This window comes from Pelophylax lessonae (genome assembly GCF_965119305.1).
Source record: "Pelophylax lessonae genome assembly, chromosome: 2".
In the NCBI taxonomy this organism is placed as follows: domain Eukaryota; kingdom Metazoa; phylum Chordata; class Amphibia; order Anura; family Ranidae; genus Pelophylax; species Pelophylax lessonae.
The window spans coordinates 358,674,374-358,746,462 of NC_138769.1; the positions used below are offsets into that span (position 1 = coordinate 358,674,374).

A 72,089-nucleotide genomic window follows, 5' to 3' on the forward strand; every position below is an offset into this window, starting at 1 on the left:
AGTGAGTTATTCCTAAGAATTACAGGCCTAAAATATAAAACAACAGATTTCCATGCAAAACAATGTACCGCTTTGAGATCAAAAATCCCGACATAATCAGACCACCAGGGAGGTTAATGGGTCCTGGGACGACTGTTGGAAGGATTTCGTGACATCGCGCCCACCTTCATTGTCTCGTCAGGAGTGGGATCAGATCGAAGGGGGCTTCTCTGGCATGGCTTCAACCCCTAATGTAATGGGCTCTATAGATTGCAGTTATGTCCCTCTCTTTCCCCTGAGCAAGAAGGTGCATATTTACAGGAACCGCAAGGGCTACCACTCCATGAGCATTAAGGTGGTATGTGACAGCTAGATCTTAATAAAAGATGTGGTGACTGGATTCCCTTAACCACTGACACGTGCGATAAATTACTGCATGAGCAAATCAAAAGAATAACGCTGTTGTTAGTTAACGCTAAATTCTTAGTAAATTGCACTTTTACAACTGATTTATCGCATGGGTATTTTACCGAATTTTATTTGCCATTATTTAACCCTTAGGGGTCAATTCTCTGTCCGAGCAAATAAAATGCAGTAAAATAATGCGTGCGATAAATAAGTTGTGAAAGTTCAATTCACTAACAATTTAGCGTTAAATAACGAATACGGTATTTTTTTGATTGTGCAGTAACTACCGCATTTTCCCATACGGTAATTTATCACACGTGCCAGCGGTTAAGGGTCATTTAACGTAATTTCCTTAAAATATTTTACTTTTTAACATGTTTGTTATTTTTCTTGTGCAAAAAAAAATATTTTTTAATCTAACATTTTTTTTACAGTAATCTGTATTTGAAGTCAGAACTAACTTCTCAAATGTATTTCTCCTGATGCTTGGTAATCCCAGCTCCTTTACTAAATCCATCATGCCATGCATTTAAAAAAAATGTTGAACTATTCACAATGCTGAGGACTTCTATCTGAAGCTGTGGCAAGGCCGCAGTTTGACCTTGCCACTAGATTAATCTGAGGTAAAGTCTCTGAATATAATGTTTGCTTAGCACTTATCTTCAGGGTACTCGCCTAGCACCCCCCTTTTTTTTATTTTTAGTGCAAAAAAATAAAAACCGCAGAGGTGATCAAATAACACCAAAAGAAATCTCTATTTGTTTGGGGGGGGGGGGGGTATACATCTTATTTATAACATATAGCAGAATACATATTGGCTTAAATTGAGGTGGAAATAGATTTTCTACATTTTTTTAATTGGATGTGTTTTATAGCAGAAAGTAAAAATTATTTTTATTTTTCAAAACTATCTGTCTTTTTTTGTTTATAGCGCAAAAAAAAAAAAACCCACAGAGGTGATCAAATACCACCAAAAAAAGCTCTATTTGTGGGGGGGGGGGGGGGGGTTTGGACATAAATGTTATTTATAACATGTAGCAGAATAGATATTGGCCTAAATTGATGAAGAAATTCGATTTTCTACATTTTTTTTTTTTTGGATGTTTTATAGCAGAAAGTAAAAAAAAAATCCATTTTATTTGGATACAGCGTTGCACAACCGCGCCATTGTCAGTTAAAGCGGTAGTATCCCGCTTTTTGACACTTTTACCTACAGGTAAGCCTATAATAAGGCTTACCTGTAGGTACAAATAATATCTCCTAAACCGGCATGGTTTAGGAGATATTTACAGTGCATGCAGCCGCTCTCGCGAGCGGCGCATGCGCTCTGAAGGTCTGGGGGGACCTTCAATTAACTTGCCGGGAGCTTGCCGGAAAATCACTCTCGCGCGCATGCGCGGGAGTGACGTCATCGCGGCTCCGGCCAATCATCGCGCCGGAGCCGTCGAACCCGGAAGAGACGGCGAGGGATCATGGCAGCGCCCGCAGCGATGTCCGGGGGTCCGTGTCGGGGCTTCGTTCTAAGGTAAGTTACACATAATGGGCTAGTATGCGATGCATACTAGCCCATTATGCCTTTGTCTTGCAGGTTTTTTTTTTTTTTTCCAAGGGTTTACAACAGGCTTTAAATCGCTAAAAATGGCCTTGTCATGAAGGGGGGGTAAAACCTTGCAGGGCTCAATCACTTTTAGGAAAGGTCGTCGTGCGTGAAATTCACACATGAGCACACTAGGTTCAGTCAGGAACTACGCTTCCGCCGTGTCTGTGAATAGCAATCACACTACCTATAGAGATATGAGCATACATAGACCGCCTTCTTTTCACATTGGTTGGGGCTGTTTCACTCCCCTCTGCTCTCTATTGGTTACTATGTGAGGTTATACTGCTCAATGATTGGTTAGGAATAGGATGGACAAGCTTTGATTGGATTAGATGTCTTCGCCCCTCCCTATGCCTGCTATTGTTTGTGTGTATGCAGCCGGCATAACGGAGCTTGTGAGGGAGGGGGGACAGACGGAGCTCACTCTCCCCCTTTAGGCCCTGCGCTTCCTATCCGGTTATGGCCTCTGTAGATATACACAGCAATGGAGACGAGGCCTGTGAGGTTTCTGAGGAGGATATGGAAGAGTGGCGGAATGGCAAGAGGAAGCGCTCCAAGGTGAGGAGGCTGCTAGGGCCGCTCTGTCCAGCAGTGTGTCTATGGTATGTGTACTGGGCTCCTATAAAGACGGACACGGTTCCTGTTTAGAATGGTATTCAGAGTGTCCTAGCATTGGACTGCCTTCATCTAATAGGGCTCAGCTGTATGGGTGACAGGCCAGGTACACCAGGGTGATGTGGATGTTACAGTACAGGATCCAAACTTCGTTTCTGCCATGTAATAAGGATTTTTTTTTTCCAACATAAGAGCATTGCTGAAAATGCTAGTTTCCTGGCTGACATGGCCACAGTGCAGCAGCCTTAGATTAGTGTGCATATCAGAAATCCTATTTCACAAGCTCTGTGCCCCGTCTCCAGGACTGCCCATCCTCTACCATATTCAGGATGATCAGATGACCGCTGTCCACACTTCTCAGGATGGGATTTCAATTATTTTGCCTGGCATATAGGAGTCCTTTAACCAGTTGACCTCTGGAGGATTTACCCCCCCCCCTCCTGACCAGGCTGTTTTTGGCGATATGGCACTGCATTATTTTAACTGACAATCGCATGGTGGTGTGACACTGTACCCAAATAAAATGTATGACCCCCCCCCCCCATAGATAAATTCCTTTTGGTGGTATTTGATCACCTCTGCTTTAATTTTTTTGTGCTATAAACAAAGAGCGACCGACAATTTTGAGGGAAAAAAAAAACAATATTGTTTACTGTATCAATTTAGGCCAATATGTATTCTGCTACAATCTTTTGGTAAAAGTTGTTTAAAAAAAAAAAAAAAAAAATGTAGCACTACAGTAAACCCCCCTCTATTGCGGGGGTTATGTTCCAGTCCCACCCCCAATGAGTGAAAATCCACGAAATAGAAATACCCTATTTAAATACACCCTAGGCATGTTTTTATAACTTTCACTGTACTTTTAAAAGCATTTTAGGCTCCGTTCACATGTGAGCGTATGGATCGCGGGCAGAACCGCCGCGGCTCCGCCCGCGATCCGGAGATTTATTGCAAATCGTGGGACGCCTAGCGTTGCCCGTTGATTTGCAATAGCCCCCCAAACGCCGAGCGATGTTGCTGCGATTTCCGCCTGCCGAATCGCGGCAAAATCGCGCAAACAAAATCGCGGGACGCAATACGCTCCAAAGAAGTACAAGAGCTTCTTTGGAGCGTATTGCGTCCCGCGATTTTGTTTGCGCGATGTTGCCGCGATTCGGCAGGCGGAAATCGCGGCAACATCGCTCGGCGTTTGGGGGGCTATTGCAAATCAACGGGCAACGCTAGGCGTCCTGCGATTTGCAATAATCCCTCGGATCGCGGGCGGAACCGCGGCGGTTCTGCCCGCGATCCAAACGCTGACATGTGAATGCAGCCTTAAGGTCTTTAAACACACTTTTAAAACAACTGAAACACATTTAAACACACAAAAGATACTGAGAGACAGAACAAGAGCAATGGAAAACACAAAAATATTAAATTAACAATGGTTTAATTAATAAAACAATATTAATAGGTCTTACAGAAAAAAACGCAAAATACTGGGACCGCGATAGAACAGGGGTTTACTGTACTCCCATGGGAGCTGCTGATTTATGGGTCTTGACGATTTAGCATATTTTAAGTGCTTGGCTCAGTCAGAAAACAGTCCAGGGGTTTTCTTTTTTGTTGAGACCTGGGATGGGAGAAGGGATGAGTGGGGATACTCCCAACTGAATAACTATGCACAATTACTGGGACTTCTGGTTAACAATAAATGCGGCAAGGACGCTGCTTCACCTTTGCTACTATAGTGAAGAAGAATTAAATGAACTGTAATGTACTGTGAATCACTCTTCAGGGTCCTACTTGCCACCCCCTTTGTCCCTACTCTTCAGAGTTTTTACACGGCACCTCCTTTACTCTGACACTCTGCGTGAACTGACCCCTTGACTTCACTGCAGTGGCCCCCCTTCCTGGGCAGACCCTTTGGCAAGTCCCCTGGTACTCACAGACACTGTTTTTACCAGAAGACTCTGCCAGCAGCTCCACTGTCAGCTCCCCTGGATCTTCTGCAGCTCAGCTCCACACCTGGTTCAATAGGCCGACTGCCTAAGACCACCTTCCTCACACCCTATAGGAGGAGGAGAGATAGCCATCTGCCTCCTCCTGGGATTCTGCTTCCTGCCAAAGACTCCCTCTCACATGTCCCCTCGGCTTTTATAAGCAATCCCAGGATGCACTGGAGGAATGCCCTCCCATTGGGACTCTCACAAAAGTCTGTGTCACTGGCTGGGTTTCCTCCACTGTCCAACAGGCTCCCCTATTGGATGCAGCGGGGACACTCCCTCAGACCCAGTGAATCGCATCTGGAGACGGGCAAACTAATACATCAGGCTCCCCTGAAAAGCAGAAGGAGCATAAGATGCTTTTACCTAGCACCTACCTAGGAGGGTGCTACAAAAAAAAAAAATCCCAATAAGCGTATTATATTTGGTTTGTGCAGAAATTACTAGGGGATATTTTAACATTTTTTTTGTTTCACTGGCAATGGGCGCAATCAGCAACTTTTTGTGATATTGAGGCTGACAAATTGGACACCCAACATTTTTTTGGGGACCAGCAACATTACCGTGATCACTGCTACAAATAGGGTTTAACAAGGGGCAAACAAAGGGTCAACTGTGTGCCTGACCAGTGCTCTACTACTGTGGGGGAGGTGCTTTTACTAGTGGAAGACATGGATTGGTTTCTGCTTTAGGCTCCATGTACACGGGACGTTGTTAAAAGTCCCTTTGAATGCTGGAATTTTTAGGACGTTTGAAACGTCCGTTCGGTCGCGTTTGTACCCGCGTTTAGCAGCGTTTGCGTTTAGAAGCGTTCCTAGAGGTCAAAAAAATTATTCCCCTTTAAAATGGAAAAACGCGAACGCTAAACACGGGTTTGTGCGTTTGAAACGCCGGGAAACACACGTTCGAACGCAAATAATTGCGTTCTAAAAACAGTCCCTGAACGCAACTGCCTGCAAATGACAGTAAACGACCTGGTGTACATGGACAGATAAGATAAAATGTAGATGGGTTCAGGGGCTTCTGAAAAAAACGCCCAACTGCTCCTAAACGGCCATTTCCAGCGTCCCGTGTACATGGAGCCTTACAGGAACACAGGATCCATGTCTTCTGTACTGACAGAATGACAATCTGCCTTGTTTATATAGGCAGACTGGCATTCTGTCAGTGTACAGAACAATCAGCGGATGGCGGCAGACATGGGGACTGTGGAACCACTAATTAGCTCCTGTGAGACGATCCCCTGCTCATCAGAATGGAGTCCGCCCATGGTTCAAACTGTGTATGGGCAGGCTGAATCTACCAAGTTGATTGATCAACTTGGGTACAACCAGCCGGCTGGGTTTTACCTGCAATTATCGCTAGCAGCTACTGGCAATAATCATGGGCTTCCCCTGCCAACCCCACCCTTCCACGAGAAGACAATGTCTCAGCAGAAGGGATTTCCACATCAACCTTGTCTGTGCTGTAGAGCAAATTTCTTTCCTGCAACCTATGGTTGTAGGAAAGAAATTCACTCCGTGTATGGCTGCCTAAGTTTTGTAACCTTTAGTTCAGCTTTAAAGGATAAGTTCACTTTAAAAAAAACTAGCCTGTAAGGGATTGCACCAGTGATCAGCAGATCACTGTTACCATGCATGACTTCTGCAGGTCTGTTAAGGTATCTGTGTTTCCTTACGGGCAAGCAGATACACTGACCAGAAGAATCAATAAAATACAGTGGCACTCCACAGCTTCATGGTAGTTCATTGAGCACTACAAGCCGACAGCCACAAAGGATGTCGGGGCTTGTAGGTAATTTACACACACAGCTGTGTGAATGAATGACGCAGCCGTGTAGGTGGAGCCCCCTCACTGCCACGCTGATTTAAAAACGTGACCGCTTGTACGAGGAACTTCTACTTGTACTGCTGTCACAGGGAGAGGGGGCTGCAGCATTTGGAACATGTTACACCCTATAAACAAATGGAACATGTAACATGTTTCCAAAGATGAACCTATCCTTTAATTGATGGATAACTTGCTGTTCACTATAGGCAAGATGGGTTTCTACGGGATTAAAACACTGGTCAGGTTTTTATTGCTGTCTGTGTCCTCATTAGAGAGTTTCACCCTTTCTATTTGTCCTGGTGACTATTCTCACTGAAGACAAAGGCAAAAAAAAAAAAAAAATTCACAACATTTTGGGTTGTCACCAGAACAGGAATAGAGGGGAAATCTTCCAATGGGGAAACTCATTTTGGTGACAACCAGGGTTTCCCTCTCTTTGAAGGGATTTCCTCTCACTTCCTGTTTGGCTATGAGAAAGGAAAGTGAAGGGAAATCTCTACAATGGGACACAGATGGCAAAAAAAAACAACAAAAGTTTATAACCCACCCTTACTCTATCCAAAATGGGGGGAAAAAAGTTTTAGTTGTATATTAATTCAGTGTGTCCATGTGGTTAAACAGGGCTTCTCAACCTTTTTTCAGTCACCCTTTAAAAATCCTAGACAGTCTTGAAGCACCCTTTAAAAAATTATGGACAGTCTCGAGGCGCCCCGTTCTAAAATGTAAAAACTATTCTAATAGTTTTACATGATGTAGGGACATAGGCACACGTAGAACACCCAACGTTCGAGGTGAATTATTCTTCCAAAGCAAATACACTTTTGCACACTGAAACTGACCAGTATTCCAATGTCTCTCTTCTCCCTCAATTTCTCTCCATCACTTGTGTAACTAAGGCCCCGTTCACATACAAGCGACGCTACTTCGCACCGTGACCTCCGAGGTCGCGGTGCGAGCAGCGCGCCGCGACCTCGGAGCGGCCGCCACGGACTTCATAGCATTGAAGTCTATGGCGGTCGCCTCCTGGTCGCCCCAAAGAAGCTCCGGACCCTTTTTCTAAGTCGGAGCGACTTGTGTCGCTCCTATTAGAACGGGTCCGCAGCTTCCCTATGGGAGGCGACCTGTGAGGCGACCAGGTCGCCTCACAGGTCGCCTTAGTGTGAACGGGGACTAAAAGGCAGGCTTCATCCACATGCCAGCTTGTTTACACATTTTGGGCAATTTTTAGGCATTTTGCCAAGGCACACCTAAAGACACCCCAGGGTGCCTGGGAACCCTGGTTGAAAAAGGCTGTGTTAAAACATATCTAAAGGACTGTAACAAATAAACAATTCAGGGTTACGGATGGACCTTTATACCCAGCTGTATGAGCAGCAGTGCACAAGCACATGTACTACTTGAGTACCAGCCTGTTATACCATTTCATGTCCAGCCCATTTTTCAGTGCTGTGTATTCACAGCTATTTTATCAGTGGGGGCACCAAATGCAAACATGGTGCCATTTAAAATCAGCACTCCAGAGCGCCATGTTCACCACTCTTCTATTTTAAAACGTTCAGCAAAAGTAAATGGGTTAAAGACCAACTCCGCCCCTCCTCCTTGCATGTATTTTAATTAACTCTCTGGTCAACAATGTGACTTCCCAGGGTCATTTTACTTCTCTAGTGGCAGTAGTGTTCAGTCCTCGATACCACGGAAAGCAATGTTGATGTAATGATGTCCGCACGTTAGGGCTGAATGATAGTCAATATGATATCGACTATCGTTCTGCGGGCGATATTCATATCGCCGAAGACACGATATTTAGCATTAGGCCAGGGGCATGGCCGGAAGACGTGTGGGATGGACGCGGCTTGTGAGAGCTCCGGTACCGCCGCACAGAATCCTCAGCAATCCTCTTAAATCTCCCCTATTTGGGGAGAAAAAACAGCTTGGGGAGACCCATCGAGGCACCAGAGACCAATACTGCCTGGTATTGCGGAGGAAAGACTCCGTTCTGAAGAGCGCAGAGTTCAGGCCTACACAGGCACAGAAGCCGCGGCCTTGCCTAGATCAGAGTGCGATCGCGCGCTCGTGGTTCCCGGTAAGGCCTACTTACTCTGCACTCATTCGGGACTTGCCTCCATCCCCCGGGTGCCCCCAAAGCCATACACAGACCTCCTAATCTTCACAAAAAGGACCCCAGTGTACTCGTATCCCTCAGCAAGCTGTGCCGACCGCCATCTTGGCTGCACAGGGGGACACAGATCCACAGCAAAATGCAACTCTCTCACCTTGTTCAGCAATCCCCCCTTGCATAGAACTCTTAGCAGCCGCTCTATAGCATTAGGCAGGGAGAAGTCGGGACTCCGGGGGATTCTTCTACCTCCTACCACCACTGTGAGTCCCGACTCTGCCTAATCCACACTGTCAGTGTCTTCTGCATTCCACCCAGTTAAATATTGCGATATATATAGTTGAAAAATGAATATCGCAATGTACTTTTTTTTCCCAATATTGTGCAGCCCTACCGCACATTGCTTTTCAGCATTGTGCTGTGATCCCATGCTGTGTGACCATGATGATCTGGGCTCACATGAAGTGGGCGTCCTTCATCCCTGGATTTGGAGAAGATTGCAGGGGTACAGGGTTAGTTTGCCGTTACATGCATATTCTACTTTTCTTTTTCTAGTAGAATATCTGATAGATGGAATTGCCCTGCTGTGTAGAGAACAGATGTTGTCTATATAATGCTATTCTGCAATTAGGATTTATTTTCTTTGCTTTATTAGTGAAGCAAGAAAGACCTGCCTTTGTGGGTATACTATGTTTTTTTTTTTTTTACTTAAAAATGCATAGTTTACACCTTTTTACAAGTGGTTTAAAGTCCAGTAGTTTTTTTTTTTTTTTTTTACCTTTCCCCGCATTAAGGTAAACCCCCCCCCCCCCTCTAACTGTTCCCCCTCCCTAAAAAACTTACCAGAGTCCTGTAAGCAATCCAGCACTGTCCTGGCTGTAGCTGTTCTCCCTTTACTTTTTGCTCTCAAAGGAGACACAGACAGCTTGGCTCAGGAGTGTATCTGCAGGGGTGCAAGCCCCGTGCCCGCCCCACACATGGCTTGCTGAAAGGGCACCTCGATGAGAAAAGGAGGGGACAGCCCCCGGGGGGGGGGGGGGACTCCAGAAGTAGAGGTAAACTACCGCTCTGTGTAATATCATTGCACAGAGCAGGTAAGTATGGCATCTATTTTTTTTTTTTTCTTTATTGTTAAAAAAAAAAAAAAAAAAGCCTTTAAATTTAGTGATCACATGTGGCTTGTCTTTAATATAGTTATGGGCAATATGTTTTATTACATAGATATGTGTACTTGTCAATGTGTAACGTCACTATGTACCTATGTGGAATGCAAACAATATGCTGTATAGGCCTTTGTTGCAGGTGATTCAGCTTACCTGCCTATATGCAAATTCATATTCTCTATCTTCTGCAGCCACTTTAAAGTTGAAGTTTACTCTCAAATTTATATCGGCATTTTTCTCAGCAGAGACCAGCTTATATACTTTGATTACGTAACAGCTTGTAGTTCTGAGACACACATACAGGAGAATGATGAGTTTACGATGCTGGGGTAAATGAGGCCGTCACTCCTCAACATCAGGAGGTGACCCATAAAAGTGTGGTCCCCTGTGTCCTGTTACAGGGCATCCAGAAAGTATTCACCTTGCACTTCACTTTTTCCACATAACAAAATGTGGAAAAAGTGAAGCACTGTGAATACTTTCCTGTATGTTTCATGTCATTCTGGATATCCCTGAAAAAATAAAGAAAATTCCAAGTTTTTATTAAACGGTTGACCGGTTGCAGACTAGTCCAAATCTGCTCAAAAGAACAGCTTTGATTTTAAGTAAGATCTGATTGTTGCAGGATATTTCCTATAGCAAAGTGTGCAAGAGAAAGACTTGGCTTGTACCATGTGTTGCATGTTGTTTGTCCTTTAACTGAGCGGTTTGTGCCCTTCAAACAATTGCCACTTAGATGGTAACTGTAAGGCAACCCAGCAATTCTTTGTAGTTGGCACACAATAGTGCCTGCAATGTCTTCTTTTTTTTTTTTTTTCCTCTGTAATAGATGAAAGGAACTAGTCTTATCAAGTGTCTTCATATTTTTTGTAGCTTATTCACTAAGCAGTAGCATCACCATAGCTTATATTATCCTAGGAAGCTATTTTTTTGTCCTGGTTACAAGTTTTTAGGGTAGGTTCACACTACCCGCAGAGAAAAATGGTCCGGGGTTTTTTTTTCCCCGCTCTCGTGTTCATCCCTGGATCAGGTTCAGGTAAGTATTGGGGGGAGCTGCATACTAAAGGTTTTTTTACCTTTATGCATAGAATGCATGAACGTAAAAAACCTTCAGTCTACAACCACTTTAATGGTGTAAAACTGCATGAAGCGGCATTAAAGCGTATCTACGATCAAAATTAAAATTCACATTCATTCATTCTTGCATTGTATTCCAGTTATTTCTAGGCTACTCCTATTTTCACATGATCTTGAAGTTTGTAAACTTACTTTGTGAAGATCCCCACGTGTTTACTTTCTTTAAATTCTGTGACTTATTCACTAAGCCTAAGGCCCCTCTCACACAGGGGATTCCGTCGGCTTAGCGGGGATCGATTCGCCAATCCCCCGCTGAGTAGGCGGATGGCTGCTCTGTCTCCGCGCTGTGTGCAGAGACAGGTGTCAGGTCCCCGCTGTTCTCTATAGGGGAATCGGATGGGAACGGACCGTCTGTCCGTTCTCATCCGATCCACTGGACGGATGGAAAATAGGGTTTCCATCTGTCCAGATTTTACGGATCGGATTGGATGTCAGCAGACATGTCTCCGCTGACATCCGATGCCCCATAGAGATGCATGGGGCATCCATTCAGATCCGCCTGAAAAACGGACAGGAGGGTGTGAAAGGGGGCCTAATGTGAAGTGGGCAAAGCTATGTCTCACATTTCAGAGCCTGCCTTCTGAACTACTGTAGGAGGAGGCATTTCAAAAGCGCAGTCAGCATTAAAGTGGAGTTCCACCCTAAATTTATACTTACCTCCATCTTCTCGCTCCGGGTCACCTGAAAAACAAATGGATAATCGCAATTTTTTTTTTTTTTTTTTTTACTTCATATAGAAGAAAATATACTTACCTTACTTCCTTCTTCCTCCCCTCGGCGGCCACGGCCCGTCGTCACTTCCTGGCTTTGCAATGATTCCTGGGAGCTGAACGTCATCGCTCCCAGGAATCAATGCGCCTGCACCGGCCCCGACGTCAGTTCCGGTGCGCGCGCGTCATTCCCTTCTAAACAGCTTCTGGGCATGCCGCGCGTGCACCGGAAGTGACGGCGGGGCCGGTGCAGTGCATCGTGGGACCGAAGAAGACGGAAGAGGACGCAGAAGAGGATCGCGCTGGCTTCAAGCTACCCACACCTGAGATGGCAGCGCTGGACAATACTTTTTCAAGGTAAGTATTTCTCCTAAAAGGTAAGTGCAACCCGGGACAGATCAGAGGCTAGCCATTGTGGAATGTACTAGCCCTGACTGTCCCGGGGGCATTTTTATTTAAAAAAAAAAAAAGTATTCCCTGGGTGGAACTCTGCTTTAAAATCAATGCTTACAGGCAGCAAGGTACCATGGGAGATGTAAACAGCAGAGAAGAAGCTGCAGGGCATGCAGGGAATCCAGGGAGTTGTGGAAAGAGATGGCCAGCCAGACAGGTAGAACTTACAACATGAAAGGAGAGCTTATAATGGATTGTCAAAAATAAGTATTGTTTGAGTCGCTTTTATAATGGTATAAGGCGGGGGTCTTCAAACTATGGCCCTCCAGGTGTTCAGGAACTACTATTCCCATCATGTCTGTGAATGTCAGGGTTTTACAATGCCTCATGGTATGTGTAGTTCCGCAACAGCTGGAGGGCCATAGTTTGAGGATCCCTGGTATAAGGTGAAAGGTGCATCCTGTGACCATTTGAGGTTCTTTAACCACTTCCTGCCCGTAGGAAGGATATGATGTCCTGGACTTTGAGTGGTGATATCTGAATGATGTATTTTATTGTATTGTCTGTAACTCGAATAATAGGTGTATTAAACACAAATTTTTGGAGAATTTTGTTCTCGATCTATTTTGTAGTATTTGTATGCGAGTTGGGCCTAATATTTTAGAGCCCTCTCTCGTCTTCCTTTTTTTTTTTTTTCATGTTTTAGATGACTGTTTTAATAAAATTCCATTTTAGTAAAACATACTCTAATAATTGGGCAGCACAGTGGCTAAGTGGTTAGCACATCTGCTTACCAACACTAGGGTTGTTGGTTCAAATCCTTATCGCGGCACTACCTGCCTAGAGTTTGCATGTTCTCCATATGCCTGTGTGGGTTTCCTCCCACACTCCAAGGACACGCTGATAGGTTAATTGGTTCCTTTCTAAATTGGCCCTATTTTGTTGTATGTATGAATGTGACTTAAAAGAGAAGTAAAGGATTTTTTCCCTAAACCTCTTTCAGGACAGCACCTTGAGAGATGTCTCCTCCCTCTCACCAACAGGAAACACCCATTCTACCAAGCTTTAAAAGGAGGCTTCTCCCACAGTTCCTCAGTTTTTGGGTTTCCTCCGGCCGAGGAACACCTGGGTGGGGGAGTAAGGAAGCTCTTAAAGCGGAGTTCCACACATTTTTAATATGTTGGAATACATAGCTGTATGTAATCCCCTTTAAAATGGCTTTTACCAATGGAAACTTTTTTTTTTTTTTTTTTGCTAGTAAATACCTTAATTTTGGCTTTATTCCTCCTCTCCTCACTTCCTGGTCCGATCGGCGATGACGTCATTCGGCGATCCGCAGTGTCTGCTGGGATGTATTCTACTTGCAGTAGCTGTATCTGTACTGAGCCGTGCCTGCCCCGCCTCCGCCCCGCCTCCTCTCATTGAATTGCATTGTATGAATGTATTAAGGCTGTTCTCTGCCCAGCCTCCGCCCCGCCTCCTCTCATTGAGTTGTATTGAGAGGAGGCGGGGCGGAGGCTGGGCAGAGAACAGCCTTAATACATTCATACAATGCAATTCAATGAGAGGAGGCGGGGCGGAGGCGGGGCAGGCACGGCTCAGTACAGATACAGCTACTGCAAGTAGAATACATCCCAGCAGACACTGCGGATCGCCGAATGACGTCATCGCCGATCGGACCAGGAAGTGAGGAGAGGAGGAATAAAGCCAAAATTAAGGTATTTACTAGCAAAAAAAAAAAAAAAAAAGTTTCCATTGGTAAAAGCCATTTTAAAGGGGATTACAAAGATCTAAAGTTCCAAAAATGGGTGGAACTCCACTTTAAGGTGCTGCCCTGAGAGACTAGGCTCCCTGCCTTCACCTTACCTTTAATCATGGAGAGTTTGTTTCCTCCCATCCACGCGAATGGCAGTGCTGCATGGGTTCCCTCTTCCCCTTCAGTGCTCGGGGAGAGCCAGGACCCCTTGTAAGTGCAGCCCCTGGACGGCAAACTGCTGACGGTGAGTCTTTCTTTCCACTGCTGCTTTAGTTTTTTTAATTTGCCACTGCCTTTCTGGCAATGAGAAGATGCCCGTCTGGACAGAAGTGAGGTATCTGGGAGGGGCGGCGCTCGTGGAGGGTTCGCGCAGCGTCACTTCCGCAGGGGGAGAGGGGAGGATCAAGGCTGGTGCTTATTTCCAGTTCCGGTCCGACGCAGAGGCGCTTTGGGAATCCGGAACCGGTATGCTGAAGCCATCGGAACACGCTGCCAGCGCTGCTATGGTTGGAGTCTCTGCAGCAGGTGGGACAGGCACAGGCACCAGCAAGGCCCAGGTAAGGGGTAATTTGGTACTTACGCTTATTTTACTATGGGGTCTCTCTCCTTCTCTCTTCTGTCTGGGCACACGGGGGTTTATGCTGATACTTCCTGTGCACCTAGGTGACCCTGAGGTTTATAGCCTGACTCATTAGAAATTTTGTTGGTGGTGTTCTTTTCATTTTGGCAGGCTAAAATTTCTGAGTTAATGGTTAAAAAGAAATGCCCTTCATGCAAAGCAAAGTTACCTGAACTTTGGAAGAAGACACTTTGCCAGGCGTTCATTGACTCCCTGATTAAAGAAGAGGCATCTTCAGCATGCAGCGACTTAATCGCATCAGTGAGAAAGGAACTAGATACTACCATTCAATCTTTTCGGTCCTCTTTACCAGATCCTTCCTCGAGTCAGCCATCAGCCTCACATTCCTCTCAGGGCTCACAGTCAATCCCTTCGGTGGAAGTAGAAATGGGTCCTCCTACCCAAGGAAGTTTTTCCCCCCTCTCATTCCAAAGGAGGTTTGGAGGAAGAAGAGAAGGAAGGGGTAGAAAATATACCCTCAAAATATAAACTGTCCTTAGAACAAGTAGACGGTTTGTTAAAAGCAGTTTTATATTACTTTTGGCTTGGAAGAAGAGAAGAAAGATGCATGATAGAATGTATTCGGGTCTGGGTGAACCTAAAGGTCACACCTTCCCAGTGCATTCAACCATCTCAGAGGCCATTAAAAGAGAATGGGCCGAGCCAGAGAGGAAACCCTTCCTTCTTTCCTAAAGCCTATAAGAGGCGTTTTCCATTTGATGAAGACCCAGGGGCACTTTGGAATTAAGTACCAAAAATTGATGCGGCTTTTTCCCAAGTTTCTTGATCAACTGACTTGGCATTTGAGGATATGGGAATATTAAAAGATCCCATTAACAAAAGAATGGATCAACAGCTTAAAAGAGCCTGGCAATCCATCATGGATAATCTCAAGCCAGCTATGGCAGTCACCTGCGTATCCAGAAACTTGGGAGTACTAGGTTAACCAGCTCAATCAAGGCCCATATCACCGCCGATTCGCCAAAACATGAAATCCTTCATTCCTTTTCCACTCTGTTCATGGCTATAGCCTTCATTGCGGATGCATCGGCAGAATCGGCTAGGATGACAGCAAGATCAACAGCTTTAACCAACTCAGCCAGAAGAGCTCGGTGGTTGAAGACTTGGCCTGGGGATACAGCATCCAAGAGCAAGCTTTGCGGGATTCCATTTCTAGGGGATCTCCTCTTTGGTCCTGAGTTAGGCTCAGTGTTGGACAGGACAGCCGACAAAGAGGTCATTCAAAAAGAAAAAACAGCCGACTAAACGTCTTTTCTGACCTCAAAGGGCTCAGCAGGATAGCAGGCCCCAAGAGAAAAGGAAAAATTGGTTGACGCAAAAATCTAGGGGGAAAGGAAGTGTCCTTTTTCATCCTCCTGCATCAACCAACAAAGCACAATGACAAGGTGTTGCCGGTGGGAGGAAGATTGAAAGAATTCCTCCCCCACATAGCGCTATGACAAAAAAGTAAATATATTTTGGCTATGCTGTCCCAAGGCTACCAGACAGATTTTTTCGGATCCTCCTGCAGAAAGATACTTTGTCACCAACCTTCCAAAAGACACCACAAAAGCCTTAGCTATGAAGGTCCTATTAAAGGACTTGATGCGACAGGGAGTTGTGAATCAAGTAATATCAGAAGAACGTCATCGGGGATTTTATTCCCATATTTTTCTGATAAGGAAGCCATTCTGAGATTTTCGCCTCATTCTCAACCTAAAACCATTAAACAAGTCAGTTCTCTACAAAAGATTTCGTATGGATGGATTCAATCTTCACTGACAGAAATTTGTTAACCAAAGGATGCTTCATGGCATTGATCGATTTAAGGGATGCTTATCTGCATATTTCCATAGCCCTTCAGTCCCAAAGATTCCTGAGGGTGGCTGTGGATCTGGGAGAGGAAATCCTCCATCTGCAATTCAGAGCCCTTCCTTATGGCCTTTTGTCGGCCTCTCAAATCTTTACAAAGGTAATGGCAGAGTGCCTGGCACCTCTCTACCTTCAGGAAATCTCAGTGATTGCAAGAAGATCTAAGCAAAGCCCGCGGGCATTTAGAATCCTTGGGTTGGATTGTGAACCTTCAAAAGTCAAGCTTCACTCCAGCGCAGTGGGTAGTTTCTGGGCTTCCAGATAAATTTAAATGGAACAGAAAATCTTCCTTCCAGTAGAAAAGAAAAACTATTAGAGTGTGGTAGCCATGCTACAGACAAATCAGGAGTTATCGGTCAGAAGTGTTATGTCAGCCCTGGGAACCTTAACCTTGGCTATACCATCCATTCAATGGACAAAACTCTATTTCAGACCACTCCAATATTTCCTGCTGAAACTTTGGGATCACAATCCAAATACCCTTGAAACAAAAGTTAAGATCCCCACCAAGGTCAAAAGGACCCTCAGGTGGTGGAGAAATCAAGCAACTCTGTCAAAGGGCTTATCTTGGACCTTCCCGGTTGAAGAAATAGTGACAACAGATGCCAGCATGTGGGGATGGGGAGCCCACTGGAATCAGAATCTGGCACAAGGTGTTTGGTCCCAGGCTGAGGCAAGCAAGTCCTCAAACTGAGAGAGTTAAAAGCGGTCGCTTTGGCCGCCTTCTCTCCGAACCTCCAGGGGTCCCATGTGCAAATCCTATTTGACAACGCCATGATGGTGGCTTATCTAAACAAACAAGGGGGCACAAGAAGCAGGACCCTTCAATCCTGGAGTGGGCCGAAAGAGTTAGTTACTTTCCTTCTCAGCGGCCCATATCAAGGGCACGTTAAACGAGGTAGCAGATTTTTTGAGCAGATGGAAAATTCGGGAAGCAGATTTGAGCCTGAATCCAGAAGTCTTTCCTTTAATCACCAGGACTTGGGGGACAGCCAGAAGTGGACTTGTTTGCATCAGGAAAAAACGCAAAGCTCCCTTTTTTACTTTTCTCTCCACCGAAACTATGGTTCCCTGTGGATATATGCCTTTGCACATCCTTGGAACTTTCTTCTGGGTTATGCTTCCCCCCCCCCTTTCAGCTCTTTCCGCTGGTATTATGGAAAATACAGAAGGAAAGAGTGTCAGTGATTCTGATCGCTCCATTTTGGCCAAAAAAAGAGCTTGGTTCTCAACTATTCTACAGTTGGCATTCAAACCTTGTTTTCAGCTCCCTCTTCGACAGGATCTGCTGCTTCAGGGGCCAGTATGTCACCCGGAGGTGGCCAGGCTGAACCTCACCGCCTGGTATCTGAGGAGCAGATATTAAAAAATAAAGGACTCTTAGAACCTCTAGTAACCACTTTACTTTCAAGTAGGAAGAAGGTTACTAGGGCTATGTACGCTAAAGTTTGGAAAGGCTACAACACTTGGTGTCATTCAAGGAATCGAATTTTGGAAAGTATTGTATCAGTATTGGAGTTCCTGCAAAATGGGGCCGAAAAGGGTTTGGCAGTTAGTACTCTTAAGGTGCAAGTAGCCGCCTTAGGAGTATTTCTGGAGAGACTAGTTGCCTCAGAAGCTTTGGTCGCAAGGTTCTTTTTAAGGCACTTACTCATTCCAGACCAGCACCTGCAAAAAAAATTCCCAAATGGGATTTGTCAGTGGTTCTATATACCTTCACAAATGAGCCATTGGAACCTTTTTTAGAGTCTTATTTCTATAAGGAATCTTTCCCTCAAGACAGTATTTTTTATTGCAATTACATCCGCAAGAAGGATCCGTGAACTGCATGCTCTTTCAATTATTGAGCCTTTCTTATCTATCTACCCTGATAGAATTTTATACTCAAAACAGATCAGAGTTTTTTACCAAAGGTGGCGTCAGTTCAAAACCGGTCTCAAGATATATTGTCCTACCGACCTGCTGTCCTAACCCTTCAGGGGCTAAGGAAAGACTGTTTCACAATCTAGATGTGAGAAGAATCCTGTTACACTACCTGGAGGTAACCAGGGACGTTAGGTCTTCAAACTCTCTCTTTGTTCTTTTTTCAGGCAACAAAAGGGGTCAATTGCCAGGGTGCTTAGGTCAGCTATTTTAGAGGCTTACTCCCAAATGAAATTGGCTCCCCCGCTTGGGATTAGAGCACACTCTACTAGAGCTCTTGCCAATACATGGGCAGAAAAAGCTGGTGCCACCCCAGACCATATTTGAAGGGCGGCCACGTGGTCAAGCTATCTTCACGTTGGTCCAACCTATAATGGAGTACATTTTGTCAGCAGGGGACCAGGCTTTTGGTAGAAAGGTCCTTCAGGCTGTGATCCCTCCCTAAATTAGCTTGTTAATCCTCTCAAGGTGCTGTCCTGAAAGACGTTTAGGGAAAATTGAAGTTGGACTTACCGGTAACTTGTTTTCCAAGAGTCTTTCAGGACAGCAGCAGCCCGCCCTATTGTATTTTTTTGCTGTTATTAACCATATTTGATTATGTGTTCCATCATGGGCCGGAGGTATTCTTTTACAACTGAGGAACTGTGGGAGAAGCCTCCTTCTTAAAGCTTGGTGGAATGGTTGTTTCCTGTTGGTGAGAGGGAGGAGCCATCTCTCAAGGTGCTGTCCTGAAAGACTCTTGGAAAACAAGTTACCGGTAAGTCTAACATTAATTTTTCTCCCATTCATACTTATCTAGGTGGTCACTGGCTCTCTGCTCTGCCCTCTCCTCGCTCATTGTTGCGCTGAGTTGTGGAGGAGCGGGGAGCGGACTGCTCAGGCTTTCAGCGGTTCGCTGAGAGGCTGAGCCGGGTGTCGATCCAGGCACCTGGCGGATCCCGACTCCGATGACGCGATGCCTTGACTGTCTGACTTCTGTGACATCAGCAGAGAGCGAACTACAGCCTGCTTTCTGCTGAAAATGGGTCACAGGAGTGCAGAACGAACTGCATTCCTGTGATCCATAGGAGATGTAAAGCCAAACGAGCTTTGGCTGTACATCTCATTTAAGAGACCTTAGATTGTAAGCTCCTTGATGGCAGGGACTGATGGCAATGTACAATATATATATATATATATATATATATATATATATATATATATATATATATATATATATATATATATATATATGCGCTGCGTATATTTAATGGCGCTATCTAACTACCTGTAATAAATACAAATGTCTTTGTCTATTGTTTAGGTCTAAAATCTTAACCTATAAATAAACTATTTGTGATGCCTGCCAGTCGCAAATAATTCCTTGGTGGTGATGGCAACAATCTGCGGGGTCATAAAGCCTCTGTGCTGTTACTGCCACTAATTATACATGGAATTAACAAAAAAACTTTGGAATCTCAAATATTATCAGACTTATGGTGTTTACATATTTTATTTGTTTTTCAGATCATTCCGGTATGGGAAAATAAGGCATGTGGTTCCTCTCGCAGTTTAGTTCGAAAAATCGGATCACACCTGCCTCTGAAGCCCTGTCCAAGAGCATGTTTTGAGGTAATCTTTTGGCATTACAACTTAAATCTAAAAATATATGTATTAGAAAGTTTTTAGTACAGAATGTTCTATCCTTGCTATCTGTGCAGCAAAGAGCATCATGTTTCATGTGACTCATCATATAGAAGGCTTAAAGTGTTACTACAACAGTAAAATCAGTCTGTATAAGCAGTAAAGCATGCTTGATATGCTCACTGTGGAACCTAAGGGGTTAACCTTCTGCACTGTGTAAAAAGGCTGTTGGATCCTGTCTGCTTTGACCCTCCCCTTATTTTATGGTCCCCAATCCATCTGAGTCAGGGGTCATGAAGCCTCATAGGACAATCGGAGCAGAATGAAAACTCCTCCTACCAGCTTTAACCAGTGCTCAGCTGGACACTGATGGAAATTACAAGACTGCTATATACTGCTGATGAGAAAAGGTATTTATTTAGCAGTTTATAGTTACTAAAATGATTGCATTTTCATGTTCTGTGTACTTTGGGAGACCAGATATAGTGAATGCAGGGTCCTGGGTTTAGTGACACTATAAGCAAACTAATCGCTTGAAAAAGAGCTATGGCCAAAGCTGTGTAGAGAGCGATGACTGACAGACACTGCTCTCTGCTCTGAGCAGACAGAGAACTGAGCGATCAGCGGTCATGTGATCGCTTAGTTCTCATTCTTAGAGCCAATGTGGGACAGCTGCAGCATAGAGGTGAGTATGTGTGTTTGGTTTTTAATTTTTTGCAACCCCAAACATCTTCAAATTACATATGATGTATTTTACTGCTAAATAGTATCACTGTCCTGTAAGGAAAATGGGCCATGGCCTTGGTTAGTATGTATTGATGTAGTACAACCAGATAAGTACTTTGGTACTAGTGTGTGTGTGTGTGTGTGTGTGTGTGTGTGTGTGTGTGTGTGTGTGTGTGTTTTTTTTGTTTTTTGGGCTAGATAATCTTGTATATAATTTTTTTTACTTGGGGCTACATACAGTTGTTCATACAGGGCATACACAGCCACTGCACCTGTTAATGAATTAAATAGTTTGTTTGGATCAGCTTGGCACCATGCGGTTTGGCATGCACGAGGACGCACTGTTTACTGATGCATTGGGAGCTGCTATTAAGAATAAATGCTAAAGAGCAGAATGTTTGCCTGCAAGTCGGTTCACGACCAGCAGTAATGTAAACCTACCCTATTCATTGCCATACGCTCCCAAAAAAAGTATACTTTTAGGATTAATTTTTACGCCATTTTAACTAAGTAGCTATTTTGGGCAAAGTGACTTATTAGGCCCCTTTCACACGAAGCGGACCGATCCAGTCCACCTGTCAGTTTTTCAGGCGGACCTGATTGGACCCTTCATTATCCTCTTTGGAGAGGCTGGTGTAAATGTGCATGTGTCCGTTTACACCCATCTACATCCAGTCCAATCCGATCTGCTAAAAACAGACCGATTGGCATGCATTCTCCATCTGTCTAGCAGATCAGATGGCAGTCTGGTGTAAACAGACAGTGCGTTTACATACGACCACCCATAGAGAAAAGTGTCCTGTGTCCGTGTCCGCTCTGCATAAGCAGAGCAGACACGGACAAGCCCTCCATCTGTTTAGCAGGGATCAGCTGTACAACAATCTATGTATCAGCAGACTGAGAGTGGTTTTCTGGGGTAGGTTAACTGAGTAGTTAACCCCTTACAGTAGTCACTACAGTGTTATTGAACAGAAACACACAGGGTTCACAGCATCTGTTGCATTTTGAGCTTTTTAAAAAGAAATGTCTGTATCACTCTGTGCCATACACAAACAGAGTTTACTCTTTGGTAGCTTTTGGTCAAACAGGGAAAAAGTTATTTTATTTTCTAATTAGAGCATTCAGAGTTTCCTTCAGTTTTGTTTATTGAAAGAAAAAAAAACAGTGGCAGAAAAGTCTTTAACCACTTTAGCCCCGGAAGGATTTTCCCCCTTTCTGACCAGGCCCTATTTTGCGATTCGGCACTGCGTTACTTTAGAGGACAATTGCGCGGTCGTGCGATGCTCTACCAAAATGAAATTGACGTCCTTTTTTTCCCATAAATAGAGCTTTCTTTTGGTGGTATTTGATCACCTGTGCAATATTTTTTTTTTTTTTTTTTTCGTGAATGCGGCGGACAGATCGGACCCCTAACTGGCATTTTTGACACACTTGGGGGTACCATTGACATTACTACAGTAATCAGTGCTAAAAATATGCACTGTTACTGTAATAATGACACTGGCAGGTAAGGGGTTAACATTGTGGGTGATCAAGGGGTTACATGTATGTCTACAGAGATCGCAGTTTCCGCTATGCTGAATCTGCTGATCTCTTCCTGCCTTTCACTGAGAAGAGCCGCCTGCTTTGTTTACATAAGCAGACAGGTCTTCTCACACTTTCCAAGACGATTGGGGGAGGAAGGCGGCAATCGCCGCCTCTCCTCCCCCCGGCCCGACTCTGAAACCACTTCCTCTCCAGTGACGTAGACCTATGTGGCTGGACCCAGGGGAGCCGCACTGCTGCAGTAATATTACGGTTAGGCTCCATGTACACGGGACGCTGGAAATGGCCGTTTAGGAGCATTTGGGCGTTTTTTTCAGAAGCCCCTGAACCCATCTACATTTTATCTTATCTGTCCATGTACACCAGGTCGTTTACAGTCATTTGCAGGCAGTTGCGTTCAGGGACTGTTTTTAGAACGCAATTATTTGCGTTCGAACGTGTGTTTCCCGGCGTTTCAAACGCACAACCCGTCCAAACGCGATGACCCGCGTTTAGCGTTCGCGTTTTTCCATTTTAAAGGGGAATAATTTTTTTTTACCTCCTAGGAACGCTTCTAAACGCGGGTACAAACGCGACCGAACGGACGTTTCAAACGTCCTAAAAATTCCAGCATTCAAAGGGACTTTTAACAACGTCCCGTGTACATGGAGCCTTAAAGTGATAGTAAAGTCGGGAGGATGGAGGCGAACATTCCCATGCAAGTTAAAGTAGAACTTCACTCTCTCAATCAACATTTGACTATTTTTAATCCTTGCTAGTGCTGCTAGCATTATTAAATAGGATATTTATCATATTTGCTTTTTTTACATTTCTTTTGTTACTTTCTGGTTTCCCTGCCTAGGCAAATGATATCCTACATCCCACAAGTCTTTAGGAGGGGAGGAGTAGCTTTCCCAGCTAAGCACACCCTCCTGCCTACATGCTTGAGCTAAGGGCAGATGGATTCCCAGGAGTAAATGCTACATGAAGCATCAGCCCTTATTCAAGATGGCCAAGACCAGAAATGCTAGGGGGCTGTTTTTCAAAGTTATTTCTCAGCAAAATAAAGCTTGGAGACGGGGATGGATGGGGGAGTTTGCTTTGAATATTACAAAATGAATTAAATAGTTTGTTTGGTTTATAGTGCTCAGATTGCAGTGCAGTTTTGCTTTAGGAGCATATTGTGCAAGTATGCATGGCATTCCTTTCACTTAATCCCAATCATTCCATTCAAGACTTCTGTAAAACGGAGTGGCCCTGAACACACTCACTCCTCTCGATCTTCCCATGCTTCTCTCCAATCAAGCAAAAACCCCATAGCTGGGTGGATCGCCAACCCAGCCTTGGAAACGGGAAAGTCATTTCTTCCACACTCATGGAAAGTAACAGATGGGGAGGAGTGATCCCCCAAGAGAAACAAAGCTCCCCATCAACATCCTGGAGCAATAAAACTAGCTAACTCAACCAACTGTTAATGGACCACCATGGACAGTAACCATGTTACATATGTAAAGTGAGGTAAATATTTACATTTACAGTGGGGAAATTAATGATTTGATCCCCTGCAGATTTTTTAAGTTTGAACACTTACAAAGAAATGAAGGGCCTATAATTTTTAGCATAGGTGTATTTTAAATGATAGTGACAGAACATCAACCAAAAATCTAGAAAACACACATGATACAAATGTTGTTATAAATTGAGTTGCAGTTCAGTGAGTAAAATAAGTATTTGATCCCCAAGCAAAACATGACTTCGTACTTGGTGGAGAAACCCTTGTTGGCAAGCACAGAGGTAAGTCATTTCTAATAGTTGGTTACCAGGTTTGCACACATCTCAGGGGATTTTGGGCTACTCTTCTTAGATTATCTCTAAAACCTTAAGGTTTCTGGCTGTCGCTTGGCAACTCAAAGTTTCAGCTCACTCCATAAATTTTCTATATGATTAAGGTCTGGAGACTGGCTAGGCCGCTACATGACCTTAATGTGCTTCTTCTTGAGCCACTCCTTTGTTGCCTTGGCGGTATGTTTTGGGTCATTGTCATGTTGGAAGACCCATTCACGACCCATCTTCAGTGTTCTGGCTGATTGAAGGTTCCAATCCAAGATTTTACGAGACACGGCCCTGACCATTGGCCCCTCAATGTGGCAAAGTCAGCCTGTACCTTAGCAGAGAAACTACCCTAAAACCTAATGTTTCCACCTCCGTTCTTGACTGTAGGGATGGTGTTCTTAGGGCCATATTCAGCATTCTTCTTCCTCCAAACACGGCGAGCCAAGTTGATGCCAAAGAGCTCAATTTTGGTCTCAATCCTTTAAATGTTCATTGGCAATCTTCAGGAGGGCCTGTACATGTGCCTTACTGAGGAAGGGAACCTCGCAAGTGCTGCAGGATTTCAATTCCTGGTGGGGTATTGTGGTACCAATGGTTTGTTTGGTAAATGTAGTCCTAACTGCCTTGAGATCATTCACAAGCTTCCTTCCGTGAAGTTCTGGGCTGATCCCTAACTTTCTCATGATCATCCTTGCCCCATGAAGCAAAATCTTGCATTGAGCTCCAGACTGAGGGCGATTGATGGTTATTTTGTATTTTTTCCATTTGTGAATAATCGCTCCAACTGTTGTCTCCTCACCAAGCTTCTTGCTTGATGGTCTTGTAGCCCATTCCAGCCTTGTGCAGGTCTAAGATCTTGTCCCTGACGTCCTTTGGCAGCTCTTTGGCCTTGCCCATGATGGTAAGGTTTGAATGGAAGAAAGAGATTCTGTGGACAAGCATCTTCTATACACAGAACGAGGAGTTGTTCGGAGCACCTTCTTAAGTTGACAGGACTAATCTGTGTACTACATGAGCACATACTGTAGCCAGTCTGTGGGAGCCAACATTGTTGGTTGGTAGGGGATCAAATCCTTATTTTACTCACTGAACTGCAAAGCAATTTATATTATAAATTATGTATATTTATATTATTTATTACTGATACAGTTAGTGAACATAAAAATATCTAAAAAAACAAAAAAGGGTTCAATCTCCTTTAAACTTGCCTGAAGCTGCATAAGTGACACTGCCAGCTTGAGTCTTCTCCTCTTAAACATAGAAACATAGAAACATAGAATGTGTCGGCAGATAAGAACCATTTGGCCCATCTAGTCTGCCCAATATATCTGAATCCTATGAATAGTCCCTGGCCCTATCTTATATGAAGGATAGCCTTATGCCTATCCCATGCATGCTTAAACTCCTTCACTGTATTTGCAGCTACCACTTCTGCAGGAAGGTTATTCCATGCATCCACTACTCTCTCAGTAAAGTAATACTTCCTCATATTACTTTTAAACCTTTGCCCCTCTAATTTAAAACTGTGTCCTCTTGTGGTAGTTTTTCTTCTTTTAAATATGCTCTCCTCCTTTACCGAGTTGATTCCCTTTATGTATTTAAAAGTTTCTATCATATCCCCTCTGTCTCTTCTTTCTTCCAAGCTATACATGTTAAGGTCCTTTAACCTTTCCTGGTAAGTTTTTTCCTGCAATCCATGTACTAGTTTAGTAGCTCTTCTCTGAACTCTCTCTAGAGTATCTATATCCTTCTGGAGATATGGCCTCCAGTACTGCGCACAATACTCCAAGTGAGGTCTCACCAGTGTTCTGTACAGCGGCATAAGCACTTCTCTCTTTCTACTGCTTATACCTCTCCCTATACATCCAAGCATTCTGCTGGCATTTCGTGCTGCTCTATTACATTGTCTTCCCACCTTTAAGTCTTCTGAAATAATTACTCCTAAATCCCTTTCCTCAGATACTGAGGTCAGGACTGTGTCAAATATTCTATATTCTGCCCTTGGGTTTTTACGCCCCAGGTGCATTATCTTGCACTTATCCACATTAAATTTCAGTTGCCAGAGTTCTGACCATTCTTCTAGTTTTCCTAAATCCTTTTCCATTTGGCGTTTCCCTCCAGGAACATCAACCCTGTTACATATCTTTGTGTCATCAGCAAAAAGACAAACCTTACCATCGAGGCCTTTTGCAATATCACTTATGAAGATATTAAACAAAATTGGTCCCAGTACAGATCCCTGAGATACCCCACTGGTAACATGACCTTGTTCTGAATGTTCTCCATTGACTACAACCCTCTGTTGTCTGTCACTCAGCCACTGCCTAATCCACTCAACAATATGGGAGTCCATGCTCAATGACTGCAGTTTATTGATGAGTCTTCTATGTGGGACAGTGTCAAAAGCCTTACTAAAATCTAGATATGCAATGTCTACTGCACCTCCACCGTCTATTATTTTAGTCACCCAGTCAAAAAAATCTAAGATTTGTTTGACATGATCTCCCTGAAGTAAACCCATGTTGTTTTTCATCTTGCAATCCATGGGATTTAAGATGTTCCACAATCCTATCCTTTAATAGGGTTTCCATTAATTTGCCTACTATTGATGTCAGACTCACTGGTCTATAGTTGCTCGATTCCTCCCTACTACCTTTCTTGTGAATGGGCACGACATTTGCCAATTTCCAATCTTCCGGGACGACTCCTGTTACTAAAGATTGGTTAAATAAATCTGTTAATGGTTTTGCCAGCTCACCGCTAAGCTCTTTTAATAATTTTGGGTGTATCTCATCAGGACCCTGTGACTTATTTGTCTTCACTTTAGACAGCAATCTTAGAACGTCTTCCTCTGTAAAGACACATGCATCAAACGATTCATTAGTCATCCTTTCAAGTGGAGGTCCTTCTCCTTTTTCTTCTGTAAAAACTGAACAGAAGTATTCATTAAGGCAGTCGGCTAGCCCTTTATTCTCTTCTACATACCTTCCGTCCTTTGTTTTTAATTTAGTTATTCCTTGTTTTAATTTCCTTTTTTCATTTATATATCTGAAGAATGTCTTATCCCCCTTTTTCATAGACTGAGCTAGTTTTTCTTCTGCCTGCGCTTTAGAAGTTCTTATAACTTGCTTGGCCTCTTTCTGCCTAATCCTTGTAGATTTCCTTATCTTCATTGCTCTGGGTTTTTTTATAATTACAAAATGCTAGCTTTTTATTTTTAATGATTTGGGCCACTTCTGCTGAGTACCACAGTGGTCTCTTCCTTTTTTTGCTTTTACTGACAAGTCTAATGCAATTTTCTGTTGCCTTCAATAATGCACCTTTTAAGTAGTCCCATTTCTCCTGGACTCCATGTAATCCGTACCAGTCTGAAAAGGACTCATTTATGACTAATTTCATTTTTGAAAAGTCTGTTTTTCTAAAATCTAAAACTTTTGTTTTTGTGTGGTGTGACTCTTTCACAGTTCTTATATTAAACCACACTGTCTGGTGATCACTGGATCCCAAGGTTTCGCCTACAATGACATCATATACCGGATCCCCATTTGTGAATACCAGATCCAAAATGGCCTCCCTCCGGGTTGGCTCCTCAACCACTTGTTGCAGAGACAACCCCAGTAGGGAATTTAGAATATCTGTACTCCTGGTAGAACTTTCTATTTTGGTTTTCCAGTTTATATCTGGAAGATTGAAATCTCCCATAATGATAACTTCTCCTTTCATTGTCATTTTAGCTATTTCTTCAACTAGTAGATCATCTAGTTCTTTGACTTGACCAGGTGGTCTATATATCACACCTACACGAGTTACTGCATGATTAGCAAACTGCAACGTAACCCAAACTGACTCTGTTTTCTTCACCAACTTGTATTAGGTTAGATTTAATGCTATCTTTCACATACAGGGCCACTCCTCCTCCTTTCTTGCCTTCTCTGTCTCTTCTGTATAAAGAGTACCCTGGTATGGTTATGTCCCAGTCATTTCTTTCATTAAACCATGTCTCCGTAACAGCCACTAAATCTACATTCTCAGATGCCATAATTGACCCAAGTTCTGTTTACTTCCTGGAGCTGTCCTAAATCGGGTACCCATGTCAGAGTCTGTAAGATGTGGACACATCCGATTGCTGGCAGGGTCCTCTTAGGGGAGAGAGAGGAGCACCACGCCAGCAACTCATTTTTTGCCTGGTGTAAACACAGGCTTTTCAGCCCCAGAGATTACTCTGAACCTTGTATTCTGGACTTTCTATAGGCAGGGCTTTCCAGAATTAAGTACTCCAAAAGGACAGGTATAAATAAACTATAGACTTTGCTTTGCCTTGTTCAATGTGGCTCATAGATCAATTTCCTATTACAGCGCCTGTCTTGGGATCTCAGTTTGGTTGAATTTGCTCTGCAGAAACGACACTTTGGACCCATTAGGGAACTCCCCTTGGGTTATCCCAAGGGGCCTTCTTGGTGGCTATCACATCTGTCAGGTGTGTTTCTAAATCAGTGGCTCTCTTGAGAACAGCCTTTCCGGAGTCTTCACAAGGATAAAGTGGTCTTGCGTCCAAGACTTTCTACCCAAGATGAGTTCAGTCTTCTATTTTAATGAGCACATTGTCCTTTCTCCTATGTGCGCTGCCCCAAAGCATCCCATAGAAATTGCTTTCTATTGTCTGGACATGGTCAGAGCCGTCAGGGTGTATCTGACAGCTGTGGCTTCTATCCGAAATACCTGAAAATTTGTATTGACAACAGGGTCTCCTAAAAAAAAGCCTGACTTCCAAGTCCACTTTTTCTAGGTGGTTAATATTATTTCTTGCGAGAGCCATATTGGTTGACGTTTCTTTGGGCTTTCTGACATCAAGCATCTGTTGCTCAGCTTTGTAAGGCAGACAACTTGTATTCGGGTTCATACTTTCTCCAAGTTTAACCAAGTGCATGTCAAGCCCTCAGTCTTTGGCTGCAAAGTACTTCAGCTGCATTCGGAGATGGGTCTTTGGCCCTTGGTTGTTTTGTTGGGCCTGTTGGCAATGTTCTGTGTGCCTTGTTGTTGCCCACCTTTTTGGTTGTTTTGCTTAGGGGCATCCCAGAATCTATGAATATCCAGCCCTTGTACTCTATGATTAAGAGAATAGGGATTTTGACTTGCCTGGTAATTCCATATATTGGAGTACCGTACAGGACACAACACCGGCTTGTCCCCACCTCTGTTCCTGTGTTAATCTGCAATGCTTGCTAAATAAAAAAAACCTGAGCGGTTGGGTTATGAGTATGCCCGTCAGTCACCTGAAGGTGGCAGTCTATAACCCAGGGTCTATGAATATTCAGCCTGTTTGCTGTACTTCAAACCAAATTAAGCGCTGTTTTATGCTGAAGGAGGAGGGTTGGAGAGAGTTCAGGCAGAGAAGGGACTCTAGGGAGTGAAGATCTGTTTTAACCGTTTCCTGGACGTCCCCACATACATTTACTGCAGCAGGGCAGCCTCTACGTGAAAAGAGTTGACACAGCGGAGGCTAATCAGCAGGTCTGGCAGACCAGCTGATAGTTCCCGAGGGAACTATGTAAATAAGGCAGATTGCCGCTCTGTGACAGGAGAAGACAGAGATCTTGTGTTTCTTCTAAGCAAAAGTCAACCCCTCCCCCCACACAGTTAGAAAGCACTCCCTATGGACACATTTAACCCTTAGATTGCTCCTGATGTTAACCCCTTTCCTGCCAGTGTCATTAGTACAGTTACAGTGCATATTATTTAGCACTGACTACTGTAGTAATGTCACTGGTCTCCTCAAAAGTGTCAGGTTTCCGATCTCTCTGCCGCAATGTCGCAGTCCCGCTAAAAATAGCTGATCTCCGCCATTACTAGTAAAAAATAAATAGAAATTACATGTCTATCCCATAGTTTGTAGACCCTATAACTTTTGTGCAAACTAATCAATATACTCTTATTGGGGTGTTTTTTTTTTTTTTTTTTTACCAAAAGTATGTAGCAGAACACATATATATTGGCCTAAATTGAAGAAGAAATCCTTGATTTTTTTTTTTTTTAATTGTGTTTTATAGCAGAAAGTAACATTTTTATTTTTTTTTTTTTTTTCAAAATTGTCAGGCTTTTTTGTTTATAGCGCAGAAAATAAGAACCGCAGAGGTTATCCAATACCACCAAAATAAAGAGAAAAGGACATCAATTTTATTTATGTACAGTGTTGCACCACTGCACATTTTTCAGTAACTTCTTCTGGACCACCTGCTGCCTTTTTTACTGCGGCAGGGCGGCCCTCCTGCGCAAACCGATGTAGACCTACATTGGTCATGCGCCTGCACCTAGGGGGTGAGCGTGCGTGGGTGTCAGGCGGCTCCGATTGCTGTCTGACACCCACAAACGCTCCCCGCTGAGAGAGAATGGTCAGCTGTTGTAAACACAGCTGACCGTTCTTCTCCCTGGAATGATCACAGAGCCCCTGTGATCAGGGCCGGCGCCACCTATAGGCGAGATAGGCACTGGCCTAGAGCGCACACCAGTCAGGGGCGCTGCCAGGGCTGAAACTAGAGGGCAGGCAGTCACTCGTCCATTCTGAAACTGGGGGTGGGGGGGGGGCGCCTGCTGTCCGTTCCGCCACTGTGGGATGGGGAGGGGGGGGGGGCGTCTGCCGTCCGCTCGCCGCCTGCTTACTCACTGCTGCGCTGGGGAGGCTGAGCACTGTCAGTGCCCATTCTCTCAAAAGAGAAGCCGTGGAGCCTGTACGGAGGAGGAAACTGAAGGACAAAGTCAGCTGACAACCAATAGCGGTAAGGGGGAGGAGCTCTGCGTGGAGTCCCAAATTATCAGAGCCACCATTAGAGGCACAGGAAGAGATGAATGAGGAATCCATCGGCTGACATAGTGAGTAATCACCAGGCCCTCCACCACAGGTCTCATCCCCCATCTCCCCTGCCTGGGGGGGTGATAGGAGGGGGGGGGATAGGGATGAGATCTGTGGTGGGGGATGGCACTGCCACTGATCTCATCCCTATTCCCCCCCCCCCTCCATCCCTGCTGTCCCTCATCCCACCCCGTCCATCCCTGCTTCCACTCATCCCACCCCATCCATCCCTGCTGTCCCTCATCCCACCCCATCCATCCCTGCTTCCACTCATCCCACCCCATCCATCCCTGCTGTCCCTCATCCCATCCCATCCCTGCTGTCCCTCATCCCATCCCATCCATCCCTGCTGCCACTCATCCCACCCCATCCATCCCTGCTGTCCCTTATCCCACCCCATCCATCCCTGCTGTCCCTCATCCCACCCCATCCATCCCTGCTGCCACTCATCCCACCCCATTCCATACCTGCTTCCACTCATCCCATCCCTGCTGTCCCTCATCCCACCCCATCCATCCCTGCTTCCACTCATCCCACCCCATCCATCCCTGCTGTCCCTCATCCCATCCATCCCTGCTGTCCCTCATCCCACCCCATCCATCCCTGCTGTCCCTCATCCCACCCCATCCATCCCTGCTGTCCCTCATCCCACCCCATCCATCCCTGCTGCCACTCATCCCACCCCATTCCATACCTGCTTCCACTCATCCCATCCCTGCTGTCCCTCATCTCACCCCATCCCATCCCTGCTGTCCCTCATCCCACCCCATCCCATCCCTGCTGTCCCTCATCCCACCCCATCCATCCCTGCTGTCCCTCATCCCATCCCATCCCTGCTGCCACTTATCCCATCCCCTCCCCCCCACCTCTGCCACTCATCCCATCACCGCTGCCACCTATCCCTTCCACCACCACCGCTGCCACTCATCACATCACAATGCCCACCACTGATCCAATTCCCCCCTCCCCCACCACTTCTGCCATTAATACCACATCCCCCCACCACCGCTGCCACTAATCCAATTCTGCCCCCCCCCCCCACCACTTCTACCATTAATACCATCCCCCCACCACCGCTGCCACTGATCCAATTCCCCCCTCCCCCACCACTTCTACCATTAATACCATCCCCCCCACCACAGCTGCCACTCATCCCAACCCACCACCGCCACTGCCATTAAGCCGGGGGGGGGGGGGGGGGGCGGAAAAATGAAGTTTCGCCTAGGGTGTCAAAAATCCTTGCACCAGCCCCTGCCTGTGATCCTTCTATATAGGATGTCAGGTCTTTATGATGATTTCACAAGCCACGCCCCCCCCCCCCCCCCAGTTACAATCACTCCCCTAGGCTCACATTTAACCCCTTGATCACCCACAATGTTAACCCCTTCCCTGCCAGTGCCATTATTACAGTAACAGTGCATATTTTTTGTATTACTGTAGTAATGTCACTGGTTCCCCCCAAAAGTGTAAAAAATGTCAGGGGTTTGATCTGTCTGCCGCAATGTCGCATTCTCGCTAAAAATCGCAGATCGCCGCCATTACTAATTTAAAAAAAATAAAAATGACATAAATCATTCCCGTAGTTAATAGACGCAATAACAAGCCAATCAAAATACGCTTATTGCGATATTCTTTGAAAGAAAAAAAATGTAGCAGAAAACAAAAGAGCCTAAAATGTTAAATTTTTAGATTTTTATATATTTTTTTTTTTTGTGAATGTTGTATAGCAGAAAGTGAAATATAAATATAAATAAATATATAAATATATATATATATATATATATATATATATATATATATATATATATATATATATATATATATATATATATATATATATATATATATATATATATATATATATATATATAATATTATTATGTATTTATTTAGAATTCTCCCTCCCTTTTTTTTTTTTTTATAGCGCAAAAAAAATAAAAATAGCAGAGGTGATCAAATACCACCAAAAGAAAGCTCTATTTGTGGGGGAAAGAAAAGGACATCAATTTCATTTGGGTACAGCGTCCCACGACTGCGCAATTGTCCGTTAAAGTAATGCAGTGCCGAATCGCAAAATATGGCCTGGTCATTAAGGGGGAAAATCTTCCGGTCCAGAAGTGGTTAAAGTACCGCAGTGCCGTATTGCAAAAAATGGCCTGGTCATGAAGGGGGGGGGGGGGGTAAACCATCTGGGGTTGAAGTGGTTAAAGGGTTAGTGTTATGTTCCTGCACCTTTAACACTGCTGACAATGGCAGCTTCCATATTTCTATCCTGACCGGTCCCAAAGATATTAAAAAATTCTAGTGAATTTTTTTTTTTTTTGTGAATTATTTTATTTATTTATGTTTACTTGATTTGGTGTGTCTTTTTCTGTAGGCTCTTCCAAGCACCTCTGACTTGTGTTTCAGTGATGCGCCTTTTGTGCCCACTTTGGCTGATATTAAATGGATTGCAGCAGATGATGATGAAACCTATGCGCGAGTCAGGTATTTATCATTCTTTTATTTTTAAATGAAGGCACAATATTATATTTCAAGTGTGTCATAAACATTTATGCTAAAACATTTATTAAAAAAATAAACTCATATTATCAGATGTTAGAACGTAATAGAATTTCTAAAGTAAGAGCTCAACAGTTTTTTTCCTTTTAGATCATCCTGTACATACGGAATTTGGAATTAATGTAGATGTGTGCAATCATGTGCATAATTGAGGGGGTGGGGCTTTAAGTACTCTAATTGGAGACATTGGAGGTCATTTGAGGGGTGGAACCCCTCGCTAAGGGGATGTGCATGGACACATTAAAGTGCACCATAGAAGCGCTCAGATGTCTATATAGTGTATATAGCCACTGGATAACAGGATAACATCTTGTATATAGCCAGTAAGCTTAAAGTAAGCAAACTCATGGCTACAATTGCAGCTGTAAATTTCTTTACATGCCAGAGATATATATATTTGTTACCTTAACCCACAGTAAAAGGGTTACAACAAAGTGCAACTATCCTCTTTACCCCTGACCTAACCTAACCCTCCCACTCTGTTAATTGATACTAGCCTGGCTCTGATGGCTACATCGCTGCTGTTTGTTTACATCCAGTGTTGCAAGTCTTCTCTGTCCTGGCCATGCCAGTAGAGTACTGCCCCTTGGACTTCAATGGAGCTTTGTCTTGAGGTCAGAGACGGTTACATAGAAGTTTGTGGGGTGGGTTATTTTAGGTCATGGGTGGGGGGCAAGGATAAGTGCACTTAGTTTTACACTGCACTAATCCTTTTAAATAAGCCTTTGACTAGATTTGCTTGTGTTATGCTTTTGTGTTTATGTACTTAATGTAGAATATAAGCACAACTGAGGAATTGACACATCATTATATATGTTTCTCTTTCGTTCATTGACAGCCATAGCTCCTGATTCTTCTTAACTATTGGGTTGTACTGCCCCCCTACAGGAGTATGACACTAGGCAGGAAAAAGCTTGACTACGCCTATGGGCAGTCCCAGGGGGTATACACCCACTCCCAATTTTTTTTTTCTGCCTAGTCAGGAGTAAGGACCTAGTTTCTTGCTGGGATCTCTGGTCCTAGGGATAATTGTATGTATTTTTTTTTTTTTTCTTTTTAAATGGAATTTTTTTTTATCTCTGTTATTTTTGTTCCTGTGAGAATTTACAATTAATTGCCGGACTGGGCGACAGACTGGATAATCTAGATCCAGTGGGTCCCCCCAGTCTGGCCAGCGTGCGCATACAGACTGCAGTTCTGTGTTAGGAGCCGCGACATAGCTCCACTGGACAGAGGCTGGCCTGTGAGATAAACGTCTCGCGAGGACGCACACGACCTGGCCTCGGCCTGAGTCGCAGCGTTCCTCTTGGCTGACAACACCCACATCACGATGGAGTGGTGACCACCCTGTTCCTGGTATGGTAATTAGCTACCCCCCCCCCTCTACTCCTGGAGGTTTTTGGGGTGGACGTGGCCCCTCCCTGGGACAATGGGACCCCCGGGTCCCCCTCCAAAATTTTGGTAGTCACTGTGGGTCTTTCGCCCCCCCCCGGTGATGTTATGAGCTGCCAGCTGCCACATGCTCTTAAAGGGGGCTGGTTCGAGTTGCTGCTGGCCGGGTTGCTGACCAGGTTTTCCTAGTTGGGGGGGTGGCCCCAGTGCGTTTTTAGCTGAAGCCCCCACTCTTCCTTTGGTCATCTGCCAGGCTGGGATCCGTGCACTTGCAGCTGGGCCTCCACAGAAATTTAGGCCGTGGCCTGCTAGGCCATTTGGTCAGCTTGGGGCCTCCCTTGGAAAGGGTGGCGCTGTGGGGGTGCTTCATTTTTTAATGACAGCCTTGCCGCCATTATTGTGTGGGTGCTTTTAGTGCTGAAGGACCATCAGGAGGGCTCAGAGGGTGACCCTCTTGTTGTTGTGGTTTTTTTTTTTTTTTTGCAGGGTCCAGTAGGTGGTCCATTTGTGGGCCCTTGGTCGGAGTCCCCTTTGTGGATCATAGTTGGCGGCCTCCCTTGATTTTGTTTTCCGGGTGAACTTGGTATATGGCAACCCTACTGGGTCTGCGTCCACATACCCTGAGTGCTCAGATAGTGAGGATGATTCCTCTGCTTCTCTAGACGCACATGAAAAAGCGCTGGTGGATGCACTGATTGTGTCAGTGCGTAAAAATGGAGGATGTGACTGTTGCTGCGTTGGAGGAGCCGGTCCCTTTTGGCACCCACAGGCCCTTCAAAGCGGCAAAGGTTGTTCCTCTTTCCCGCTTACTTTGACAACATTGTCACAAAACAGTGGGGTTGTCCTAAACGCACTCTTGTGGTCCCTAAGCGTTTTGCTAAGCGGTATCCTAATTAGGATTCCCTGCCTTAAAAGTGGACAGTCCCACCTGTGGTGGACTCGCCGGTTTCCAGGTTAAAACAAGCTACCTTTTTATTCTGGTTGAGGAGTCCTCAGCCTTTAAAGATCTGGCTGATAGGAGGGCAGAGGCTCTGGCCTGCCATATGTTCTCTGTGGCTGGTTTGGCACTTAGGCCGGTATTTACTATTGCCCTGGTGTTGCAAACTCTGACCGAGTGGGCTAAACTTTTATGCCGCGACCTGGAGGGGGAAACCGTTTCCCCCATGCCTTTTGCGGCAAATCAGTTAGTCCAGGGGCTACAGTTTATTTGTAATGCCTCTTTGGATGCGGCTCCTTTTGAATTGTAGGCTGTCTGTGTCAGCAGTGGTCCTTCAGCGTATAATCTGGCTGAAATGCTGGTCTGCTGATGGCCTAAAGATGTGATCAGGGGGTCCGGACTCTGGCACAGACCAGACTGCCGATTAATGTTCTGGAACTCCAAGCAATCAGCTTTTGTCTGGCTTATTGGACAATTTTGTCTTCAGGGGTGTCCAGTACCAATTCATTTGGACAATGCCACGGCCGTGGTCTGTGTCTATCACCTAGGAGGCGCAAGTAGTGTCCTAGCGGCTCGGTAAGTAGCCGGCATTCTAATGTGGGCTGACCGATCCATCCCTCCCAAATTTTTGCCACGACTCCTGTGCGGGATCAAAGCAGAAGGGATTTTGTCCAGACTGACGTCGCCGGTCTTGGTACGGCTGGTCGCCGATGCTCCTTGGGGACTTCCTCTCAGGAAGGATCTGCTGTCCCAAGAACCAATCTTCTATCCTGCTTTACATTTGCTGGCTTTGACTGCTTGGCTGTTGAACGCCAGGTGCTGAAGGATGGAGGTTTGTCTGAGTTGGTGATCCCTATGCTGTTGAAAGCTAGGAAATCTACTTCTAGGAAGATCTACCATCGTACGTGGAAGAGGTACATTGAATGGTTTGAGTCTCTTTGGGTTCATCCTCGCTCCTTCTCGGTGGGTCAGTTCTTGACCTTCCTTCAATGGGGGTTTGAACAGAAATTGGCCTGGAGTACCATCAAGGGCCAGGTATCGGCTTTGGTGGTCTTTTTCCAACAACCTTTGGCCTGGTGTGTACTTTTTTTTTTTTTTTTTTATCTTTTTTTTTTTTTTCTTCAGGGTGTCCGATATTTATTTATTTATTTATTTATTTATTATTTATATGTGGGCTCTGTTGCCGCCCTAGGATTTTTAATGTGGTGCTTTCAGCTCTACAGTAGCCACCCTTTGAAAATGTTTGGGAGGTTTTCCTGCTTGCGTTGCCCCGGAAGGTGGCCTTTTTTTGGTGGTTATCACCTCTGCGCGCAGGGTGTCTAATCTGGCGGCGTTATCCTGTCGTTAACCTTATTGGTGATTCACAAGGATAAGGCGGTGCGTTGCCCCTGTTCGTCATTCCTTCCTAAGGTGGTCTCTGACTGTCATTTGAATGAAGACATTGTGTTGTCTTCCCTGTGTCCCAGCCTAAACATCCAAAGGAAATTTCTTTGCATGCCTTGGATGTGGTCTGGGCAATTGGGGTGTACCTGGCAGCTACGAAGTCTTGTAGGGACTCTCTATTTGTGCTCATGGACGGACCTCACAAAGGTCCGCTTCTTCTGCGACCCTTTCCTGATGGATCAGACAGACGGTGGTTCTGGCCTATTGCATTAGGGGTCAGATTCTTCTTTTCCATGTCAAGGAGCACTTTACTAGGGCGCTTAGTGTCTCCTGGGATTTCCGTCATCAAGCGCAAGTGATGCAGGTTTGAAAGTCAGCCACCTGGTCCTCTGTGCACACTTTTACAAAATGTTTATAAAGTTAATGAGTTGGCATCTGCGGATGCTTCTGCTGGCTGCTGTTTAGAGGACCTGGTCCTCTTTGAGGATGTATTTGGTTTTTTTTTGTTTTTTTTTTTATTTTTTTCAGGCGAGCTACAGTTGTTTGTTTGAGCTCCATGTTACCTGGTTGGCTATGGTTAGCCTTGAGAATTTTTTTCTGCTGTTTCCCACCCCTCATGTTTGACACTGCTTTGGGACGTCCCAATGGTTAAGAATCAGCTGTGTACGTTAACTTAACATCAGAGAAATGGATTTTACGGTAAGTGGGGGCAAAAGAAAAAAAAAAAAAAGTTTAAATTAAAAAATAATTTATATATATAATACAGTGTCTGGCCCAAGTTCTGTCTGATTTAAGTAAGCATTGTCTTTGCACAGCTCTCAGTTGCAGGATTGCCTGCTTCTGTTTTTTCTATTAGGTATTGTGGATTATTTGGTGCAAAATATTTATCTTTTTTTTTTTTTCCTTTTGGGTATGTAGGAGTGACAGTAGACCCCTGAAGCACAAATGGAGGCCAAGCCCACTTCTAGTCATGCATAGAAATTCATCCGTCCCCAATCTGAAACTGAAAGAGGAGAAAATGTTTTCTTTGAAGAAACCAAGCACATCTTTAAACAGATCTACAGACTTGCAAGATGAGCTGAGCCTCCTAAGAACTCAAATTGCTAGACTTGTTGCTGGAAATGCAGGTATCGTTAAGCAACACCCTTTACAGTAATCCTCAGGAGCCAGGCTTACATTTAGTAGACCCAGTGTAATATTTTACTAACATTTTCCTTTTCAGGTTTGTAGTGTGTGTGTAATTATCCAGCTGATGTGGAGGATAAGTACCTTGTGTAGTGCTTAAAGTTTATGTGCAGCTACTGGTTTGGCAGTATAAACCCCATCACTGAAGTTTGAACAAGTTTCAACTTTTTTATGTTAAAGTCAAAAGTTGCTTTCCATCTTTTGAATATTGCAACGATCAAATAATACCTGGTAATCCTGCCATGAAGGTTCCTGTTCAGGTTATGGGTAACAACATTCTCCTAATTGTGCTCCTGCGTTGTCACCCCATACCCTTAAATGCCTGAACCTTTATGGCAGGATTACCAGGTATTATTTTTATGAATTCTGCTGTTTTTGAAATGATGCAAAGCAAGTGTAGACTTGTACATTACAGGTTTAACGGGCCAAAAAGGCCCTTTCGTAGAGCCTAAAGATGAAAATGCTCTTGAATATAGTACGAATATGGGCAGGGTACTTTTTTTTTTTTTTTTTAATTTTCTCAAATTGTACCCAGTTGTTGCTGGGCACACAAAACATTGAATTCTTGATACTAATATTTGACTTCTTGTCTTTCAGCAACTTCAGGCTCAACAGAATCTTTACCTGGCAACTTAGATACAAGTACTCCTCCTTTTGCTGATTATGCACCCACTTTTCAGTCAACCACATCATTTGTAATTAGTGACATTACCGAGGAAGATGAGCTGGATGTGTCAGAATATTCCACTTCTTCAATAATGGAATCTTCGTTTACTCACCAGCGGCAAATAGAGGCTAACATGTCTGATGATGAAGACTCCGTTTGCCTCTCAAAGTCCAACAGTTTTGCAGATATGATGGGAATTCTGAAGGATATTCACAAAATGAAAGCTAGCAGAGATTGGTAAATTCTATCAGCCATTTATTCGCATTAATGAAGTGGCAGCAGCCTTGCTCAGACTTGGCAAATTTCGAGAAAACAGCCAGAGTTTTCATCTTCTGAAAGGGCTCTCCCTTAAATGACTGTAAAAAAACAAGGTAGTCAGTCCCTTCTAAAAATATGCCTTGCCTATTGGCAGGCATTGAAGGAACAAAAAAAACCTTTTTATTTAGGTTTAGTTGTCTGATAATATTGGAGGAATGCTTTTCTGGTGGTATTGCTAGTAGTTTAAATGCAAGCCATTTCATTATTTGAGCTTGAACCCCCTTGAATTGACAATGTGAGGAAGTGGTCCTGTGAAAAATTTGGTGCAGAGAATGTACAAGAAGACTCTGTTAGACAGCTTTATCCATCATTACAGCAAATGTTTATACTGTATTTGAGTCGTTTAGCTATGTTTAAAGTAATACTTGTTCTATGTTTTTTGTAGGTCTAATAGAAACCTGTGTCTGCACAAAGAAGAAGATCCCATCAATCTGATTTCAGAGGTCCTGAGGCAAAAGTTTGCACTTTGTGATCACGATGACAGGAAGAACATTTAATCAAGTTAAATTATTTTTCTTCATGTAGTAAAATTCCATAAAGGTCACTTATTTTGTTATAAAAAGAGGGCAAAAGTTCAAATTATTTTTGTTGTGTTTTATTACATTGAAATGGGCTTGGTATATCGAAGATAAACCACTTGAGCAGGTTTTTGTCTATCAACCGATGGCTGTTACATATAGGTCACTAGTACACAGGGATATGCTAAATAGCCAGTAGTTATAACTACAGATTTATAAACGGCTAAAGAAAAGCCAGTGACTGACGTCCTGTGCTGCGAATGTAAATCCTAATTATGCCATTTTACACACTTTTTAAATGCTCTATTTTAAATCTAGGCATAAATAATTTCCATTAGCTTCAGTTAAGCACGTAAAATGTTTAAAATTCTCTTGCCTTGGCATTTTACAGCAAGTTCTAAATACCATAAGACGGCATTCAAGACTGGTTGTTATGATCTGAAATTCCTATTATAGGATTAATTCATACTGTAGACTTCATTCATTTGGCAGTCTTTAGATGTTAGATGGATTGAAGCTGCAACTAGCTGCTGTAAGAGAGAACTTCTGTTCATCAGTTTTGAAATTCTTTATAACAGTTTATCTCAAGAGAGACATTTTTGTTGCCCCTGGCACACAGGAGCTTTGCTGAGCATATTCTCTGGGTGCTTATGTGAATGCTAGAGAACTTCAACATCAGTCTGTTAAGATATGTGTGCCCCAAAACAAACGGCTATAAAATTGCACCAATGTTACACATGTTTTCAATAGGCTGTCTTATTTTCTTTTCTAAAATATAGTTTTTATTTAGAATATATTTAACCCTTAACTTAAACTTCAATGGGGGTTATTTGGGATTCTCATAGACAGCCGGATTATTTAAAGCAATGTTTCCTGGTCGTCTTTAGAAAGAGGTACCCTCTTGCATTTGAGTTAGTATATCTGTCTCTTGCTGGAGATAATTGAGGAAGGTTGTAGAGAGAAACAGTAGTAAATACATTATTTTTTGAGCTGTAATTATTTGTACACCTGGCGCTATATATATATATATATATATATATATATATATATACACACACATAATGTGTGACTGACACACACACCACATGCTTGCTAGTCAACCTCTTTAATTGATGTGGTTAGTTTATGCTATTGTATTTGCTTTGACCCTCCCCAATATTTGCAATATTTTCCATCCTATTGGCCCTTCTATTTTTTATTTCTTTATTGGTTTCCTGGGCAGCTGTAGATAGGTCTTTGAGTGAGTGACATGCGACAATGGCCTTTTAAGGAAATGGTAATGAAATGTATAGGCTGCCATTACTTTCCACCTCCTTGAAATCCTAGTTATTCATGTGAGTTCATGACACGGAAAGCACCAAAGCAGTGAGATGAAATTGAGGGAACTGATTATTTATTTTTTTCTCAGAGGGAATGGTCCGCTATGGCAATTCTTTACTTGTAAACTAGTCATTTTACTAGTTTAGGTTTCTTTTAAGGCTCAGTGCAATGGGTGTTGTTTTTGACATGGCATTTGGAACACGTCAAGCACAGGTCAAGCTAAATCCCAAGATGATTAATGCCCAATACACACAATGAGAAAATCAGACAAAAAAATACCACTTTCGAAGCTATCATACAATGATTTTAAGTACACCGCTTTCCAGAGCCAATCCTGATTGTTCACCTGAAATTATCCGTTGGGACAAAAACGAAAATGGTTTTTGTACAATACCAGAATGAACAATTTTCGTTTTGATTATTATGGTATTTGTACAAAAAAAAAAGACCATGCTTGCTTGGAAATGAAATAATACATTACAATACAACACATTACATCACTTCCGAAGTTGTATTCTGTCATATGAGAATTTTCGTAACTTTATTAACCACTTTATTTTCAATATGAGACTAGCACACAAAACAAAAAACGGATGATCATTCGTCTGATATACTCATCGTGTGTATGAGGCTTAAACATTACACACAACCATTCAGAGACAGTGTTTGGCCTGTTCTGAAGTGTGCTGCATTTCATTGGATCCAGCATGCCCTTTGAAGGTACAATTTAAACTATAGGCAAAGCAGGTCAAATGCAGCCTTTTCTGGTCAAATGCATGTCCATTAGAATGCAGCTGCATACATTAGAATAAAAAACACAACATTTGACTAGAATGACCATCACCTTGAACTCTTAAGACGCCAGTTTATATGGGAAAGGTATGTTTTTGTTGATTATGGAACAAATTGGAAAGCTGTTACAACATAAGCAGTATATTCTTATTTGCTGTTTGGAAGGGCAGGTTTACTGAAAACATCTTTCAGATTTGCTTGGATGCTAGCAGATTTAATGCCACTTAGGACTTGAGAATTCTTTGTGCAGGTGTTCTGCATTTTCTAGTTTCACCTATTTTGAATCATTCTTTATTGTTAAAGTGTTCTTTATCATATCAGATTGTTTATTTCATGCCAGAAATAATTCCACATCAGCGACATTTCTAATCGACTGGTGGCAATCAGTTGAAAAATAAAATGCCAAGGATTCATATATGTTTTTAATTAAAAATCGAAATATTTCTGTATAATACAAATGACCATGGTAAAATACAAAGACCTTGTATACATAGACTTCTTTCTTTCCTCCTTATATATTCAGTCATGCTAGTCTGCTTCAACACTAATCCATATTCCATCCTCTTGTTGGATGCAAAGACCTTTCCAAGTACATACTCCACCATCCAAAATTACAAATCTGTTACCCTTTTGCCTAATCCAAATGCCAGCTTGTCTAGTTTGTTCATCAGCATTAGTGAGCTGATGTGGTACGATCCGAGGAAAATGTATGTAAATATTTCCTCACAGGAAGTTCTCTGTAGGAAATTAGGTGTGCATTAGGGCAGTTCTGACAGCACCTAATTCAACTTCACTCTTGCTTTTTGTTTTAAGCCATTTTCTTGTTTAAATAAATGTAGCTGTCAACAAATAAGAAATGCAGCTCTTGCTTTTACATTTATTGCTTTCTTTACCATTATGACACGTTTATACTTTAACCACACAACGACCGCCCACCGCAGCAGTCGCTGCTGGGCAAAGTGACGTTTACTCGCTCAGCCGCCTGTGGGGGGGGGCAAACGCGCGCCTGCTCGTTCACTGAGATCCCCGCACGAGTGACCGGTGGCTCTGATGTCCGCCAGTGACTCACGATCTCCCGCAGGAGAGGGAGAAAGGCTGACGGCTGATGTAAACACAGCCGTCTGTCTTTCTCTCTGATGTAAGTGCAGAGACTACACGATCCTGCTATATAGGATCGCATGTCTCTGTGGTTACATCACAAGCCACGCCCCCCCCCCCCCCCCCCAGTTAGAATCATGCCCCTATGTATACATTTAACCCACTGATCACCAATAAAGTTAACCCCTTCCCTGCCAGTGTCATTTTTACAGTAACAGTGCATATTTATAGCACTGATTACTGTAGTAATGTCACTGGTACTCCCAAAAGTGTCAAAAATGTCAGTCAGGGGTCCGATCTGTCCGCCGCAATGTCGCAGTCCCGCAAAAAAAAAATCGCAGATCGCCGCCATTTCTAGTAAAAAAAAAAAAAAAACAATAAAAATGACATAAATCTTTCCCGTAGTTGGTAAACACAATGACATTTGCGCAAACCAATCAAAATACGCTTATTGCGATTTTTTTTTTTTTAACCAAACATCTGTAGCAGAAAACAAATTGGCCTAAAATGTTAAATTTTTGATTTTTACATTTTTCTTTTTTTTTTTTCAAAATTGTCGCTCTATTTTTGTTTATAGCGCAAAAAATAAAAATCGCAAAATAGGGCCTGGACTTTGAGCAGCCAAATCGTCCAGGGCTTAAGTGGTTAAAGTGCTTGGAATCCATATTTGAATAATGAACACTGGTACATGAGTGTTTGGGTTAAACTACCCATCATTTTTCAAAGGTTCACTGCTTTTATTCAGTCCAAACGACTGATTTCCAGTGCACTTGTAGCTCTTCCACTGCTTGTTTGATTGCAGCAACAAACAATATTGTATGTGCTACAGTCTTGGGTTTGATGCGTCATATTGTGTGCACTAAAACTCAATGCTCAACTGTAATGCTTAACAAGCCTTTATAAATTTACAAAGCAAAGTTATATTAAACAGGAAAACAGTATTTTGATAGCTTTCATTGAAAATTAAAGTGCAAAAAAATGCAGCCTGTTACACCCAGACTTAAACTTATTTAATTTTTAAAGTTAAGTGTTTGCTAATATTGCAGCATGTACTTCTGTATAATTTCATTTGGCACTATGTTTTTCATGAAGGTTTGCCATCCCATTATACAGCCCAATGTTACCTTTTGTAAGTGTGTGCGTGTCTTTTTATGTACCTCACAAATGTGTTTAATTTAGAATATATTATGCTGTGTACTTATTTTATATTGAATTCAGATGAAGATATGTGCATTTTACCTAACTCAGGCTATATATGAATATTCTTGCTTTGTCAACCAGAGGAACCTGCCTGTTCTGTGTTTATTCAGTAAGGTAAAGTGCAGTAACCCATAGCAGCCAATCGGGACCAAACATTTGCTGATCTAAAATCTGATTAGTTGCTATTGGTTAGTGCATGTCACCATTATTGTTTGCACTGCTTTATTATATAAGCCTTTTATGGTCTATAGTGCTGGAGGCAGCATGGATTATGAGCTATTAAAATACTACTTTGCCATCTAGTGTGGCTTATATGAAGACTTTTTACATGCTACTGTTACATAAATAGGTGCTGTACAGAATACTTATTTGAAATAAACAACATTTTCAAACGAATGAGTGAGTTCTTTATCATTTTGGACATCTGTGTTGAATGTATTTATCAGAGCGCTGCAACTGATACCTCTACAATGGATGGGGACACCGGTTCTGTTGACAACTTGGAGGATTTCACTTCTTAGGGATTTTCTCTTAATTCCTATTGTGTCTCTGGGGCAGAAAGTAAAGAGAAATCTCCCCAGTGGGCCAAAAAACCTGACAGGGGTTTTTACCCATTCCCTTCTTGATCCAAAACCCTAAAGGAAAATAAAATGGCTTAGATAGGACCGACTAAAATGGACTGTACTATCTAACCATTTTCTTCATCAAGAGACACAGGAACACTGTGTTATACTTGTACATTTCAGAGGATTTGGCCACTAGGAAATAAAAAAAAATGAAAAAAATTGTTGATTGTCCAAGTATGTCTTCCACTCCATGGTGCTACCATTTTTTTTAACTTGGTTGTGCAGCTATCTGCTTTCGCTGATCCTCGGCACTGCTCTAGAGGTTGTAACTGGAACCTGCTGGACTGAGGATTGTGGGCACTGGGCTCTGTTAATCATGTTCTCAAGACACATAGGTGTTGATTTACTAAAACTGGAGAGTGCAAAATCTGGTGCAGCTGTGTATGGTAACCAATCAGCTTCTAACTTCAGCTTGTTCAATTAACCTGGAAGCTGATTCGTTTCTATGCAGAGCTGCACCAGATTTTGCACTCTCCGGTTTTGGTATATCAACCCCATAGTGTACTGGCTTGTTGTTTTATAAAGGTTCTGATGTGAAGCTGATTCCTGAAGACTTCATTGGGAGTTTTCCCATGGTAGAGGTGACGATTGTCTGGAATGTGACATGTTCACTGGGGTCTGCATAGGCACTCTCCAGTATTTAGTTGCTGAGCTTGTTAGCTGCAAAACGCTTTCCGGACCTGTCCTAATTAGAAGTCTGGAGTAATAACCCACATGAGCAAAGTATGTTCTATTCCTTTTCTTACCTTTTTTATCCTGGGTGGGTTACCATGCTGGAGAATTAAGTGCTGTACTCCTTCACACTGCCTCTTCCCTCCTGTCAGAGTGAGAGAGTTTACGACTACTGCTTACCTTTCAAGGTTCTTGGGGTTATCTAGGTTTGTCCCCTGCTGCCTCTTAATAGTGACGTAGTCACTTCTCCCCTTATAACCTCTCCTGCTTCCACAGTTGGGTGTGAGAAACCCAGGTGCTTCTGGTGTGTTTAATTTTCCTAAATTTTATAGCAGTATGTTGGAACCTAAGAGGATTGGCCCCATGAGCCTCTCAAGCTCACTATCCTCTAGCAGCTCTGAGAGGACATGATGCAAAAAGCTTGGATCATTGTCCACTTCGGTCTTTCCAGGGAGGAGTTTTATGAAAAAAATCTTGACAATAATAGGTGACTAAAAAAGCAAAGGCCACAAGTGTTCTATGCTCTCTCCTCCAATCTGTCTCTGACATTCCTGCAGCTGCAGCAGCCACTGCACAATAAGCTGTGAATGAGGAGCCGTCACACTGTTTATTTTTGGATGAATTTGTGTATGACACAACTCCTACACCTAATGGTACTTCCTGCCACCATGTGTACATGTTTAAAACTATGGAAACCTGCATCTAAAACCACCCATGTTACCAGTTTAGGCTCCCTTACAGGTCCCAAGATTGTCAAAACCTTTCTAATACATTTGTTACTGAAACCCAATTTTGTACAGAGGTTAAATTACTTCTGACAAATTATTTCTTCTCCTGAAACTTTTTGCTTAGAAATATCTCATGAAAAATGTAGTATCCAGCCCAGGTACTACTTTACTTAACAAAACTGTTCCTATTGAGGACATTCTTGTGTTAGGCCCAAGTTGACAAGCGTCTGAAAATTCTTTCCAACCCTTGTTTTCATTTAGCAGGCTCTGCCCTGCCACTTTGTATTGTTGCCGTGGTGCCAGACTCTGCGGATGTTCTGTAAAGAAATATCTATGGAACCCTATGCCATCTTTACTGACCTGTCAGTTATGGAACGTTTGCAAATTATGCCTGCTGCATTGCACTGTTGTGTTGACAAGTTAATGGATATTGTTCATCTCATTTCCACAATGAGTCTCCTGGCTAATAATATGTGGAGGACTAAAATACTGGTGGGAGGAGCAACAATATAAAAAGCAATTGCTCCACATGCCCTTCAAAGGAGGACATCATCTCTCTCGGGAGCTTCCCTTGACAAATTTAAAATATGGCACTGATTTGTAAAAGTGGATTCTCCCTCTATGGCCTGGTTCACACCTATATGTTTTTGTGTTTTTTTTTTTTTTTTTTTGTTTTTTTTAGTGCTTTTTGCAGAAACTCACTGCAGTCCATTCAACATGGTTTCCTATAGGACACGTTCACATTTATGCTTTTTTCAGCCGCTGCATTTTTTGAAAGGGCCAGGGACTTTATTTTAGACACAAAACAGTGCGTTTATGGTTCAATAAGCTTCAATAGAAAAGCATGTAGTGCTTTTTTTTTTTTTTTTTTTTTTTTAATCTGCCCAACGTCAAAAACGCACCACAAAAAGCACTGCAGAAACGGATCAAAAGCAAGCTGCTACAGTGTGAACCAGGCCCAAACTCTCAAAATTGATTTAATTTTCTCCATGACCTCCAAATCCAGGTTAAAACTTGGGACCCAGTCCAGTATACTTTACATCTTGGGTTTCCAAGCCTGTGGACATGTCCTTACAAAGAGGGACACCTCCACTTTCTAGAGTAGAGGAGTGTCCATTAGCTTTTGCAGGAAACATGGGCCATCCCCATGTCCTATGCATGGGTTCAAGATGTGGTGTTCAGGGGATAAGAACTAGTTTCAATCTCTGCCACTGCCCTGTTGTCAAATCTTCCACCCTCTCTGCAAATGCTAAAAGATCTCCATGCTACCTAGACAGATTTCCTAGGTCACGGAATCATTGTTGCTGTTCCTCAAGCAGAAAGGTTTCAGGGTTCTTACTTCAACCGTTCCGCCGGGAGACCCGAGCAACCAGCGGGCATGTCCGCCGGCTGGTTAGGGTACCAAACAAAGCTGGATTTGGCTTTGGTCTCTGATCATGTAACCCGGAAGCGACGTTACTACGTCAATTCCGGTTTACTCGGCTGCCAAATGCGCCGTTTTCAAAAAAGTGTCGGCATTCAAAAATTTCCGATTGTTGCCGTTTTGAATACTTTGAAGTGCAGTGGAGGGGTCTGGGGTCTTTTAAACCCCAGATCTCTCTATAAAGAAGAGTACCTGTCACTGCATATTACGGTCACAAGGGATATTTACATTCCTTGTGACAGCAATAAAAGTGGTCAGATTTATTTTTTTTTAAAACCGTGTTAAAAATAAAATGGAGAAAAATGTTTTAAAGCGCCCCCGTTGCCGTGCACTCGCACACCCAAGAAAACGCATACGTAAGTCGCACCCGCAAATGTAAACTATGTTCAAATCCCACATGTGATGGATCGTCAGAACGAGAGCAATCACTCTAGTAAAAGACCTCCTCTGTAACTCTAAAACTGACCATTAAAAAACTTTAAAGCATCGCCTATGGGGATTTTTAGGGACTGTAGTTTGTAGCCATGCCACGAGTGTGCGCAATTTTAAACCATAACGTGTTAAGTATCTATATACTTGGTGTGACCTCATCTTTCAAAATATACAAAAAATTGGGCTAACTTTACTGTTTTTTTTTTTTTTTTAAATTCAGTAAAATTGCGTTTGCAAGACCGCTGTGCAAATACTGCGTGGCAAAAATATTGCAACAACCGCAATTTTATTCTCCATAGCCTTTGCTAAAAAAAAAATTATATACAGTGCCTTGCAAAAGTATTAACCCCCTTGGCATTTTTTGTGCTTTGTTGCCTCACAACCTGGAATTAACATGGATTGTTTGAGGATTTGCATAATTTAATTTACAGAACATGCCCACAACTTTGAAGATATATAAATATTTTTTTTTTATTGTGAAGCAATCAACAAATATGATAAAATAACAGAAAAAGTCAATGTGAATAACTATTCACCCCCCTGAAGTAAATACTTTGTAGAGCCACCTTTTGCGGCAATCACAGCTCCAAGTCGCTTTTGATGTCTCTCTATGAGCTTGCCACATCTTACCACTGGGATTTTTGCCCATTCCTCCTAGCAAAACTGCTCCAGCTCCTTCAAGTTGGATGTCTTGCGCTTGTGAACAGCAATCTTTTGATGATGAGTGAGGCATAGGCCTCATTTTGATCCTAAGCCCGGACATAGTTCTAGGTGAGGACAAATCTGGGACCCGGTTAGAATAGGCCTCAGAGAACCCCAGATTCTTGGCGCACTGTCCACGCACCACAGAATCCCTAGTCTCCTCATCGGTGCCTAAACTGGCTGGACTGCTCCGGTCAACCGACCTCCCCCCCTCCCCCCTGTCCCATTCGGTCACTTCTTCTGACTTCCAATCCCTCCAAGGATCCATAACGATGCTGGAAACTGGGAGAGCCCACATCAATGACCCCGGCTTCTTCCTCGCTGCTCACACTTGCAGCCCCAGTCACCGCTGGCCATCTACTACCCTCTGCCTTGATTGGAGCAGATCTGGTTTCTGCCACTGCAGCTTTCTGTACTTGTGTGAGGGAAACTGCAGGCACTAGTCTAGTGGACTCCACATGTCTTTGTGACCTGGCGGGGACGATGAAAGGTAGATAGTGACAGGATTCAGCCATCACCTTGGAGGAGTGAGACTGAACGCAGTGTCAAGATCACTGGAAGGATCTTCTACCAAATTATAGTCAGGGATGTTGGGTAATAAGGTCGCCTCTGCGGAGAGGGCCTTGTCACCGTATTAAGATAGAGAATGTGATTATTTCATGTGTAAACTATGGAAGTGCCTAATATTTTCCTTTTTAAAGGTTGTCAAGCAAAGTAGAATTGTAGTTAGTTAGGATGTCATGTTTACTCACCAGACAGAGTTTTGTTTGGTGGGTGCATTACGTTAATGCACCTGATACGTATCATATTGTACAGCAGAGATATATCTATTTTTTTCACTTTAAATTATTGATTGTTCATTTGTTTTTCCCTTTTCCACCTTTTCCAGGTTTGTGGGATTCTCCTTGTAAATTTTGATAGGCTTTTTGTAGGCAGTGGCTCTGCCCCAGAGCCACTGGGCACATGGCTCGTTTGGTGGGGGGTGGATGTAGCACCCTCCTAGATTGGTGGGTGCTAGGTGAGGAGAGTGGTTTTGGCTCTGCCTGCTTGTCAGGAAAGCAGCAGGCAAAACATAGATGCCCTCTATGAGGGGAGCCTGATTCGTAGTTAGGCCTGTTTCATGTGCTCAGCGTGTGATGCATTTGGGCTGAGGGAGTGTCCCCACTGTGTCCAATGGGGAGGCATGTTGGACAGTGGAGGAAACCCAGCCAATGACACACAGGCTTTGCTACTATCCCATGGGTTTGGCACAGAGTGATGCATTGTGGGATAGGGTATAAAAGCCAAGGGCACATGAGGCGGGGGGTCTTTGGGTGGGAAGCCAGGGCCCAGAAGGAGGGGGACGGCTGTCTCCTCTTCTGCAGCAGTGTGTGGCTGAATCTGGAGGTCCAAGAGAAGCTGACTGGTGGAGTTGGGGGCATTGGTGACTCTGGAAAAACAGTGTCCGTGAGTACAGGGGAACTTTCCCAGGGTTCTGCCCAGGAAGGGGACCACTACAGAGTGTGGAGTCAGTGGATGGGTGTCAGCACACGGAGAGGGAGAAAGGGGGTGCCAAGTTAACCCTGAGATACTAGCAGGAACATTTATTTTATCTTCATTCCAGTGGCAGAGTGAAGCAGCCGCCTTGCCGTATCCTCAAGTCAGATGTCCCCCTTACTGTGAATAGTTACTAGTTGGAGTATCCCACTCATCCCTTCTCCTATCCTAGTTCTAGATAAAACTACAAAATAACATACTCTGGACTGATCATTGCTTGAGCCAAGTACTTAAAGTGTTAAGTTTCTGCAAGCAGTTACTACAGGTAACCCAGGGAATCCATAAAGTGTTATATTCAGCAGTCCCCTAGGGGGCAGTGCTACATATGTATGATGTCAATGTTATGCAATGATATTAGATAGGTTTAATTTTAATGAATTTTTGTAATAAAGATTGATCTATACTTTTATTAGATTGCCTCATGTTGTGCCTATAATGTCCGCTTTTGCTCTGAGAATCTACGGTTCTATTTTATCTTCTCCTTATTCAGTTTGGATGTTGGCAAGATGAGAGCCCCCCCTTCTCTATGTAGCAGAACACATTTTTACAAAATTTAGGAAGAAATTAGATTTTTCTTATTGGATATGTTTTATAGCAGAAAGTAAAAAAATATTTTTTCATTTGTATCACAAAAAATAAAAACCCAGAGGTGATCAAATACCACCAAAAGTAAGCTCAATTTTGAAAAAAAATTATATAAATTTGTTTTGCGCGGTGATGCAACACTGTATCCATTGTCAGTTAAAGTAGCACAGTGCCGAATCGCAAAAAAGGCCTAGTTATGAAGGGGGATAAAGTTTTCTGGCGCTGAAGGGGTTAAAGTGACAGGCAAAACATCTTTTTTAAATTTTGATGGAGTTGGACAGGATTTTTTATTTTTTTTTTTAAGCTGTGAGTCTCCCTCTTAGGGAGTTTTACCCTCTCTATTTGTCACATTTACGATTATCATCAAAAGTGAAAGTAAATGAAAATCCCGTATTTTGGGTTGCCCCCAAAACAGTAGTAAGTTATAAATCTTCTAATGGAGACACTAGTCCTGAACCTGGTGGAAACTAGGGATTCCTTCACTTTGCAGGGATTTCCCCTCACTTCCTGTTTTGGCTATGGGACAGGAAGTGAAGGGAAATCTCCCCAATGGGACACAGATAAAAAAAAAAAAAACTGACTGAGGTTATAACTCTCCCTTGTCTAACATGAAAAAAAGTATTACATTGAGTTCTACTTTAATTTTCTTGTTCTTGTTCACACAAAGTGAGAAGAAACACCTCCAAAGTGAAGTAAGTTCTTTCTTAGACAGTTGTCACCATTGGAAAATTTCTACTATATTCCAGTTCTGATGTCAATTCAAAATTTTGGACTTTCCTTCACTTTAATCTTGGATACAGCGATTGACAGGGCAAATATAGATGACAAATCTCCCTAAAGAAGACACAGCAAGAAATAAAAACATGACAGGGGTTCTTCTAATCAGTCCCAGCTCTATAAAAAAGTGTTTACATTTAGATATACTTTAAGTTTATTGTGAAACTTAATTCCACTCTGCTGCATTTGATTTCCTTCTTCTGACACCTGTGAATATTAAAGAAGAAGTAAAGCTTCCTTCGTAACTTGTTACCTATAGGTAAGCCTATGATGAGGCTTACCTATAGGTACTGTAAATATCTCCTAAACATGCACCGTTTAGGAGATATTTACTTTGCATGAAGCCAGTGACATCACTGGCGCATGTGCTTTGAAGGAACGGCCGCCCCTGCTGCACCTTCAGAGCCCTATGCTGTAGACGGCAGCTCCCACGCAAGCTTGCGAGTGACGTCATCACGTCTCTGGCCAATCAGATGGCTGGAGGACACAAACTTGGAAGGAAGACCGGGTATAGATGGATCCATGTCAGCGGTGAGTGGACGGCGCTGCGGAGGCTTCCTTCTAAAGGAAATATTTCATAATGAGCTAATATGCGATGCACACTAAATCATTATGCCTTTGTCTTACAGGTTTTTATTTTTAATTTTTTTTTAAAGGGTAACTCCACTTTTGTGGGGGAAAAAAATAGCAAATAAAGAAAAAACAATATAGTGTATACAATTGTGACACAAATCGTATCGTAAGTGAATGTTCTTAACCACATCTGGACCAGAAGATTTTCCCCCTTAATGACCAGGCCATATTTTGCGATTCCGCACTGCGTTAGTTTAACGGACAATTGCGCGGTCGTGCGTTGATGATCTTTTTTTTCCCACAAATAGAGCTTTCTTTTGGTGGTATTTGATCACCTGTGCGATTTTTATTTTTTGTGCTATAAACAAAAAAAGAGCGACAATATTTTTCACATTCTGCTATATAACATACCCAAAAAAAATTTAAAAATCAAAGTTTTTTAACATTTTAGGCCAATTTGTTTTCTACTACATATTTTTGGTAAAAAAAATCGCAATAAGCGTATTTTGATTGGTTTGCGCAAAATTTATTGCGTCTACTAACTACGGGAAAGATTTGTCATTTTTATTGTTTTTGTTTTTTTACTAGTAATGGCGGCGATCTGTGATTTTAAGCTGGACCTCGACATTGTGGCGGACAGATTGGACCCCTAACTGACATTTTTGACACTTTTGGGGGGACCAGTGACATCACTACAGTAATCAGTGCTAAAAATATGCACTGTTACTGTAGGGGTTAACGTGGATGATCAAGGGGTTAAATGTAAGCCTAGGGGAGTGATTCTAACTGTGGGGGGGCATGGCTTGTGAAATGACCATAGAGACATGTGATCCTATATAGAAGGATCACAGGGGCTCTATGATCATTCCAGGAAGAAGAATGGTCAGCTGTGTTTACAACAGCTGATTGTTCTGTCAGCGGGAAGCAATTGCGGGTGTCAGGCGGCAATTGGAGCTGCCTGCCCGCTGCATCGACTTCCTCGCTGTCGAGTGGGGGCGGGAGCGCGGCGCCGCTCACCCCCTAGCTGCAGGCGTGCAACCGACGTAGGTCTACGTCGGTTTGCGCAGGAGGGCCACACTGCCGCAGTAAAAAGGCCGGTCGGGAAGCGGTTAAAAATGACCTTTCCTTTTCAATCTGCAGCTGTTGTAATTTTCTGAAAATGCAATACAATATGGCTACCTGGAGGTGTTCTGTACAGAGAATGTGTACTGATCACACCCCAATAACATAATTTCCTGCTTGTGTGATTGGCTCACCAATTTTCCTAGAAGTCTGCCTAGGATACAAGTCAGATTTCTGGCATCCCCTTCAATAAAAATGTCATTTTTGGTGAGATACTTCCAATAGGAACACGTCTAAAGGGATGCAGGCACAGCAACTTTTCTCATTAGAGCCCTGCAGCTGCCACAGCTGGTTGATAATTATAAAACCACTCCCATTAGACTCACTTAGCACAGGAGTAAAGAGGAACAAAGGCTTCTTTCACGCAGTCCGCCTCTGTAGGCGGATCCGTGCTGCTCAGCGGGGGATCGATACACAGATGGGGGAATCGAATGAGAGCAGACCGCCTTTCCGCTCTCATCCGATCCGATGCCCTGTACGGATGGAAAATAGGGTTGTCATCCATCTGGATTTCACGGACAGGATCGGATGCGGATGGCAGCAGGTGTCAGCGGACATGTCTCCGCTGACATCCGCTGCCCCATAGGGATGCATGGAGGATCCGATCAGATCCGCCTAAAAAACTGTCATCGGGGTGAAACTGTGATTTCTTCAGAATAACAAAAGGTAGAACTCTACAACAAAGTTTGTTATAATCCTTGTAATGTACAGAGAGCACTCAGAGGGGAATGCTTTTTTCTCAACAAAATTTGAGTTATGCTTTAAACCTAAACCTGGTGACCTTAAGGCAGAATACACACTATACAACTTTTGTTGGTAGAATTCCTTTAGATTTACCTTCAACTATGTAGTGCAAGGGCCGGCCTGATTGCATACAAATTGAAAGTGTTTAGGTTTGACCTCATATTATATGGTTTTGGTAAATCTAAAGGAAAAAATCTAAAGACAATTGTATAGTGTGTATCCAGCTTTAAGCCCAGTACACACGCAACAATTATCGGCCGACCGATCGTCCGTCTTTTGTCCAGAGTTGTGTTTTGTTGGTTGGAATGTGCCTAGACTGCACACGAATTTTCTCGTCCAACAAAATTCTGCTTCTGAAGTGATGTCATGTGTTGGTTTGCTTTCTTTATGTTCTTTCTTATCTGAGCATGCCCAGTGTTGCTCATAAGATTTTTCCCTGTCGAAATCAGTACTGACTGACGGAAAATCGGCCGTGTTTTGACGGCCAACAAAAATTTTATAGCCTGCACACCAGATATTTTTCGGCCAAAAAGTCGGAGTCGGTTGTCGGAAGCATCATACTAACAAGCCAAAAATCGGCAGATCGGACGTTGGACAAATATTCCCTGCCAAATTTCGATGCGTGTGTACGGGGCTTTAGGCTGGGTTCACAGTAGTGCGAATAGGATTTGAGTTTCCCCGCATCCAATACACATGACAAGACCCTGTGCGGAGCAGATTTCAGAGTTCTGTGCATCTTTGGCTCAGTTTCAGGTCCGAATTCAGGCAAAAAAACTTGAATTGATTTGTCCCTGAAACGTAGAACAGGGACACACTGGACCCCTTCTGTGAGCCGCGTCCATATTAGGTGTGAACCCAGCCTGAAGCTCTGATTATACAGTGCAATCTTCTTTACATATACCAAAAACTATAGAGTGCGAGGTCCTAAACAGTTTCTTAAATCCACCGAGTTAGACCCCCAACCTAAATAGGTGCTGGTAAATCTAAATGACATTGTAATAAGGGTGGCCAGTTTAAGACTGATGGTGTATAGCAGGCACTCAAAGGTGCATGGTTCTATCCTTTTTTACTTCTGCCCGGAAGCCTTGTTAAAAAGAAAAAAAGAACCTTGCATATTTGGGGACACAAGAACACCGCCTCCCACAATACAGTTCTTGATGCCTGAGTGGCCAATCAGTAGTCTGGAGAACTCATGCAAGAGTTATTTGGTTAGTTAATCCTTAGTTACAGGTTTTTAAGTATTGGTCATCATCATTGTCTACAGCTCTTACCAGGAGGCATTTAAGATATTAGGTGTGGTTGTATAGACAACATTCCTCATAAAAGGTTACAACACAAATCTAGTTTGTTGCGTGTCTTCATCTTTTTATTTCGGTTGTATTAGTCAACAAACCCTTGCAAGAAAGATATGTGAGCTACTATTACTGACCTACAAATGTCACTTACCTGGTTATTATGCTTGCCCTTTGGCTTCAGTACACTCTGAGCCACTGACTTGGAAATAGTCTAAAGATCAGGAAAGTCTGTGAGTCAGCATGGCAGCCAGGGAACTTGCATTTTCAAAGGGGTCAACCACAGCAAACTCTAATGATTTATACTTAGATCTTTCTTACTTTACTGGATATTTCAAAGCAAAACCACCTTCCAAATGCAGTTCCACTTTTGACCACTAGAGTGCAGACTAACCTAACACCAACACTGCTTTACAGTCAGGAAATGCTCAGCAACTTTCTTGAAACAATTAGGTATTTAAATTAAACGAGAAATACAAAACACAGAATGGTCATTTATAAATCAGCATACGTTTCCTCACCAAAAGACATTAGAGCTATACACTAAGGCCCTGTTCACACCTGAGCGACTTAGAATGGGAAGCAGAACCGTGTGATTCTGCCTGTGTTTCCAGATCGCGCTAAAGACGCACCGAAATTATTGACACATGTTTGGGTGCCATTTATTACCGCATGAAAAAATACTTGAAAGTGCTATTCAAAAATGCCCCACAGTCAAATCCAAAAAAAAAAGGGTACATGAGCTACTTTGGCGCATTTTTGGAGCAGAGGGCAGATCATCCAAGTTACATAGTTAGTGAGGTTGAAAAAAGTCATCAGTCCATCCAGTTCAACCTATGATGTGCGTGTGTTTGCTGTTAACCGTACATTGTATACCCCTGTATGTTGTGGTCTCTAAGGTGCCCATCTAATAGTTTTTTGAAACTATCAATGCTCCCTGCTGATACGACTGCTTGTGGAGGAGAATTCCACATCCTTACTGCTCTTACAGTGAAGAACCCCTTACGCATTTTAAGGTTAAACCGCCTTTCCTCTAGTTTTAGTGAGTGGCCACGTGTCTTATTGTATTCCCTTACTCTGAATAGTTTGTTCCTTATGCTAGGGTCGCCAGTACAGTATTTGTACATTGATATCATATCCCCCCCTCAATCGTCTCTTCTCCAGAGAGAATAAGTTCAGTGCTTGTAGTCTTTCCTCATAGCTGATGTCCCCTATTCCCCTAATTATTTTTGTTGCCCTTCTCTGGACTCTTTCCAATTCCAGCACATCCTTCCTGAGGACCGGTGCCCAGAACTGGACAGCATACTCTAGATGTGGCCGGACCAGAGTCTTGTAGAGTGGGAGAATAATCTCTTTATTTCTGGAGTGAATCCCCTTTTTTTAAACATCCCAGTATTCTGTTGGCTTTGCTTGCAGCGGCTTGGCATTGCATGCCACTGCCAAGCCTGTTGTCTACCAGTACCCCCAAGTCTTTTTCCATCCTAGACTCACCCAGAGGTTCCCCCCCTAGTGAGTAGCTTGCTTTCTGGTTTCTGGCCCCCAAGTGCATTACTTTACATTTTTCAACATTAAACCTCATCTGCCATGTAGTTGCCCACCCCGTTATTTTGTTCAGGTCCGCTTGTAAGGTTTCCACATCCTGCCCAGAAGATATTGGCATGCTTAGTTTAGTATCATCCGCAAATACTGAGATTGTACTAGATATCCCATCCTCTAGATCATTTATTAATAAATTAAACAGGATTGGTCCCAGGACCGAACCCTGGGGGACCCCACTTTCCACACCCGCCCAATCCGAGTACTCCCCATTAATCATCACCCTCTGGACTCTCCCCTGGAGCCAGTTCTCTATCCAGGTACTCACCTTATGGTCCATACCTACCTTCCTTAGTTTGTACAGTAAGCGTTTGTGGGGAACGGTGCCAAAAGCCTTTGCAAAGTCCAGATACACCACATCCACAGGCTTACCTTTATCTAGGTGGCAGCTCACTTCATCATAGAATGTTAATAGATTGGTCTGGCAAGAACGATTATTCATGAATCCATGCTGATTACTACTAATAATACAATTTTCATTACTAAAGTCTTATATATAGTCCCTTAACATCCCCTCCAAAATCTTGCAGACTACAGATGTTAGGCTGACCGGCCTATAGTTACCCGGGATACACCTCGGCCCCTTTTTAAATATTGGTACCACGTTGGCTTTTTTTCCAATCAGCTGGCACCATACCCGTCTGTAAACTATCCTTAAAGAAGTGAATGTTATCACTCTGAAAAAACATGAAAAATGTGACGTTTCCATGTCGTGTAGATGTGAACAGGGCCTCATAACAAATCTGCCAGGAACAGTGGGTACTGCTTATCAGGTTACAACACAAATCTAGTTTGCTGCGTGTCTTCATCTTTATTTCAGTTCCTGGCAAATCTGCCAGGAACAGTGGGTACTGCTTATCAACACAGAATAGAGGAGTGAGAACAAGCCTATTATCCATCACAAGTAGTCTTCTTTCAGACCTGGTTCACATATATGCAGTTTGCATATTCCAGGTGCCTTTTGTATTTATTAATACACATTTTTGATCCATTGAAGTCTATGGAACCAAAAACCAGAAAAAAGTTCCTGGCCCTTTCCATAAAATGCACAGATGTAAATGTGACCCATAGGAAACCATGTTAAATGGACTGTAGTGTGTTTCTATGAAACTGAACATGCACTAAAAAAAATGCATAGGTGTGAACCAGACCTTATTTTTCAGGTTAGAGAATAGATGAATGAATCTGCTTGCCATGGACAACACCTCAGTATTGTCCTTTCTTTCAATGTCCATTATATTTAAGGTCCAAATGACCTTGTAGTTTAAATTAGCCAAATATCTTCCAGGTGTATCAAAACAAATGGTGACCAACCTCTTACTAGTTTTTTAATTTTAAACAAATCAGGAACAGCCGGTGTATAAAAGCCTGCCTTCTACCAGCATGCCCCAGAGTTGGACCTTTGCTCTTTTTGTGGAAGCAGTGGCCTCTTTGCAGAGGTCTGACACCCATCACTACTTTCACACAGAGGCTGGCAGAAGGCAGCATTTTTTTTTACCAGACTGTGGCTACATTAAAAAGCAAACGAACAATAAAGAATTAAACATCTTTTTGTTTTGATGCACCTAGAATATATTTACCTGTGTTGGGATACATTCACACTGGCGATTCAAGCCGGTGCGGTTTGTAGTGGCAGGAACAGCTAGGTGTGTTCACCAGCAGCTGCAGCAGATGTGGTCGCCCACACAGCCGGCAATTACCTGCGGTGAACGCTGCTGGACGCATTGCAGGTAAACGCTGGTTCCGGAAAATCGCAGACTGAAGCTGCTGGTGACCTGTCATTATAGTGAACTGGGCCAGAGGCAGAATATAGCCGTAGCAGGAATCAGAAGATTCTGATGCTGCAAGTCGCATCAGCTTAAATTACCCATGTGAATGTAGCCCTAAACTGATTTAACCACTTGCCGACCGCCGCACGATTATATACTGCGGCAGTCAGCCCTTCCTGGGCAAAGTGACGTACCGGTACGTCACTCGCCCACGAGCCTGTAGGGGGCGAGCGCCCACCGCCAGCGGCGCGCTCCCGCTCGTTCACTAACATCCCAGTGCGTGTGACCGGCAGCTCCGATGTCCGCCGGCCACTCGCGATCTCCTGCAGGAGAGGGAGAAAGGCAGACGGCTGATGTAAACACAGCGTCTGTCATTCTCCCTTACATCATGACAGAGGCTATGCAATCCTGCTATGTAGGATCGTATGTCTCTGTGATGATCTAACAAGCCACGCCCCTTGACTGTTAGAATCACGCCCCTAGGGACATATTTAACCCCTTGATCACCAATAAAGTTAACCCCTTCCCTGCCAGTGTTATTTTTACAGTAACATTGCATATTTATAGCACTGATTACTGTAGTAATGTCACTGGTACCCCCAAAAGTGTCAAAAATGTCAATCAGGGGTCCGATCTGTCCGCCACAATGTCAGAGTCCCGCAAAAAAAAAACGCAGATCGCCGCCATTACTAGTTAAAAAAAAAACAATAAAAATCACATAAATCTTTCCCGTAGTATGTAAACGCAATAACTTTTACGCAAACCAATCAAAATACACTTATTGCAATTTTTTTTTTTTTTAATACTACTAAATAAAAAAAATAATACTTTTCATGCTTTTTACAGAACTTTTAAATAAAGTAAATGCTAAGCAAAGCAAAATTGTGCTGCAGGAACACATCTAGCTGGCCATAGGTATCATAGAACCTTGCTGAATAACTGACCACAAACCTCCAGATCCAGCTAAGTTGGAACGCTTGGGTTGCATCAGCGTTCCTGTTTAGTCTATTAAAGGGGAGGAACAACATACACACTGAGCCATCTATCTAAAAAAAAAAAAAAAAATTCTGTTTGGACATGGCTTTTTAAACTGTCTGATTCCCAAGACATATTTGCCAGGGCTGTCATCAGCTAATTGTAGAAACAACAACGTCTCCTAATTCAGTCAAAAACAATGTCCTCTCTATAGGAACCTTTGCAAGTGCTACATATACTATTGAATAGGGCTATAATAGGCATTTTGGTATTATTACTGGATAACCTAAAGTTTTTTCCTTCTTATGTTTTATTTTAGAGTGAAATCTTATATATAAATGCGTGAGCCCTTTGATTCCTCTTGTATTGAATTGTATTGTAACTGTACTGTCTGCCCTCCTGTTGTAAAGCACTGAGCAAACTGTTGGTGCTATATAAATCCTGTATAATAATAATAAAAAATAATATTAGTGTAATCTCAAGATTTTTGGATCAGCATTAAAAAAAATATATATAAATATAAAAAAATATACAGTCGAGTATATTGTTTTTATTGCTACTACCAGCTGATGTACACCAGTGTTAATTGATTAAAAAAACAATATTTTTATTAACTTATTTTTAAATGTTGACAAATTTGTATAAAAGTATTCATCAGGTTACATTTAACAATTGTTCGGAATACAAAAGCCCCTTATGTTTTTTTTTTTTTCCGATCTACAGTATATTTTAAATGATGCGCAGTGTCTACTAAAGCATTCTGTGTATGCCAGCATGTAAATGGTAGACAATACACCAGGAAATACCTAAGTCCAGCATTACCTCCCACAATGCTTTGTTGCTGTTGGGTGCTCCTAAGTAAAGTGAGTGCAGTGACATCATCAGGTTGGAATGCATGCTTTATCCGGTTGTGTCTGGGGAAGTTATTTCTCTTCTTTGGGACTTTTCTCGCTGAGGAAGGGCCTGTAGGAATGTGTAGGGATAAACTTACAGGAGATAAGGAGATTATTTGTGCCAGTATTCTCCAGCTTGTCCTTCAGACCCAGTATCAGGACAGATTTGAAGATATCCATTTCAAAGCAGAGGTAAAATCAGCTAATTAAGTGATCAATACTTTATAGGTATTAATGTAAGTTTTATCTAGGTCAGTTTCCAATTTTTTCAGTACAGAAGCCACAATTTATATTTTACAAATATATACAGGCCCAAAAAAAAAAAATCAGTTTTATAAATGAATAAAAACATTTTAAAAGAACAGCATGATAGGATTCATAACTAAAGAGCGTACACCCATGTGAGGGTCATGTTTTGCCCGCACAGGACCACACCCGCACCTGCACCCACATGAATATCAAATTGGGATCAGAGGCCTAAAGCCCCGTGCAAACTTGCCCAATATCGGCTAACAAGCCGGCTTCTATCGAATGGGCTTGCTGGAAAACCAGCAGCCAATCGGCATCTAATCTGCTCCCTCTCTGCCAATACCTGCAAGCGTTGACTAGTGTGTTCTGGCGAGGGGGTGGTCCTCCTGTCAGAACACAACAGCTCAGTGGGGAGATCACTGTATTAAAATTGCAACGTTAGTACGGGACCTCCTCAGTTTTTTTTACATTCAGCCCACTGGATTGAACGAAAAAATACTTACCGTGTATAACAGGCTTTAGGCTTATAGCATGGCTATAGCACCAGAGCAGGAGCCGGGTGGTGGAGCAGGCCTGGAGAGAATAATTTCAATCCTAATGTGAATGCTGGGTCAAGCACGTCATTGTTTGCTAGGACATTGGTGGTTCTAGCAGCCAATGACTGAGATGATTACAGCCACAGCTGGGGTAGGGTTGCCACCTCATCCCTTTAAACCAGGACACATATTAATTACACAGGTTCTAAAGCTAATATAATGCACATCAGGCACTAAGGGAGTTTAATTACCACTTTAATCAGCCACAGAACCTGTGTAATTAATATGTGTCCTGGTTTAAAGGGATGAGGTGTCAACTCTAAACTGGGGGGGAACCTGCACTGGAGATTGCGGGGGTAGTTTGGGGGCAGAGACCAAGGCAGCCCATGCTGGCTTGAATACTCATTATGTGCATATTGGGGATATGTCACTGACCTCAGCCGTGGATCAGATGTGGCCCAAGGGCCATAGTTTTAAGACCCCTGGTCTATGTTTTTCTGTCTTACATTTTTTTGAGCAAGAGGCTGGACCACAATTCACATTCTACAGCTGATTGGAAGCATTTATTGCCTCCTACGTACACTGTCTGCTAACATCCTAAACATTACATGGAACCATATGAACTGTTGAGGCACTGGATCTAGCGTGGGTTTAGTTTTCTCTCTGTATGCTAGAATGTATGGATCAAGTGCAATGGCTTTACATAGGCAGCTCACAGACACTCGTAAAACTTTTTTTCAAATAGATGAAAATCCCTGATAAAACCGGCTTCTGGAGCTCGATTCGAACAGTAGACCCAGGAGGAGTGAGAGTTGCCACCTCATCCCTCTAAAACCGAACATACGTTAAATACTCACTTGGTGTGTTTTCTGCATTGAATTAGCCTCAGAACTTGCGTATTTCATATGTGTTTGGGTTTAAAGGGATGAGGTGGCAACCCGAAGAGGAGCCCATGCGACTGTTATGGGGCTTGGGGTGGAAGGGAGCCATGTCAGGGCAGCTTTTGAGGCAAATTAAATGTAGAAAATCTGCATGCATGTTAACGTAACGCATATCCATCTATGGCATGGTAGAGTCACACTGATCTCCTCCTTTGGAACAATCAACAGATCGTGTTTTCTACACTTTGAGCGAGAAAAAAAAAACATATTGCTTAGTAAGAAATTAGAAGGAAACACATTATTTTACAAGTGCCTCTGTGAGATGTGGTTCTCAAGGACCAGGTGGGGAAACGCCACCATAAACCTTGATACCAATAATTAAAATACTTGCAATTCCTACAGGTGTAGACAATAAATAAGCTCTCTATAGATTTGGAGCAGCAGAAAATGTATCTTCAGGACACTTCTATCAAGCTGGCTGTAGGCTTTAAAATGTGTATTTCCACTTTTACAGCCAAATTGGGATAATACTTACGTTATATTTGTTACATGTCTCTATTCACACTGCATAAGTTTAAAAAATTGCAACTTAGCTTTTTGGATGCTCTTTTCTGCAAACTTCAACATTCCACTAGTTCTCTTTGTTTATGAGGGGAATTAAGCTGTGTTTGTCACTTTTCCACTGCAAGTACCGGCTCGGCTCTACTCGGCCCTGCTTGGCCCGGTTTGCTTTTCCACTGCTGGTACCGCATGGTACGGTGGTTTGCTTTTCCACTAAAGTAGTACTAAAGTTAAGTGGGTGGGATAACAACGATTCTCTGACCAATCAGTGGATAGTAGTGACTGCATGCAAAGGATTGTGGGATATGGTACCGGTATGGTACCTCTTGGAACCACAATCAAGGTGGTACTGTTTTAGAGAGCCGTACCGTTCGGTTCCATGCAGTGGAAAAGCGCCACCGTTCCGTACCATGCGGTACCAGCAGTGGAAAAGCACAAAAGCGAGCCGAACCGTTCGGTTCCATGCAGTGGAAAAGCACCAATAGTTTACCCTGACGGTAATGTACTGGCGGTTACGATCTCATCAGTGGTGAACTAGATTTGAACACTGTCTGTCCTAACCAAGAGTTCAACATTTGGAAGCTGGGCTTATTCATTTTATGTTATTGAGAATTGGATTCTACCGTCCCAACCCTTTCTATTGGGACAAATCACAGTGCATTTCTGAAAAAAATTCTTGCTGTCAGCCATGACATTATCTCCTAGACATCTAAAAGTTATTAAATAGATTTGGGCGAGCAGTTCGGGCCAAGCAAAAGTTCAGCCTGAACATCGCCTGTTCCCCCGTTCGATGAACATCCAAATTTGTGGGGATGATTAGGATGTTTGCCCGCGGAGGGCCCCGCAACGCACTGTGCACTGCACAGTGTATTCTAAGCCCTGATTGGGCAAAGCTTTGCCCAATCAGGGCACAGTGAATAGCTTGTTGTTAAGGATCAGGCTGGGAATCAGGCGGCAGCGTCCTCAACAATGGATGAGTCATCAGCTGTCAGCGAGCTTTCCCGCTAACAGCTAAATGAAAAAAAATACATTGCCAGCAATAGATAAACGTTAATAAAAACGTATACGATACATATTTTACATATTGCCGCACACACTGGAGTGAGAACAATATTTCTAGCATCAGATCTCCTCCGTAACGCTTAACTGATGACCTATAGGGGGCTTTTAAAGTGTTGCCTCTGGAAAACATATGTTACTGAAGTTTGTCACCATTTCACGGGTGCAAGCAAATTTAACGACTTGCCTACTGGGTACTTTTACCCTCTTCCTGCCCAGGCCAATGTTCAGCTTTCACCGCTGTCACGTTTTGAATGACAATTGCGCGATCATGCAACAAACACTGTACCCAAATGAAATTTTTATCTTTTTTTTTTCACATAAATAGAGCTTTCTTTTGGTGGTAGTTAATCACTGCTGGGTTTTTTATTTTTTGCTGAAAAAAAGACCGAAAATGTTGAAAAAAAAAAAAAAAAAAGATTTTCTGTCTGACTTTTGTAAACAAGTATATTTTCTTCACTGATGTGCGCTGATGAGGTGGCACTGAAGGGCACTGATTAGGTGGCACTGATGAGCACTGATAGGCAGCACTGATGGACACTGACAGGTGGCAATGATGGACACTGATAGGCAGCACTGGTGGGCAATGATAAGCGGCACTGAAAGGCAGCACTGACTGGCATCACTAATGAGCATTGATTGGTGTCGCTGATGGGTCTTACTGATGGGCACTCCTGGGGCTGTACTGTAATCAAGACAGTGATGATCAGTGCCCTGATTACGTGTACAGGTCTCCCCTGTTGAGAGATGCCACTAATCGGCTCTCCTCGCCACACACTCTTCTCAGTGTGAGCCGAGGAGAGCCAATAAATTGCACTTTCTTGTTTATCTGTGACCAGCTGTGATCGGACACAGCCGACCACATGGCTCTTTGCCTAGATCCAGGTCGAGCCGTGTCCCAGAGCGGCGGTTCTGGGGCACCGTCATATGACGTCATCCAAGAACAAGAGTGCTTTAAGGCTTGACCTGTTGGGTATATATTTACTCGTTGCAACCTCATCTTTTATATTTTACCAAACAATTGGGTAATTTATTGCGTTTGTGTACTTTAAAATTAACTTTAGTGTATTTTTTACCTTTGCTGTAATATTGTGTGACATAAAAAATTAGAACTACCACTATTTTATTCTCTAGCGTGTCTCATTTCAGAAAATATATAGTTTTATGTAATCTTCAGACCTAAAATGCTTTAAGCATGTGTGCAAAAAAAAATTCAAAAACGGCTCTGGCAGCGAAAGGGTTAAATAATATTTGCACATGGATGTTTTTTACAGATTGGGTTAAAACGTGATGTCTGCAGATTGAAGAAGACACCCCTGGCAAACCCTTTTTTTAAAGGAAACAGATGAATGAGATACAGTAGGTTGGAATACCTTTTGTGATTGCAGACATTAGCCTTAAGATACAAGGTCTTACTAATTGATATGCGCTTCAGCCTCCAAGCTGTCTTATGAGAAAGACAGACCCTCCTAAATGACTCATTCCATAAGGTACAATGATTTAAAGAAAAAAAAAAAAATCTAGCAAATAGTCTGTTTACTGTCATATGAGTTGATTCATAATGGAAAACAGATAACCTTGAAGGGAAATACTCTGTAACTTATGGAGTGGATCATGTTTGAGGGCTGAGAAAGGCAAGATGGTGGCACCTATATATGCTTGTGATTTATTGTTTAAGAGAGTAGCAGGGCATTATTGAGCATCAGGTTAATTCAGGTACAGAGAGCATACAAATTAGATTGCTGGTGATATATGACACAGGAACTATTTACTTTATATAAAATCTAAAGTCACAGGATACACTTTCATTTTATAACATCAGCATTGTAGCAGTAATACAAACAATAGTTATTTTTGACAATCTAATATCAGCTTGAAACATTTTTTTTTCTTTTATGTTGTGAGTTCTGCCTGTCTACTGGCCATCTCCACAACTACACTTTCATGCTTTACAGCTTCTCCTCTGCTGTTTACTTTTAATGTCTAAGGACTATATATCCCATGGTACCTTGTTGCCTGCAATCAGTGATTCCTGTACTAACTCCGCCTCCTTAAACCCCTCCTCTCAGCACCTCTGTAGCCCAGAAGGCAGGCTCTGTGAATTCTGCGACACCGCAGTGCCTGCTGACAGGGCATAGTGAATATGTGTCAATGAAGAAAATGTGCAGGGATCTTTACAAAGTAAGTTTACAAACTTGAAGATCGTTCAGATTAAAAATAGTAGGCTTGAAATAATTGAAATGCAATGTGAAAATAAATATATGATTTTATATTTTGACTATAGATATATTTTAAAGTAATATTAAAGTCTTGTTTTTTTGATAAAAAAACATGTTATACTTACCTGCCCTGTACAGTGGTTTTACAGAGTAGCCCAGATCCTCCTCTTTTCGGGTCTCTCGCAAGTGCTTCTGGTCCCTCCCTCCTGTCGAGTGCCCCCACAGCAAGCCGTTTGCTATGGGAGCACACAAGCCTACCCACAGCTCCCTGTGTCTATTCAAACTTGGAGCCACGGCTTGGCCCCGCCCCCTTTATCTCCTCATTGGCTCACTGACTTTGATTGACAGCAACCGGAAACCAATGACACCCACTGCTGTTTTTGCCAATAAAGAGGGAGAGTCCCCAGACTTTGTGGCTCTTGTGCAACATCGCTGGATCATTATGGGGCTCAGGTAAGTATAAGGAGAGACTGGGCAGGGGTTGCACCTAGAGGTTTTTTTTTTTATCTTAATGCATAGAATGCATTGAGATAAAAAACCCTTCCGCCTTTAGAACCACTTTAACCCCTTGAAGACTAAGCCCTTTTCTGATTATTGTTGCTTATAAGTTAAAATCAGTATTTTTTGCTTGAAAATTACTTAGAAGCCCCAAAATTTATATATACATTTTTTTTTTAGCAGAGACCCTAGAGAATAAAATAGCGGTTGTTGCAATATTTTATGTCAAACTATTCGCACAGCAGTCTTTCATACACAATTTAAAAAAAAAATACAATTTTATGAATAAAAAACAAACAAACAATAAAGTTAGTGCAACTCTTTTGTATAATGTGAATGATGATGTTACGCCGAGTAACTAGATAGCGAACATATCATGCTTTAAAATTGTGCACGCTCATTGAATGGCGACAAACTACAATACTTAAAAATCTCCATAGGCGACGCTTTAAAAACTTTTACTGGGTACCAGTTTAGAGTTACAGAAGAGGTCTAGTGCTAGAATTATTGCTCTCGCTCTAATGATTGCAGCAATACCTCACATGTGTGGTTTGAACACTGTTTACATATGGGAGCGCGACTTACGTATGCGTTCGCTTCTGCACAGAAGCACGGAGGAATGGCGTGCTTTAAATGTTTTTTTTTTCTTATTTATTTTATTTTATATTTTTTATTTTTTACACTGTCTTTTTAAATATGTTTGTATCAATTTTTGTTTACAAACTTTTTTATTTGGTATAAAATAGTGGTACAAAGAAATTCTTGCACATTAAGAACAATACAACATGTTTTTATCACTTTAATGTAAACATCCCTTGTGACAGCAATAGTCACATGTCAGGTATTTTTTTGGAGTGATCTGGGGTCTATAAGACCCCAAATCCTTTCTATGCACTTAAAAGCATTCAAAACACCAAGTTTGGCTGTTTTGAATGCTAACAATTTTTTTTTAATCTGGCGCCTTTAAGGCTCCAGCAAAAAGTAACATCGCTTCTGTGTTACTAGATCAGAGACCCTATCAAAGCCAATTCCAGGTTTGTTCGGGTCTCTGGCCAGCCGGCGGATGTGGTGGCTGGTCACTCGGCCTCCCAGTGGGACAGGAGAGCCCAGGCAAGCCGCGGAAGGTGGTGGGAGGGGGGAAATGCCCCCTTCTGCTGCTTGTAATAACAGCCGAGGGGCTGATTAGCCGCATCAGTTGTTATTAGAAGAAAGCTGACTGTCAGCTCTAAAAGATAGTCCTGGAGTGACCAGGCATCACCCCAGTACAACCCCTTGAAGCAGAAGGCCCGGATATTTGCGTTATGTCGGTGTGAAGGGGTTAACCACTTCAGACATCAGTTTACTCAATGTAGACCAACCATTTTTTTTAAATATTGGGCGTATTATATATGAAAAGTGATAACATATATTTTTGGGACAAAAGAATAATTTTGAAAACAGGTGTACTCCGTGCTAAGCAAGTGAATGTAAAAACAGTAGGCTGCAGCCCCCCTCAAATATAACCGCAGTTATATATACAAAGGAGCTAGAGAGAAAGAGAGGGGTATGGGGCTGCCACGGTGACTGATACATTAGTGGTGTATAGAAAATGTCAAAGATAAATAAAGAGATAAAAAAATTAATAATCAAAGTAAACCACTGATAGTATAAGAATGCAAATCCCATGCGAATCAGCGTGACATATACAAGTAAACTAAAGAAAAGTAACGGGTGCTATGGAGTGTAAACCCTCCTAACGGTAATCAATAGTGATGGATCCTTAAATTGGTAGTACAAATGGAAAAATAATGTGACCATAAACGTACAAATCCAAAAGGGTGAATAAATATATATAAGGTGACCCCTATATACTTTTCAACATATAAAAGGATAAATGAATAAATAAAGTGGCAGTGTGCATAAATAACAGTGTGCAACAAATATATGGTGACTAAATATTAGTAATGGCAACAGTCCATATATAGCATGCAACACAGCCCGTGGATCCTCAGAGGGTTACCGTTAGGAGGGTTTACACTCCATAGCACCCGTTACTTTTCTTTAGTTTAACGGCGCCAGATTAAAAAAAAAATGTCAGCATTAAAAACAGCCAAACTTGGTGTTTTGAATGCTTTTAAGTGCATAGAAAGGATTTGGGGTCTTATAGACCCCAGATCACTCCAGAAAAATAACTGACACGTGACTATTGCTGTCACAAGGGATGTTTACATTAAAGTGATAAAAACATGTTGTATTGTTCTTAATGTCCAAGAATTTCTTTGTACCACTATTTTATACCAAACCCTCTGAGGATCCACGGGCTGTGTTGCATGCTATATATGGACTGTTGCCATTACTAATATTAAGTCACCATATATTTGTTGCACACTGTTATTTATGCACACTGTTATTTATGCACACTGACACTTTATTTATTCATTTATCCTTTTATATGTTGAAAAGTATATAGGGGTCACCTTATATATATTTATTCACTCTTTTGGATTTGTACGTTTATGGTCATATTATTTATCCATTTGTACTACCAATTTAAGGATCCATCACTATTGATTACCGTTAGGAGGGTTTGCACTCCATAGCACCCGTTACTTTTCTTTAGTTTACTTGTATATGTCGTGCTGATTCGCATCGGATTCGCATTCTTATACTATTAGTGGTTTACTTTGAATATTCATTTTTTATCCCTTTATTTATCTTTGACATTTTCTATACACCACTAATATATCCGTCACTGTGGTAGCCCCATACCCCTCTCTTTATCTCTAAAAAAATAATTTTGCATGACATTTTCCTCCAAGAGTTATGCAATATGCCATATATTTTGAAGGTCAAAAGGGTTTTCCCCAAATTGTAACAATAACAGTTGTATAACAAGAACAGTTGCTGTTGGTTAAAAATCCACATTTAATTATGGCGTCCCATTTATCACCTTACTAAGACAATCATTTCTAAGTGATGCCTAGCAGTATTACCCCTGCACTGTAGTGCAATGCATAGAACAGAAAATACATCTTGTATGAATTTAACTGCCTCAACATGTTTTTGGGGCCCACTAAAATGAATACAGCATGTTATACTGCGCTGTAGTGCAGTATGCTATATGATCAGCAGAGAGTAGTTATTTACTTTTTTGGGATTATACGTGCAAAATGCATGATGATATACATTGTATAGGCGTTGAAAAAAAGTACAAAAACACGGCTCAATGTGTGTTAAAACGAATTAATTGCAATTTATCAAAATATTGTACAGAGAAAGTTATCTTCCCCCCTGTTTCCGCCCCCCGCCCCCTCTTTTCTTGTTCCTACCATTGGATCTTACCTATTGACAGTATGATCCCTTTGGGATCAATAGCTATTACTGTTTCTATATATGTATAAATTGATTCAACATCAACCTGTATTTGTTGGAATTCTTATTAAGCCTGTTTCCATATGTGATCTATGTATGTTTAACATTCTTGAAGTCATTAGGAATGCAATGAATAATTTATTATACTTTTGATACTTTCAGTGGAAAAAAATATAAACTATATGCATTTTCATGATGCCAAGAGTCCTGCATGTTTATATCAGATCAAAAGCTCAGGAGACAGTGAAAACATGACCACGGTCTAATAGCAAAATGACAGCTGGGCGGTGGATAAGTTACCCTGATCGAGCGACATATGACATTTTTCAGAATTCACCACTAGTGCATGCCCCCGGGAGCTCCGACACACCGCATCTCGGATCACGGTAAAGAGCCTATGACGTAGGCTCTTTACCATGTGTTTAGCTGTGTCCAATCACAGCTGATCACAGTGTAACCAGGCATTCTGGCAATCCTCTATTCACTGCTAACACAGTGTGAAAAGAGAGCCAATAAGCGGATCTCTTGACGGGGGAGGGGGGGGGGCGTTCTGCACTGATAATCAGTGCAGTGATTATCAGTGCAGCCCCCTTCAGTGATGCCAATCCGTGCCCATCTGCGATGCCCATCAGTGATGCCAATCAGTGCCCATCAGTAATGCCTGTCAGTGCTGCCTATCGGTGCCATCTATCAATGTCACCTATCAGTGCTGCATATTAGTGCCGCCTTATCAGTGGCCATCATTGAAGGAGAAGACTTAGTTATTTACAAAATTTTATAACAGAAACAAAGAAAAACTTTTTTTTCCATAATTTTCAGTCTTTTTTCATTTGTTTTGCAAAAAATAAAAAACCCAGTGGTGATTAACCACTTCAGCCCTGGAAGGTTTTGCCCCCTTAATGACCAGGCCATTTTTTGCGATTTGGCACTGTGTTATTTTAATGGAAAATTGTGCGGTCTTGCGACGCTGTACCCAAAGACAATTGATGTCCTTTTTTTCCCCACAAATAGAACTTACTTTTCATGGTATTTGATCACCTCTCCCGCCGAAACCTCGTGCACGAAATCACATAGTATTACGTGATTTTGTGCAGCCGAGCCGCCCTTCTGCAGTAATATTACGGTGGGCGGTCGGCAAGATGTTAAATACTACCAAAAGAAAGCTCTATCTGTTTTTAAAAAAAAATAGTAAAAATTTAGTTTGGGTACAACATTGCATGACTGCGCAATTGTCGTTCAAAGTATGACAGCACTGAAAGCTGGAAATTGGCCTGGGCAGGAAGGGGGTGAAAGTGCCCATTATTAAAGTGGTTAAAGCTAGCCATTCACTAATAAGCTTTTGAACAAACATTCATACAAATATTCGTACAATAATTCTTAATACATTCGATGACATGAAATGTTGTTTGAAAGCGCTTCAATATTTAGCTTGCTTTTCACATTCGATTTTGGAATGAATGGACCTTCCTGAACAAACCCCATATACACTGTCAGGTCTATTTCAGATGGGCAGTAAAAAAAGGGCCCTCCGGTCACCCACCCAAACTATAAACAACAGCTGGACGGGGCTGATTACATGCCGTGGCATTTTAATCAAGGGTGCAGAGTTTGACAAGTGTCTCCGCTTGTCAAACTCGCCCACTCAGTACAATGGGGCCACACCTCAGCCTTGTGTATTGCAGTACTGTATTGCAGCATTATAGGGTTAAATTGGGTGGTGAGGAAGTGATGTAACGCCTCCTCACTGCCTCTCGAATGCCCTCTAAAATTGATTTGAATGTGGATCACTCTTCAGATGGAACAGCACTCCGCCATGAGTGTATAAGAACCGATTTGTATATCGGGAAAAAAATTCCATTCTTCTACTTCAAATTTTCTTGTCACTGTGGTTTGAAAAGGAAGTAGATTTGACCCAACTAACAATTAGAAAATCAAATGAACTTTCTGAAAAAGAAAAATTTTGAACACAATTATATTATTGTATGGCCAGCTTAAAGCAGAGCTAAACCCAGCGATTTACCGTTTTTCCAAAACAGTTAAGTTCAATAAATGCCTTCAATTATAACTGTTACATTTACTAGTGTGCTTATGTTGGCCCTCAACCAAACTGTCAAGCCATCAATTGTCTAGTATCATAACTGTGCACGTGTGCAGCTTCATGGCAACTGCAGATCAAACAGAAGCTAAGATGGCAGCTTCCTCTGCTGTAAAGGATAGGAAGGTTTGGTTTCGTTTTAAGGCTAGATCCACACCTAAAGT

The 72,089-nt window shown here is 42.6% G+C and overlaps 1 protein-coding gene and 1 long non-coding RNA gene across 2 annotated transcripts; both read left to right on the top strand.

The window, feature by feature from the left end:
* Positions 1–2,398: 2,398 nt before the first annotated feature.
* Positions 2,399–39,979, top strand: MTFR1L (mitochondrial fission regulator 1 like). Its single transcript, XM_082246884.1, has 6 exons — positions 2,399–2,545; positions 19,613–19,717; positions 33,037–33,146; positions 37,852–38,060; positions 38,716–39,022; positions 39,489–39,979. Exons 1-6 carry the CDS (start codon positions 2,447–2,449, stop codon positions 39,598–39,600), a joined length of 942 nt encoding a protein of 313 aa, XP_082103010.1. The 5' UTR covers positions 2,399–2,446; the 3' UTR covers positions 39,601–39,979.
* A 3,497-nt stretch (positions 39,980–43,476) lies between these two features.
* On the top strand, positions 43,477–44,424 carry LOC309547377. The gene is made up of 2 exons (XR_014224964.1): positions 43,477–43,557; positions 43,608–44,424. It is a non-coding gene; the product is annotated as an uncharacterized lncRNA (long non-coding RNA).
* Positions 44,425–72,089: the final 27,665 nt, after the last annotated feature.

Excerpts from the sequence above, each read along its gene's own strand:
- MTFR1L (XM_082246884.1), top strand. The coding sequence starts at position 2,447 with ATGGCCTCTGTAGATATACACAGCAATGGAGACGAGGCCTGTGAGGTT. Across the intron at positions 19,718-33,036 it reads GTCCAAGAGCATGTTTTGAG|GCTCTTCCAAGCACCTCTGA; the intron begins GTAATCTTTTGG and ends CTTTTTCTGTAG. Across the intron at positions 33,147-37,851 it reads GAAACCTATGCGCGAGTCAG|GAGTGACAGTAGACCCCTGA; the intron begins GTATTTATCATT and ends TTGGGTATGTAG.